At 52.4% G+C, this 70101-nt stretch overlaps 2 protein-coding genes across 9 annotated transcripts; one reads left to right on the forward strand and one right to left on the reverse strand.

Annotated features, from left to right (window-relative positions):
* Positions 1 to 24301: 24301 nt before the first annotated feature.
* FAM110A (family with sequence similarity 110 member A) lies at positions 24302 to 37782 on the reverse strand. 2 transcript variants are annotated; one of them, XM_039237681.1, is made up of 2 exons: positions 37545 to 37782; positions 24302 to 25835 (listed from the first exon to the last, which is right to left on the reverse strand). In XM_039237681.1, the coding sequence occupies exon 2, from the start codon at positions 25738 to 25740 to the stop codon at positions 24847 to 24849; it is 894 nt and encodes a 297-aa protein (XP_039093612.1). In that variant the 5' UTR covers positions 25741 to 25835; positions 37545 to 37782; the 3' UTR covers positions 24302 to 24846. The 2 variants fall into 2 exon arrangements, with proteins under 2 accessions (XP_039093612.1, XP_039093613.1); XM_039237682.1 differs by lacking the exon at positions 37545 to 37782 and adding an exon at positions 29921 to 29999.
* Positions 37783 to 54148: 16366 nt separating this feature from the next.
* On the forward strand, positions 54149 to 66669 carry SLC52A3 (solute carrier family 52 member 3). Of its 7 annotated transcripts, XM_039237758.1 has the most exons (8): positions 54149 to 54169; positions 54724 to 54778; positions 56721 to 56824; positions 58512 to 58744; positions 60435 to 61046; positions 62306 to 62811; positions 64455 to 64578; positions 65046 to 66669. In XM_039237758.1, exons 4-8 carry the CDS (start codon positions 58679 to 58681, stop codon positions 65256 to 65258), a joined length of 1521 nt encoding a protein of 506 aa, XP_039093689.1. In that variant the 5' UTR covers positions 54149 to 54169; positions 54724 to 54778; positions 56721 to 56824; positions 58512 to 58678; the 3' UTR covers positions 65259 to 66669. The 7 variants fall into 7 exon arrangements, with proteins under 7 accessions (XP_039093689.1, XP_039093690.1, XP_039093691.1 ...); XM_039237759.1 differs by lacking the exon at positions 58512 to 58744; XM_039237760.1 differs by lacking the exon at positions 58512 to 58744 and having other exon boundaries at positions 56721 to 56818.
* The last annotated feature ends 3432 nt before the right edge of the window (positions 66670 to 70101 follow it).

Consider the following 70101-nt stretch of genomic DNA (forward strand, 5'->3'; position numbering starts at 1 on the left):
CGGACATTGCATGCTTACCTCGTACCCACTTTGAGTCTCACTGAATGTCCATGTAATGTGAGTTCACCAAAATTCTAGGGCACTGGGAACCCTGTATGTGAGCCATGGGCACTCTTATTCCGTGTATCTCTTCTGCTCACACACAGACCCCATCTCACTGGACTTTGCTTCCAACACACAAGTTCAAAGATAAAATCAAGAATTTCAAAATGTGACAGCAGAGCATTAAAATAATTAAAGATTTTTAATTTAAAATTAAAAATGGAGGTGCCTGGGTGGCTCAGTCACTTAAGCATCCGACACTTGATTTTGGCTCAGGTCACGATCTCGCAGTCCGTGGGTTCGAGCCCGGCATCGGGTGCCATGCTAATAGCAAGAAGCCTTCTTGGGACTCTCTCTCTGTCTCTCCCCCATTCCCTCTCTTTCTCTCTCTCTCTCTCAAAATAAATAAATAAACTTAAAAAAGAAGAAGATAAAATTAAAAACAATTTTAACTGTTTTAATGCTCTGCTGAGCCCTTCTGAGCAGGGGACCCCACGTACGGGGTAAGCATGTTATGGGAGCCACGTAGCAGGTATCACAAACACATACAGAGATAGAGTGGCAAGGAACTAGTGTACATATGCCCTCTGCATAGGCCCTTGCCCATCGTCCCATCAGACTTTACTTACAAAACACAAGTTCAAAGATAACACTCCTTAAGAATGTCAAAACTACAAGGGCTCCTGGGTGGCCTGTAAGCGTCTGACTCTTGGTTTCGGCTCAGATCATGATCTCATGGTCCGTGGGACTGGGCTTGTGCTGACAGTGCAGAGCCTGCTTGGGATTCTCTCTCTCCCTCTGTCTCTGCCCCTCCCCTACTTGCATGCGCTCATGCTCTCCCTCTCAAAATAAATAAATAAACTTTAAAAAAAAAAATTCAAGACCGCAGCAGAGCACAAAAACAAGTGAATGGCCCTTCTGAGCCCAGAGTCCCATGCCACTAAATAGGTCACATGCCCATGAAGTGTCTCCTGGTTCCAAGCCAAACAGGCAGAATTTGCATGGCCTTTTATGACCGAGATGGTAAATCACATTATGAAAGCATCACTTCTGCCTATTTTGCTGTTCAAAGCGCTCACAGAGCCCCAGCCCAGATTTGGGGAGCAGTGGGTCAGAGACCCTACCTTTCAATGGGACTTCAGAGTGTCAAAGTATATACACATTACTTTTTAAACACACATACACACACACACACCACTTTGGGTGGTAATGGGCCCCTATAAAGGTCCCACTTTCCAGATTTCTTTGATATTAAAGTAGGGTATATGACCAGGCTCTGGGAAATAATACTTAAGAAGAGATGTCAAGTCAGGAAAATAGGAAAGCTGACCCACCAGAAGGAAGGCCCCTTTGCCCTCCCCGCCTTTTCTTTTACCTGGGATGGAGGTGTGATGACCAGAGCACCAGCAGCTGGGACCATGAGGTGAGCTCATAGATTGAAGCTACAAACAGCTGGAGGCAGACTAATGGAAGAAGCCCAGATTTCTTTTGCGTGTGGAACGGTCCAGACCACCTCACACAAGTGAGAGACAGATTTTGATCTTCTTTAAGCCACAGCTGTTTGGGACTTAAAATCTTAACCCATACACATTTTCCCCAGGGAACATGGGAAAACATGAGACCTCAAGAGAGGTTCCGAGTATGCAATGCCGCCCGGTGCTCATGCCACGTGATTCTTCTACAAGAAAGGTCTTTAGATCAAGAGTTTGTAATGACCATTCGGGCCCTGCATCATGGCGAATGGAATCTGCTCATGCTCAAAATCCTTCCACGGCTGCCCATGGCCGCTGGACTCCAGAGTAGAGAAGAAAGCCATGGGGGCGGGAGTAGGGAGTGTCGGCCGCCTAGCTGCCCTTCCAGCCTCATCTCCCGCGTTACTGAGGCCCATCTCCCGCCATTTTGTTTTCCAAGGAGAGCCTGCCTGTGTGTGAAGACCAGAGAAAAGCAGGGCCTGATGATGGTGTCTGGAGTCTTGAACCAGGTCCCACCCAAAGCCAGCATCACTGCAGACTTTCCAGCTCCTTGAACCAATAGAAAGTCTGATTTTGCTCAAACAATTCTCAGCTGGGTTGCTGTCACCTGCAGCTTAAAGAAGCCCAAATCGCACACGGGCACAGTGGTGAGGGGTCCAGAAGTCCGCAGGGGACGCCAGGTGTCTGCCGCGGTCCTTCCCGGGCCTCATGACTAAGCCATGCTGCGGAGGCCGGTCCTGGACAGCTATTCTCATCTCTTTGGAAAATCACAGACCAGGGCGCCTGGGTGGCTCAGTCGGTTAAGCATCTGACTTTGGCTCCGGACATGATCTCTCAGGTTTGTGAGTTTGAGCCCCGAACTGGGCTCTCCATGGTCAGCGCAGAGCCCCCTTGGGATCCTCTGTTTCCTTCTCTCTCTGCCCCTCCTTCGCTCACATTCTCTCTCTCTCAACATGTTAAAAAGATCAGAGACAAATGAGAGCTTCCAGAGCTCCTGCTCTGAGACAACAACGTCCTCTAAATTACATGCGTGGAAACATTTATGGGTGACGTATATGCTCATTACCTTGACCATGGTGGTTTTGCAGGTGCACACATGTTAAAACTTATCATATGGTTCCCTTTTAATACGTGCTGTTTATCCCATGTCAATTTTACTTTGATAAAGCTGTAAAACAAAAGACAAAAGATTTACTAAATTAGACATTAGGTAAGAAACAAGCTATTGCTTTCTCTTCATGCCCAAATCTCCTCAAACATAGGGTCCACCGGACATAGAGGCTACCACTTAGAATTGAGAAGACTATAATTTAGTTCTGAGAGCAGCAGCACCTAATTGTCCCTGTTTTTTAAGTGAGGAAATGAGATGCGATGACTTGCTGTGATTTTTCCACTGGGCGCTGGCTCCCTATAAAACACCCTAAGAAGCTGTAACAACGGATCTGCTGAGGCTCGAGTATGAGGATCAGCCAATGACGGCCACAAATAATCCATGTGATACGTGTGTATTATGTTTACTGATGTAAACATCTATCTAGAGTTGGTGTCAAAGTGACTCTTCTGGGAGACCCTGTTCCAGGGGCCATGAGGTAGGAAGAGCCTTCAGCTCTTGGACTTGGATGGACCACATTCCAGTGGCCCTTCTGGGGCCTCACTCCCTTCAGGCTACAGACCCTAGGTCCCCTGTGAAGGTGACAGGCTTTACTAGGTTCCTGTGACACTGTGATTTATAATAAGAAACATATAGGGGCGCCTGGGTGGTTCAGTCCGTTGGGCGTCCGACTTCGGCTCAGGTCATGATCTTGTGGTTTGTGGGTTCAAGCCCTGTGTAGGGCTCTGTGCTGACAGCTCAGAGCCTGGAGCCTGCTTTGGATTCTGTGTCTCCCTCTGTCTCTGCCCCTCTCTGCTCACTCTCTGTCTGTCTCTCTCTCTGTCTCTCTCTCTCTGTCTCAAACATAAATAAGCATTAAGAATAATTTTATAATACGAAACATAACTTTGGGGCACCTGGGTGGCTCAGTTGGTTAAGCATCCAACTCTTGATTTCGGCTCAGGTCATGATCTCAAGGTTCGTGAGTTTGAGCCCCGCATCAGGCTCTACGCTGACAGTGTGGAGCTTGCTCGGGATTCTGACTCCCTTTCTCTCTGCCCCTCCCCCGCTCTCCCTCACTCTCTCAAAATAAATAAAATTTAACAAATTTTTTAAATGTTTTTAAATTTATTTCTGAGAGAGAGAGAGAGAGAGAGCAGGGGAAGGGCAGAGAGAGAGGGAGTTACATAATCTGAAACAAGCTCCAGGCTCTGAGCTGTCAGCACAGAGCCCGACGCGGGGCTCAAACTCACGAATCGTAAGATCACAACCTGAGCAGAAGTCGGACGCTTAACCGACTGAGCCACCCAGGGGCCCCAAAATAAATAAACAGAGAGAAAGAGAGAAAGAGAGAAAGAGAGAGAGAGAGAGAGAGAAAGAGAAGAAAGAAAGAAAGAAAGAAAGAAAGAAAGAAGAAAGAAAGAAAGAAAGAAAGAAAGAAAGAAAGAAAGAAAGAAAGAAACCTATAAACTTGGCCTTCATCTCCATTTCTGGCACACAGCTCCTAAACGATTCGAACTTCGGAGAGCCAAGAGCATCTCTTTTGCTATATTTGGTCTTTTGCCATTGGTTCCTGAAAATGCTTCCCAGCCCTGAAGGTGAAAGGAATTTCTTTTTACCCACAGAGTGTTAATAAGGTGACTTTCCAGTGTGTGTTAAGGAGGTGACTCCTCCCGCCCCCAGGCTGGGGGCTGGTTGCCAGGGGAACGAACCTGATCAGTTTCAGCCCTACCCCACCGCCACCACTGGGGGGCAGTGCTCATGAGCCGGAGGTTGAATTGCCGGCCATTGGCCGATGATTTCATCACTCGTGCTTCTGTAATGCAGCCTCCACAGATACCCCAGAGGACAGGGTTCGAGAGCTCTGGGCTGGTGAGCGCCTGGAAGAGCAGGTAAGAGTAGCACATTCCAGGAGCGAGGAAGCTGGGCGCCCTTCCCCCACCCCCTCTCCCCCACGCGTCTCTCCCACGTTCCTGAGTTGTCTTCCTTTATGACACACAGGTGATCTAGTAAGTGAACGGGTTCCCTGAGCTCTGCGAGCTGCCCCGCAAATTAGTCAAACCCAAGGAGAGGGTCTCGGGAATCTCTACTTTATAGCTGGCAGTCAGAAGCACAGGGAACAACCTGAACTTGAAACTGGCATCCGAAGAAGGGAGGGCAGCTGTGGGACACCAGCTGGTGGCGCAGAACTGCTGGTTGTCTGGAAACCACCCCAGGTCTGGGGTCAGGAGGGAAGCGGTGTTGCAGTGGGAGGTTGAGAGCCCAGGCCTCCCCCCTCGCCCCCTTCCGTGAGTATGGCTTTCCTTTCCCCTCACACTCTCACCCAGGCAGCCTGGCCCCTGGACTGGGGTCTATGGTATTCTCAGTCCCAAATCCCCAGGGGAAGGGCTCACTGTGGGGCCTGCTTCAGGCCTGAGCCCTGGGGCTATGCTTGCCAGTCCTACCCACCCTCACCTGCTCCCTACCTCACCCCTGCCAGGCCCCTCAGCCCTCCCCCAGCCCAGCCCTTCAGCCCCAAGGGCTCAAAGGAGATGAGGATGCAGTTACTCAAAGTGATCCCAGAAGTCAGACAGGAGACCTAGAGTGGACAAGTATTTGTGGTTCCCTTTTCTATGCATGTGCATTACACACACACACACACACACACACACACAGGAACAGATCCATATATCCACGTGTCTGATGCCTGCCTCCGGATAGTCACATGCACCTGCGTAATACCTCGAACAAGCCCACAGCAGCCCATAGGCTGTGAAACCAGCTGACACATTTAATAACGCACAGCCACTCGATACCTGTGTGACCCTGGGAAATCTACACACCTTCTCTGTGCCTTCTGTCCCCTCTGTAAACAAGCTGATGATCAGACCTCCTGTGGGGTCACAGGAGGAATAAATGGATGCACAGGGCTCTTCACTCATGTCCTGCTGCGGACCCATTTAGCATCTAATGAGATCATGGAGCCCTTCGCAGAATGCTGTTTTCAGCCACTTGAAATAAAATACATTGAATTAGGAAGGGAACAGATTGGGGTGGCTGGGTGGCTTAGTCGGTTGAGCATCTGACTTTCACTTGGGTCATGATCTCGCGGTCCGTGGGTTCGAGCCCCGCGTCGGGCTCTGTGCTGACCGCTAGCTCAGAGCCTGGAGCCTGTTTCAGAGTCTGTGTCTCCTCTCTGACCCTCCCCTGCTCACGCTGTCTCTCTCTCTCTCTCTCCTAGAAATAAATAAAAATATTTAAAAAAAAAAAAAGGAAGGGAACAGATTATATTAATTAAAATCATGGTCCTCAAAATATTTTTTTTTCTTTCTTTTTCAGAGAGACAGAGACAGAGCGTGCGTGGGCGGGGGTGGGGGGCAGAGAGACACACACACACAGAACCCAAAGCAGGCTGCAGGCTCCGCCTATCAGCACAGAGCCCAACCTGGGGGCTCGAACTCGCAAACTGCAAGATCATGACCTGGGCCAAAGTCAGACGCTCAACCAACTGAGCCGCCACCCAGGTGCCCCAAAATATTTTTAAAGAACACAGTTGTGACACAGTACTACACATGCTTTTTCTGTGACCACTTAAATACCCACTCTAGCGATCCCAAGGTCTCCTAAGTACTCTCACTGCACAGTAACGCTGAGTGCTGACAATATTTCGAGATACCCATTACTACTGTGGAAGGACAAGAATCTAGCCATGATTCCTAGCAGTGGCCAAGTTTCAGGCACTGCCAACACCACTGTCGCTTGTGTCCCACCTTCAAAATTGAAGGAAGCGCTGAATTTAATTACAAGTGAATGATGATGCAGCTCATTCACAGAACCCAGTATGACCCCAGGTTAAGAATCCTTGGATTAGGGGCACCTGGGTGGCTTAGTTGGTTAAGCGTCCGATTTTCGCTTAGGTCATGATCTTGCGGTTCGTGGGTTCGAGCCCCGCGTCGGGCTCTGTGCTGACTGCCAGCTCAGAGCCTGGAGCCTATTTCAGAGTCTGTGTCTCCCTCTCTCTCTGACCCTCCCCTGCTCACGTTGTCTCTCTCTCTCCTAGAAATAGATAAAACATTAAAAAAAATTTTTTAAAAAAGAATCCTTGGATTAAGCCTGGTGGCTCAGTTGGTCAGGCATCCAACTTCGGCTCAGGTGGTATCTCAGAGTTTGTGAGTTCGAGCCCCTTGCTGGGCTCTGTGCTGACAGCTCAGAGCCTGGAGCCTGCTTCGGATTCTGTGTCTCCCTCTCTTTCTGCCCCTCCCCCACTCGCACGCTGTCTCTCTCACTCTCTCTCAAAAATGAATAAAACATTTTTTAAAAATTAAAAAAGAATCCTTGAATTAAGACATAAAATGCTTACAACAGCATCTGACGTATAGCAATTGCCTGATACCTATTACTATTACTGTATCTTGTTAGTAATATAATCCATTTATGTATAATTAATACTGTTACTATCTGAGGTTAAGATACTGTTAATAGGATATGGGAAAGGAAAGGCTTCTGGGAGAAGAGGAGAAAATTCCCCAAAAATGCCTGCCCGATTTGAGGGGGAATGAGCTTCTTGCTCCGACCTGAGTAATATCTGGAGATCTTTACAGAGAACGAATCCTACCAGCGGTGCTATCCATTGAAAGACAGAGAGCAGCCCTGACATCAGGGAGCTGGCTTGGCTGTGATCCGATGAGCCTGATATTCACAGATAACGGCTGATGGCTTGTGAAACAGAAGCAGGAAAAAAACAGACCAAAAAAACACAACAACACAAAACAAATAAAAAGCAAGACTGCTCTATAATCCCGTCTGAACAAAGACAAAACGCGAACATTTCCAAGCCACCAAAACGACCGCACGTCCCCCTGCCCTGGCGGATACCATGACCGTGGCCTCTGGGGCACGCACAGCGATGGCCTCGCCCTGGTCTGCCTTCTGCACAGGAAGGTGTATCAGGAGCCCAGCTACGGAACACTCCCGTTCCCTGCGAGCATGCAACCTAGAGAAAACCTCCTTGCTTACACTGTTCCCAAGATCACCTTGCACAAGCCCAGTCCTATAATAAGCCTCTTCCAACACCCTCTTACTAAGATGCCTCCAAGCTCCCCAGCCGGCCAAGCGTTCTCTCTCGCTGCGATGAGTAATCAGCCCAACTTGTCTGACGGCAGGCGTGCCCCTGGTGGTCTCAGGCTGGAGGGCATGGACAGACCACGACTTGTTTGTGTACATGCATAAAATGGGCTCTCAGCCTCTTCAGCTTAGTTCTCCAACTAAAAATTGAAACAATGCTACAAATTAAATACTACATGCTACAAAACTGATAATAACGATTATTATTATTGGGGCGCCCGGGTGGCTCAGTCGGTTAAGCATCCGACTTTGGCTCAGGTCGTGATCTCATGGTTCGTGGGTTCAAGCCCCATGTCAGGCTCTGCTGACGAGTGTGGAGCCTCCTTGGGATTCTCTCTCTTTCCCTGTTTCTCTGCCCTTCCCCTACTTGCATTTTCTCTCTCTCAAAAAATTAAGAAACTTTAATAATAATAATTATTATTATTACATATGTTACATATGTAATGTGTATATTATATGTAATGTATGTATTATATATATATATATAACATAAGCATATATTATGTAATATGGTTGGACATATTATATTATTACAGTTATATGTACTGACCCTGCCTCCCTCATTCCATTTCCACCACCTCCCGTGAAATAAATTCCGTGTCCGTTTAGGATTAGGTTTGAGTTCATGTAACAGAAAACTCAAATGACACAGACTCACAAAAGGAAGTGGCTGGTATAAGTCCTCCGCGATGTGCTGGCTTAAACGAACCGGGACCTGCTCGGGACTCCGTGGGCTCGCAGTCTGGACTGGGCTCTGGGGGAAGGGCTTGCATCTGAGTTCATCCTCCGTCTGCAATCAGCTAGGGTGGGAGGCCGCGCCCCAGTGGCTGCTGGCCGGCTGTAGGCAAGGAGAGTGCAGATAACTGGGCCACACACCCTCTCATCTCCGTGGGCCGGGCTGCTCCCACGGTGGTCTCAGAGTCCCTGGGGGCAGCAAGCCCCATGCACAAGGCCCTCTGGAGCTTCGGCCTTTTCCCACAGACCAAAGCAAGTCACAAGACTCGGCCCAGATTCCAGGGATGGAGAAGGGCACTCAGGTCTCCATGGGGGAAGCTGTGGGATCACATGGCAAAGGGGTGAACGTGCAGGAATGGGAGAGACTTGGGATCATTACTCCAAAATCTCTGCCTCAGTTTGTTTTTTTCTCAAGTCAGAAAGTCTGGGGACTCAGCTGAAAAAAACCTCAATGGACGAAGTTGGAAAAATTTGAGCAAGAACATAAAGTTGTATTGAGTTATAACCCAATGGATAAAATAAATATCCCTGGGTCCATATGGAATATGGATACATTCAAGTACGATATTTATCAAATCAAATAAGTGATTGAGTAAATAAGTAGATGGATGATAGATAGATGATAGATAGATAGATAGATAGATAATAGACAGACAGACAGGAGAAATAAATCTCTGGTGCAGAAGAATTCCAAGTAATTTATGTGAGATACTCCACCCTTAGGGAAGGGAAAACAGCTCCCCACGCCTTAAGCGTGGGCTGCATATCATGGCCTTATTCCAAAGAGTGCAGCATGGAAAGAAATAAAAAGAATAACTTTACAGTAGAGACTGACAACGATCAAAGTTCATATCCATACTGATAAGCTGTGTTGTCAGTATATACCTTTGGGAGAATATGAGAACAGCCACTTTATCTCTGTGGTCTTCCTCCCCAAATACAACACCCCGATCTAATCATAAGAAAATCGTCAGACAAATCAGGTACAACATACCTGACCAGTACTCCTCAAAACCTTTTTTTTTTTAGTTAATAATAATGTAATAGTATTGAGTTGTTCATTGTACAAGTGTAGCATGCCAATATAAGATATCGATAATAGGGGAAACTGGGTGTGGGATATATAGACACTTTTTGTACTATCTTGGCAATAATTCTGTAAATCAAAAACCGCTGTAATAAAATCAAAAGTTTATTTAAGTCTAAAGATCAATCCAGGCCAGGGCTGGTGCCGTCTTTATGGTATTATCAACATCTCACGTTCCCTCTAATTTCGTGTTGCTTCATTCTTACCATGTGACTTCCTCCTCAAGATCAATTCTTGACCCAAAATGGCTGCAGGGGCTCCAGCCATAATGCCTGAGTCCCCTGTAGGAAGAAGAAGAAAGGGCAAATTGGCTTTCATCCCAGCTGCATCAGTGCCTTCCACAGATATTTCTCAGAGATCTCACCTGCCAACGTCTACTCATCGGCCACCAGTAGCTACAAGAGAGGTTGAGAATGCCGTCTTCTAGGGGCGCCTGGGTGGCTTAGTCGGTTAGGCGTCCGTCTTTCGCTTAGGTCATGATCTCACGGTTCGTGGGTTCGAGCCCTGCGTCGGGCTCTGTGCTGACTGCCAGCTCAGAGCCTGGAGCCTATTTCAGAGTCTGTATCTCCCTCTCTCTCTGACCCTCCCCTGCTCACGCTGTCTCTCTCTCTCTCTCTCTCTCTCCTAGAAATAAATAAAAATATATATAAAAAAAAAGGAGAGAGAGAGAGAGAATGCAGTCTTCTAGCTGTGTACATTGCAAACAGAAGAAAATCAGGGTTTGGTCAACAGAGAAAAAAGAGAGAAGGGAATTCCATAGGCAACTGGCAGCCTTTCAGGTGCTATTAGAATTCCATTTTAGAAATGAGAAAAACTGAACCTCAGAGGGGGTGCGTGACTTGCCCCTAGTCTGAGGACCAGGCAAGGAGGAAGATGGACTTGACCTCAGAACCAAAACTCTTCAGCCTATGGCCCTAACTCCTAAGGCACCAATGTTGCGACGGCATCAACGTAACATTAATTCAGCGACAGGGAGGGTGTTGCTTTGCTAAACCTGAATTGCCACCAGCAGAGTGAAAGTGGGACAGACACTCAAGCATGCTGCCATTTCTGTCGGTTTGTCACATGCTTCTGCCCAGCTCCGTGTGCTACCAACATTACTCTCCTACCACTTGGCTCTGGGTCACCTCCAGTGAAACTTCCTTCCCACCCTCTACCTCTGCACCACCTGGCCTTCATTTATCAGGAATTCCTCTTTACATATGAAAGCCCCCTCTGCCCATTTCTCATCACTCAGGGCTGGTGACAGTGGTCAAGATCACAGGCTCTGGAGTCAGCCTGGGTTCAAATCCCGGCTGCACCCCTTGCTCACTGTTGACCTTGTTGCAAGTTACTTAACGTCTCTGTGCCTCAACTTCCTGCCCTGTGAAATGAGGATGATAATAGTACCTATCTTATCGGGTTGTTGTGAGGGTTAAATGTATACTAACTACTGAAAAGTGCAAAGCACAGTGCCTGGGCCCCTAGATAGTTCTCAGTAAATGTTATTCCTTGGTGCCTATGTGATCCCAAGCCCGGATACAATCTCAGGTAGGTGGTCATGTAGATGACTCATGATTTGCTTGAGTTACTTTTTTAGGGTTATCACCAAAATGAAATCAAACAATTTTAAAAAATCCCTATGGAGAACTCATTAACCAGCATCCCCATATATCAGCTTGGAAAACACTAATTTTGAGTGAAAGGCACAGGCATTTCAGATCTGGCTCAGACTGGTTCTGCCATGAACTTGTCATGTGACCTTGGACAGGCACCTGTCACTCTCCGGACTCAGTTTGCTCAGCCTCCAAATGGGACACTAATACTATTGCAGAGCCCAATATGACAATTCGTTGGGAAAGGAGTCTGTGATCTGTGACTTGCTGGTGGACCCGAGGTTCGCCCAGGGGACACAGGTTCTGCCACTGATTACAGACAAGCTTCCTACTCTAGGAACTGCTTCCCCTCAGGGCTGGGATGTGGGGGACTCCGTTTCCCTGCCTGCTCATTGAGGTCCCCCCTGGTTCCATAGACCACACAGGGAAGCTAAGAGATTTTCCTAAGTTCACAGGTGAATAACCAGACTCTGATTCCAGTGCTCTTTCTGCACAGAGGCACCCCAGAGCTGCCTGCGCGGACCAGAGGGGTCACTGTGCCCTCCCAGAGTCTGCCCTCAACATTCAATGATGCTCTGTGCCCCGCCCCCCGGCCCCAGTCACCACCTTGGCCAAGAGGAGTTGGGTGATAAACACCAGAAATCAACTAACCGAGAAGGCTGGCAGTGGATTTATGGGAAGGGACACCCAAGACGGGGGAAGAAGAAACCCCCAGAACTCCTCGGGGACCTGTCAGGGGGCTCAGGGGCAGAGCCTGTGGCTGTCCTCTCTAGGGTACTGACCAGCAATGACCCACCTCCAACCACCCTCTGCCTGTATGCCCTCCATTCAATTCAAGTTCCCAGGAGAGACTCTGGCCTGACCAGCCCGCAGTCAGGTGTCTGTCACCGCCAGCCAGTCACCTATGCGCAGATGACAGCAGCCGTAACTCAGACGTGGCCAGCGGGGACACTCATGCCCACCTCCAGGCACTGGCACAAAGCTAGGAAAAAAAAAAAAAAAAAAAAAAAAAAACAAGAGGTGGTTCTCTTCCCAGAATTGGAAACAGAAACAAATACATGGTTTTGTTTCCCAAAACCTGCCTGTGGGTTCCGCATTCACAAGCATGGTGACACCTGGGGCCTGGTTTTAGGTGGGTGCGGGGCCAGAGAGTTGGGAAGAATGAGTTTTGTTTCCCCAGAAATACACGGCAGTCCCAGCCCTGCCCACAAATGTGTGTCTCCAGGGAAACTAAACTTCCCTCGCTGGGGAGGCTCTGCCTTGTGGCCCCTTCCGGCGGGCACGTGGAAGGATGTCAATCATGATGGTAATAAAACAAGCTGACAGTCTTGGGAGGCACTGGACTAGGTATGTGACCTGCATCTCATGCAATGGCAGGAACTACTAATGGCCCCATTACACAGGTGGGACAACTGGGGCACAGAGGGCTTCAGTGATTTATTCAAGGTCACACAGCGAGTTAGAAGCAGAGCAAGAATTTGAACCCTAAAATGGACCACTGTTAGAGTCACAAGGGTCCCCCAAACCCATCAAGGGCGCAAGATCATTTAGCAGATGGGGACACCCAAGGCCAATAAGAAGGTAGAACTGGGGTGGGGGTGGGGAGGGAGACAGGTGCACTGGCACACTTACGGCGCTCCCACCGCGTTTCAGGGACCTTAGCTTATTGACCGTCTGGAGGAGAGCATGGCTGCTCCCAGCTCACAGAGGGGACACTGCAGCTCAGCAAAGGGGCGCCCTTGCCAGAGCCTCGCAGCGGGTGAGCAGCAGGGCTGGGATCCTAAGCACCGTCCCTCCCACCCAAGCCTGTGCTTTGTCCTTCTCTGGCATCCTAGATTCGGGCCTGGCTGCTGAGTGTAAGGGCCCTGGCTCCTGACCTCCTGGCTCGGCCCAGCAGGGAGCCTGCCCTGGCTTGCTGCTCAGGGCATTCAGTGGGTGGCCAGAAGCCGGCTCACTGGGGGGCCGGTGCCCTGGCGGGGGAGGTGCTGGCAGAGGGGCTGGGACTGCAGCCTCGGAGGAGACGAGAGACAGGGCTTGGCAGGGCCCCTAAGGCGGAGGCAGCTTCCGCCTGATGGTGTCTCCCTGCAGGATCCAGCAGTCAAGTCCTCTCTGCTCTCTCGGCCTCAACTTCCCCATCTGTACATGGGGAGGCTGGACTCAATGGCTGCTAAGGACCCTCTTCGTTCTGACGCTGTGGGATTCTAAGAGGCTTGTATCAGTCATCCGCTGCTGGGGAAACATTATCACAAAACCACCATCTTACAGTATCTGTAGCTCAGGAGTCGGGGCATGCTCTCTCTGCTCAGGGTCTCTCTCTGCTCAGGGTCTCTCTGAAATCCAGGCGTAAGCTGGGCTAGGTGCCTTTGGGGAGGCTCAGAGTCATTCAGGAGATCCTTGTCTGCACGTCCTTGCGGCTGCCTGCCTGCCGGTCTGAAACGCACATTTTCCTGCCGGCTGGTGGCTGGTTGGGGGGGTCGGGGTCACTCTCAGCCGCTAGAGGCCACCTCGGATTCTATGGCCCTTCATGCCCTATTGTTCTGGCCTCCCATGTCCAATACTTGCTCCACCTTCAGAACAGATCCAGAATCCGACACTCCTCACCCTGGGCCACCTCTAACCCCAGACCTGCTCCTCCATCTCGGGCCAGGACTGTCGCAGTAGCCTCCTCACTGGCCTCCCCACCTCCTCCCCGGCGGCGCCGTAGCCCGTTCTCCCCTTGGCAGCCCGGGACAGAGGACCGTGTTAAAATACAAGTCTGATCCTGCCCGACCTCTGCTCCGAACCCTCTCAGGGGTTCTCAGAGTAAAAGCCAATGTTAGACGCTGACCCCAGCTCCTAGCCCTCCGCCCCTCACTCACTCCAGGCCCACCACCTTGGCCTCCATGCTGTGCCTCAAACACACGGGGTGCACCCTCTGCCCAGTTCCTCTGCCTCCAACTGTCTCATCACAGACATTCACGAGGCTCTCCCTCACGCCCCCTCCCCGCCCCCGTCTCTGCTGAGATGTTGCCCTGACCACACTATTTAAAAGCACCATCCCTGCTTCTAATAAAGTTAAAATATACACTTACCACTAGGCCCAGCAACCTTGCTCCTGGCCCTTTACCCAGGAAATGAAAAGATAGGTGCACACATAGAGCTGTACGGGGATGTCCGTAGCAGCTTTGCTTGGAATAGCCACAAAACGGAAGCAACGCAAATGTCCATCAATAGGCTGGATGAATAAACAAAACATGGGACGTCTGTACCACGGACTACTCAGCAATAAAAAGGGACGACACGCAACAACATGGCTGAATCGCAAACGTATATTGTTACACTGAGCGAAAGGAGCCAGATTCGGTCTATGTGAACTGCGGAAAAGACAAATCCAATCCTTCCTAGTGAAGGAAAACTGACCAGCAGTTTCCTAGATGGGCAGAGAGGGAGGGATGCAAGTCAGTATTGACTGCAGAGGGGCAGGAGGGAACTTTAGGGGATGGTAGAAATCTTCTAGAACTTCTCTGTAATGGCAGACATATAGATATATCCAATTGTCAAAATTCATCAAAGCATAGAACTAAAATGGGTCAATGCTGTTGTATGTCAGTTATACCTCAATACAAAAGGGCAAAAATCTAGAGTTCCACCCCCCCACCTTCCCTCCCGGCTTCATTTTTTCCACTCTGGCATGCATTGCCAATTTCTCCCTTAGAATGTCAAGTCCACAAGAGTGAGAACTTTTGGGTTTTTTCTCTGTTCTATCTTCAGTACCCTGAACTGAACTGGGTAGAGGGTGCACCCAGTGTGTTTGAGACACAGCATGGAGGCCAAGGTGGTGGGACTGGAGTGAGTGAGGGGCGGAGGGCTAGGAGCTGGGGTCAGCGTCTGTGGCATATCGCAAGTGCTTAATAAATACTGGATGGTTGGATGGATGGATGGATGGATGGATGGATGGATGGTTGGAGGGATGGTTGGAGGGATAGATGGATGGTTGGATGGATGGATGGATGGATGGATGGATGGATGGATGGATGGACAGATGGATGGATGGATGGATTTAGTCCCTGAAGGCTCAGAGCCAGTAGATGAGGCTGGCTGTTGGAAGTGCCTACACACCCACCTGGAAGTTGCCAGACAATCACCAGACCAGCAAGGCCTGTGAGACTGTGGGAAGTGTCATCATCCCATCCGGGGCTGCGTCATCACTCGGGCATTCAGACAACACCATCCCGGGGCTGTGTCATACCCACCACCAACCCTGGCAGGCAGCCCAGACCAGAACCTGATACCCATTGGCTGGGGTTTCCCGTGGGTGCTGTGCGTGTGGAAACCAAAATATTACCGTAGAGGGTGGAGCCACAAAACTAAGCTGGGCAAAGCCCCGAATGCGGCCAGTGGTTGTGCCAGGGGAGTGGGTAGTGGCTGGACCTGCTGGTCTGATGGCTGGCTGGCTGTTTCAGGTTTCTCATTTCTGCTTTATTTCACTGAATTTTCAATTCCTTCCTTCCTTCCTTCCTTTCTTTCGCATAGGTAATACATTCACATGGTTCAAAATCCAGAAGGTACAAAAAGTAAGATGTGAGTCTCCCCCTGACCCCTGGCTCCAGCCAACATGCAGGGCTCATTGTGTAACTCCCCAGGGAGGTTTGAGGTCAGTACAAGAGTATGTGGACATATGTTCTGATTTCCAAAATTAGTAGTACAGTGTGTGGGCCGTTCCACACCTTGCTTGTTCGCCAAACCAGGCATCATGCCATTCCACGTCAAGTCCACGCAAGGCATCTTTTCTATGGCTGCATGGGATGCCACTGTGTGGCTGGGCCCGAGCTGGGTTACCCACTTCTCACTGACGGCTGTTTTCAATAGTGTGCTCTCGTAAACAATGGTGAAATAAATAACATTATCTATCCTTTGTATGATGTGGCCATTTTAAAATAATTTTTGTAATGTTTATTTATGAGAGAGAGAGACAGAGTATGAGTGGGGGAGGAGCAGAGAGAGAGAGAGAGACACAGAATCTGAAGCAGACTCCAGGCTCTGAGCTGTCAGCACAGAGCCCTACGTGGCGTTCGAGCCCACCAACCGTGAGATGATGACCTGAGCCCAAGTCAGACACTTACCCGCTTAACCAACTGAACCACCCAGGTACCCCTGTATGGGGGCATTTTTACATTTAAATAGTGACTTCCCCACATTTACACAATGAGAGATTGTGATTGTGGGCTGGGACAGGCCCTCTCCATTCGCTACTGCCCCACCTCATTTTGCCGAGAGGAACACCAAAGCCCAGACCGGGAGTGACACACCAGCCTGAACACCACTGGGTTTCAAGGAGGGGTGAGTGATGAGGTCTCAGCAACCCCCAACTCACCTCCCTCCCTGCCTCAGGCTGTGTGATCTTGGGCGCATCGGCTTCACCTTTGTGAGGCCTCCTTGGAGGAGATGGTAATGACACCCCCTTCACAATGTCAGTCACTCCCAGGAATGAGCTGCACAGGGAGAACTTTGCTCTGTGCTGGGCACACAGTAGGTCCTTGGGGTCTCATAGATGTTCACTGGTTGGTCTGTATATGCGATTCTTCCAATGGCTTAAATGCTTAATACTGGCCACTAATTAAAATTGTAAAACCTACTGGTAGTGAAGGTCGATGGCAGTCACACCACCCTCAACACACACGTACACACACACACACGCACGTGGGTCGGGCAGACCTGGGTTCCCATAGTAACTGCCCTATGTGCTAGTTTGTAACCTCCAATGAGGCAGCTGTCCTCTCTGTGCCTCAGTGTCCCCACCGGCAAGGCAGGTACTGTACAGGGTGCAATTAGACACAGACCAAGAGAAAGTTCTGCAAGCCGCCAAGGCTGCAGGCACGTACAGGATTAAGGGATTTATCCGGCCAGCAGACACTGAGGGTGGAGGAAGACGTGCGGAGGGAGATCAGGGACATCCAACAGGCCCAGTTTGCCCTGAAGAACCTCCCAGGGCTCGGAGGCACCTGGGTGGCTCAGTCGGTTAAGCGTCCGACTCTTGATTTTGGCTCAGGTCTTGATCTCATGGTTCGTGAGTTCAAACCCCACGCAGGCTGAGCAGGCTGACCGCACAGAGCCTGTCTGGGATTCTCTCTCTCTCCCTCTGCCCCTTCCCTGTTCATTCTCCACCCCCCTCAAAATAAAGAAACGTAAGTTAATAAATAAATATCACATTAAAAAAAAGAGAGAGAGCCCCCCAGGGCTGCCTGGCCCAGCTGTCGGGAAGTCACGACCCTAGCAGGCTGGCTGGCTCCAGACAGAGCCCGCCGGCTCCAGCTGGAGGCCATGGTGAGGGAAAGGGTTGACCTAGAGGCTGGGCCGGGCTATTTTCATCCCCAGGAGGGCCAGGCAGAGGGCCCCAGCTCCCTTCCTCCCCACAGGGCCCAGTGGCCTCTACAACCTAGAAGCCTTTCCAGACACAGAGCCCACAGAGAGACCACAGATGCCTCGCAGCAGAACAGAAAGGTGAACTATGATCAAGGTCGCCAAGCCGGGGCTTGAACCTGGACCCCCTAACTTCCAGGAGCCAGTGCCTTCCTGCACGCCATTCGCTCACTCATTCTTTCATCCAACAAATAGTTGTGGGTTACCTACTGCTCCCCAGGGGACAGGGACACGGCCTAGAGCAAAGTCAGATCCTTGCCTCCCAGAGCTGTGTTCTAGTAAGAGACAGAGGCAAGAAATGTGGCCTCTGTTTACGGAGTCAGGGGCTGATATGTATTTTTCTAGCAAGAAAAATAAACCAGGAGAGGGAACTAGTGCCTGCTGGATGCTGAGGGTTTAGCTAGGGAGGGTGGAGAGTGGGTGGGTCAGGGAAGGCCTCTCAGAGGAGGTGACATATGAGCGGAGACCTAAATGAAGTAAGAGAATGAGTCCTGAGGATATCTGGGGTAGGATAGATCTTGGCAATGGAAGCAGTGAGTGCAAAGGCCCTGAGGTAGGAATGTGTCTGGTGTGTTCCTGGAACATCAAGAAGGCAGTGTGACGATAGCAGGGTAGGAGTAACAGGAATTCAGGCCACGAGCACCTTGTAGACCATAGTTAGACCTCTGGGTTTCATTTCAGTCTGCCTAGCAAGATCCTCACATTTTCAAAGGCTCCCATTACCCTGCACGACCTGACCCTGTGCTCGAGGTCCAGCCCCACCCACCTTCTTTCCATTCCTAGAATCTACTCTCACCACAGGCCCTTTGCACAAACTGTTCCTTCAATCTGAAATCCCTTTCTACTCCTATCCCTTCTTCTGTTTAACTCCTACCTTCCTTCCTATCTCAGCTCAAGTAGCTCAGGCTTCTAGGCCTCCCTGGCCAGCTCAGCAATCCGTCCTTTGTTCTAGGACCTAATTCTAGTGGCCATAATGTGACTGGGATGACCAATTAATATCTGTCCACAACCGAGATTGAGCTTTCCAAGGGCAGATGTTCTGGTTCATTTTGTTCACTACAATGACCCCAGGGTGTACCTCGTACAACAAATGTGTGTTGCATTAATGAATGGATGAATAGCGTAGGTATTTCAAATTTTGGGACTTTCCCTGGCACACATCGGCTGTGCTAAATTGCAAACCTGCTGCAATCATTCCTCCATACTTGTCCTCAGGCCCTTTTGCAATGTGACTAAGAAATGGAGTCTATTTCTCGATCCTTTGAATCTGACTTGGCCATGTCACTTTGGCCAATGGGACCTTAGTAATCACAACACAAGCAAAGTCTTTTTTTTTTTAATGTTTTATTTATGAGAGACTGAGCATGAGCATGGGAGGGGTGGAAACAGAGGGAGACACAGAATCTGAAGCAGGTCCCAGACTCTGAGCTGTCAGCACAGAGCCCGACGCATGGCTCGAACCCATGAGCTGTGAGATCATCACCTGAGCCGAAGCCGGACGCTCAACTGACTGAGCCACCCAGGCGCCCCAAGCAGAGTCTTTAAAAAGCTCTTGTGTGAGGCACCTGGGTGGCTCATCGGTTGAGTGCCCAGCTTCTCAGGTCATGATCTCACAGTTCGTGAATTCAAGCCCGGCATTGGTTTCTCCGCTGTCAGCACGGAGCCTGCTTTGAATCCTCTGTCTTCCTCTTTCTCTGCCCCTCCCCCACATACACTTTCTCTCCCAAAAATAAATAAAAACATTTTTTTACAATGTGCATTGGAGCTCACTTCTCTTGCTCAAGGTGGAACTTCAAGATTACCACGTGAATGGGCCCAAGCAAGCCTCATGAAGGTGAACCTCATGGAGGTGACTGAGGCACCCCTCAAACAGCTTACCAACTGCCAGACCTATGGGTAAGCCCCTCCAAGCCTAGCTGACTGCAATCACACGAATGGGCTTAGGTAAGAACAGAAGAACTACCCCGCTGAACCCAGACCAGATCACCAGTTCATAAAATCATAGACTACGAGTCTTGAGCCACTAGGTTTCGGGTGGTTTGTTATGCAGCAAAGACTGACTGATACACATATCCAGTGAACATACACCGGGCAGACAAAACATCTACACATGCACACGTAAATGTACATAAATGGCCTCCTGTAGAAAATGTCAGCACCCACATAGACACACCCCTTACAGGTCACACGCAGACATTCCAAGCCATCACCCAACCCCACACACACCTCTATTCAGGCCACTATTCAGGGTCACACATCAATGTAAATACATTATGGGAATGGGTGGGTCACCAATTCCCAAGCTCTATGTCCCCGGAGCTGCCCAGCACAGTACAGTGCAGGGCGTGGAGAAGGACTCAGCAGACCATAGTTGACCGAATGGATGAATAAAGCGAAGGGCACAAAATGAGCAATCGGTTGGCACAGTGAGCAAATGGTGCTGGAAGTTTCCCAGGGGTAAATGAAGAGGCCTGGCAGTGGGGATCACAGCTTCAGTTTCTATCCCTCTTAGAGATCTGCTGGCAGAGCATATAGGAGGTGCTCACAAATGTTTATATTACAGATTATACTTGTGCTTGAGATTCTCTTTTAAAAATTGGTCCCCCCCTTTTTTTAGTCGGGGGAGGGGTTGCGAAAGGGCATTTGAAGGAAGTTGGAACCAATACGTTACCTTCTGAGTAACTATGAGGACATTGAGGATGTCAGAGAGGTAAGGATGTGTTATAAGGAAATTAGGGGAATGAAAAACAAAGCAGGTAGTAACTCCAGGAAAAACCGAGAGCTTCTCAAGAAAGGAAATATAACCATCATATGTGATTCAGGTTTGCAGGAAACAGTATTTGTATAGTTACAATATAAATAACACTAAGTATTCACTTAATGTAAGAAAATGGTGAGGGGCACCTGGGTGGCTCAGTCGGTTAACCATCCAACTCTAGACTTTGGCTCAGGTCATAATCATGGTTCATGAGTTCGAGCCCCATGTTAGTACAGAGCCTGCTTGGGTTTCTCTCTCCCTCTTTCTCTCTGCCCTTCCCCCATTCACACACTCTTTCTCTCTCTCTCTCAAAATAAATAAACATTTAAAAAATGGTGATAAATGTAGATTGAAAGGAGAGTGAGAATAATCAACTCTTCCTTGATAATAATAATTATAAGAAATATTTTCAACCACTTCCAGAGTAATTATTCTGGTACATTAATCTAGGTACTTTACATGTTGAACCCTCATAACAATCCCATAACTTAAATATTCTTATTACTCTCATTTTACAAGTGAGGCAACTGACCACAAAGAGGTTAAGTCACTTGCCTGAGATCACATGGGCAGTAAGGGGAACAGCTGGGATTCAAACCCAGGCAGTCAGGTTACAGAAGTGACACTGTGGAGATGTCAGGCAATATTTGCCTAACGTTAATCCAGAAAACCACAGGAAAAGCATCTAACTCAGAAATATGGAAGAAAGTACCAGAAGAAATAGTCAAAAGAGTCAATGCAGTCATTCAGGGGGCCAGGCAGGGGAAGGACACGGCAACAAAATGTGTTTTTATTAGTACTACTTAATTTATACAGATACATAGATATATCCACAAGATAGGGGCAGCAGTTGACAGAGAAGGGACACGAGAGAATTTTCCACAGTGATGCAAAGTTGCTCTACGTCCTGACTGGGGTTTGGGAAAGAGTATGCCCTTGTCTAAACTCAGCAAACAGCAGCTTTAAGATCTGTGCATTTCACAGTATGTAAATTTCACACACACACACACACACACACACACACACACACACCTGTAAACACATATTGAACTCTAGCTAATGATATAATGCATGCTAAAAGGCCTTCAAGGGAAGTGTTTGTAACTTACTTTAAAACGTTTCAAAAAAGTTAACTTGTCTTAATAGATGGATGGATGCCTGATGAAGCAAATCTAACAAAATAGTAAGAATTGTGCATCCAGGGGCGCCTGGATGGCTCAGTCAGTAAAGCGTCTGACTTCGGCTCAGGTCATCATCTCACCACTCGTGGGTTGAAGCCCTGCGTCCAGCTCTGTGCTGACAGCTCAGAGGCTGGAGCCTGCTTCAGATTCTGTGTCTCCCTCTCTCTGCCCCTCCTCCACTGGTGTGTGCTCTCTCTGTCTCTCTCAAAAATGAGTAAATGTTTTTAAAAAATTTAGGAAAAAAAAAGAAAAGAATTGTGCATCCAATAGGTGGGTATATACGTGTTCGCTGTATCATTCCTTCAAGTCTCAAGTCTGAAACTTTTCTTAATAAAGTGTTGGGGGATAATACACATGTATTATCTGAAAAATAAGATTCTTAAAAATCTAAATGGGTTGTTCTATCTTGGGCCTGAAAGGACCCACACAGCTATAAACCTGTATGCATATCCTTCTCGGGGGCAGCTACCACCATGCTCTTGCCTAAGCGCCCCCCTGCCCTAGGACCTAGAGTCAGGGACCTAAAGACGAATCCCTCAGTCCCTCCCTGCTTCCCCGGGACACAGGATGTCAGACAGGATGGGTGTCTCCTCTGCCTGGTCCCCTTGAACACTTCAGTAGCAGAACAAGAACCATTTCATCAGGGAAAGGAACAGGGCCCTCCAAGTATCCCATCCTCTGCCAAAAGGGTAGACTGAGGCCTGGCAGGTGGGGCCAAGTGCCTTTCCCAAGGGCCCATCACACCTTCATGACAGGAGTGAGCAGCCAGATTGCGGGGCTCCCAAGCCCACGTGTATATAATTAGCTGCTGGGAACCAGATCCGGGAGCAGATCTCATCTCCGCCTAATTAGGGGCTGGGCAGCTGGGGCCAGTCTGGCCTGGGGGCGCTGCTATGAAAGCCAGGCAGCCCCCGGGGACAGGGCAGCAGCTGCGGGCCCTGGCTGCTGCTCCCTGCCCCTCACACTCGGACCGAAGGCGGAACAATGGAGGGGCTGTTTTTGCAGATCCCCGAGGCTGGCAGAAGCCCCCGGTCATTCCCTCCACAGACCCCCACAGGGGAAGTTGATAGGTTCCAGAATCCTGGCGGAAGGGGAGTCCTCCTAGAACCTGGAACCACCTTCTCCACGTCCAAGAATGCCTGCCTGCTCTCTCTCGCTCTCTCAAACAGACCTGCCCGGTGCCCTTCCTGACTACCCCCCTGCCCCGCTCCCGGGAACAGGTCTGGTCTTAGAGCAGAAGTCCCTGAACATATCTGTCCCCACATTATAGGACAACGTGTCTGCTGATCAGCTGCCCCTTCCCTTCCGCCAGACACGGCAGGACCCACATCTGTCTTACCCGCTGCTGGGCACTCAGCAGATGCTGGGGGGGGGGGGGGAGAGGGAGGGAAGACCGCCAGGACCCAGGGCAGGGAAGAGGGGTAAGGCGTGGGTTGGGAGAATCAGGGAGCCAGGCTATGGGGTGTGCAGCTGGCGTGCAGGCCTGCTCTATGACAGTCCCCAAGACGCTATCCTTCCAGGTCCAAGACAGACCCTGGAAAGGCGACCTGGAAGATTCAGGGACAGGATGAGCATGAAGGGTCTGCGCCTAGGACTTAACCTCCTCCAGGAACGAGGGGTCTCCTGGCCCGTCACCCACCAGTACTACGTTCTGAAATGCAGCCACAACATACCCACTTTCTTGGAGTTTTGGGGTGCTGGCGGCTCACGGGAAGGGGCAACGCTTAGCAAAAACTTCTGGCCAGGCTGACTGGAGGAGCTGCTCTTTGCCATCTCAAAGGACACCTCCTCTGCAGAGTCTGCCCAGATTACCCTTCCTGACCCCTCACTATTTTAACTTGAGGACCAGAAGGCTCAACTCCCGCACTGTCAGAGCTGCTGGGTGCCTGCAGGCAGGTCATAGGCCTCCCTGGGCCTCAGTCTCCCCATCTGTATCATCAGGAGGTAGACTCCATTCTCATGAGTTGGCCACTCTCTTCTGTCACCCAGTTTCCCCTTGTTTCCCTGAACCACCCAGGTCCAGCCCAATTCCCTGGGGGCCGATTATAGCCTGTCAGACAGACAGACAGACAGACAGACAGCTGGGCTGACCTGGATGTTGGTCAACAGCCCAACGGAAATCTCCTCTTTATGCTTAAAATAAAACTTACAACAAACCTGTCACCAGGGCCCCCATTTGAGCTTCCTGTTTCTGAGTGCTGCAGCCAGCACAGCCTGAAGGAGAGGAAACACCACCCAGCGCTTCCCCACTCCCACCCCGGGGGTGGGCAGGGGCCACCCAGGCTTCACCCTTTGTGTGCCCAGCCCTGGCTGTACCATCAGCCAGGCTGGAGGCTTCCCGCAGGGAACTAGCCTAGAGGGAGACAGGAAGGAACTGAGACCTCAGAGTGGGATCCTCCCCCTCCCCCAGCCCCCTGAGGACTTGCTGTCCCAGTCTCCCACTGAAGCCCAGCGAGGGAGACCGGCGTGTCCAGGGTCACCCAGAATGGGAGGCGAGGCCACTTGTTTTGTGCTGTCCACCCCAAGTCCATCTTCCTCTAAGAACTCCCACTTCCAACCCCCAATCCATGGCTTGGGGATTGCATCTTTGAGCTTTCTGCCCCCTTGGGAACAGGGCAGGGATAGGGAAGGGTCCATGTACCCATCGGCCTTTCCCCTGACGGTCCCCTTCCTGGCGCAGAGGAAAGACCTGTCCCGGCTCTATCTAGACTCACTCTGTGGCCAGACCCAGGTTCGTCCTCTGTGAAGGAGGCCCTACCCCAAAACTTCTGAAGGCCCTACCCCAAAACTTCTCCCACCCCTTCTCCTTGTGAACATGGAAGAATCGAATGACCCAGCCTTTGAAAAAGATGCATCTGTGTTTATTAACCAAAAGGGGGGAAGTCAGCTGTACAGGCCCCTATCAGTCCCTCCCATAGTCTACCCACCTGAGCCAGGCTGCCAAGGCCCTGCCCCCACCCAGAGTAAGTTCCAGGGAACCGGGGGGCCCACTGGGAGAGGAAGAGGAAGTCAGCCAAGGTCAGAGACCAAGGAAGAAGGAAACAGAACCATTAGGCCTAGTAAGATCCTTCGGCCCCTCCCTCTCGGTGGAGAAGGCTAAGTGCCCCAAACCCAAACCCCCAAGAAGAACCAAGCAGGACTCATGTCAAAACCTCTACACGTGAAGGGCAGAGGGTGGCCCAAGGTCAAGAGGCAACCCTCTCAGGGGTCAGTCCTTGCCGGGTGGATGCCGGTCCCGCCTCTGAGGCTCTGCCTCCATGCCAAGTTCACACAAGGCCCCAGCCTCTGGTCTGTCCCATGCCAGCAAATGGATGCAGAAGAGGTCAAGGGGCTAAGCTGCCTCTCTAAGATCTGTCCGTGGCAAATGCCGCGGCCAGGGGAAGCCTAGCCCTCAGCCGCTGGGGTGTCGCGCGCCTGCCGCAACCCGTACAGCCACTTGATCACGCGGGCGTTACGCTCTACCACCGACACGCCATAGGGGACGCGCTCCCGCTCCCGCGCGCGCTCCTCGACAGTGGCAGAGCTGCGGCGGGAGCAGTCCCCCTCAGAGCTGCCGGGCCCCGCACTGGGTCCGGCCAGGGACACGATGTCTGAGCTGGCCCGCGCCAGGTGCGCCACTCCCAGCCCCCGTGCCTCCTCCGGGTCCAGGCCGCAGAAGTTAAAAAATCGCTCAAGATCAGCTGCTGCCCGTGAGAAACGCTCGCTCAAATCCGACTTAGAGCGTTGCAAACCTGGGGGCCGAGCTGGGCTGGAGGCAGTGGTGGTGCCTGGCGATGGGCAGGGCTGGGCAGGCGAGGCAGGCAAGGGACGGACGTCCACGCGGCGCACCGCAGAAGTGCTGGGGGGTGGGCGTGGGGGGGTGGCTGGGGGCGCCTGGTGGGCTCCCTCTGTCCGTCCAGGGGTACGGCCGGCCTCGGCAGGGGACGCAGGACTATCACACAAGTCGATGAGGCTGCTGAGGATGTCCAAGTCCAGCTGGGGCCGGCGGCCAGGGCCAGGCAGGACTCGGCGGCTAGGTGTGAGCACGGTGCGGCGAGTCCCAGGGCTGAAGAGTGGCTGTTTGGACAGCAGCGGCTGCACAGGTTCCTGGCGAGTGTTGGCCACATGCAGGCTCTTGACGTACTTGGCCTTGTCGGCCTCCAGGCGCTCCACAGCGCTGGGTTTCCGGGCTCCACCATCTGCTGGCCGCCGCAGCAGGTAGCCGGGGACTTTGGTCCGCAGGCGGAAAGGTAGGGCAGGGGCGTCCCGGGCTCCCGGAGTCAGTGCGTCCACAGGCATGGCTGTTACATACCCCGAGGGCTTTGGTCTTAGGAGACCGGAGAAATGAGGAGACAGATCCGGGCAGAAAGTTGGCAGCTGGACGCTCGTAACGGCTGCAGGGGAGGAAAGACAGAGGCTGAGCGCGCTCAGACAAAGGCTCAGCAGAGACCGAAAAGGGCCCAAGACGCCTTCCCTATTAAAAGGTAATAGCCACGCCCGTGGCTTACAGGGAGCCAATCAGAAGACAGTAGGTCACCACTGAGAGCCTGTGACTCCGCCCACAGCCCCGCCTCCTTCTCCGGAGACCAGCCCCTGCTGAGACTGAGAGGAAAAAGTGTCAGAATGACAGGGGCAGCCCGAGCAGAAAAGACGGGGCAAGTCACTTTGCTATAAAGGAAGCAAAGTAGGCTCCAGGCCACATGCTGGGCACTAGCCAACTTAAGCTCTCAATGGGTCTCCTGAGCAACTCCATTTTGTATGTAGGGAAACCGAAGCTCGGGGAGCTCTACCAAATTGATTAAGCTAACCCAGCAAATTGGTGGCTCTGCCCCTTCCTTCCAACCAGGGAGGTGCCGGCACAGCAGTTTTAGGGTTGGGTGCCCAAGAGAAAAGGGCTCTAACCCCACACCCCGCCCGGACTGCCCCCAGGGAACCTGGGATCACCTCCTACATTTACCCACCCAGGCAGGAAGCTGCCCTGTGCTATCCACCTGTCAGGACATGCCAGGCCCCAGGCATAGCAATAAGCTAGCGAGGGAGGGGTGTAGAAAGCTCCCCCCCACCCCCAGAGAGGTCCAGACACTCGTCAGCTTCCAGTATGGGACTTCACAGTGATCGATAGATGCCTGTCAGCTAGAAATATCAGCCCTGAGCTCTGCTGCCCTGAGAGGCTGGAAATGCCGTTGATCACAGAACCCTTGAGAGCAACCAGCAGCCATAGGATGGGCACCCATAGGCAAGGGGGCCCACAGCTGGGTGCCCAGGTGTCTACATGATCCCTTAAGCATCAGGGCCTGGTGCTCCAGGCATCAGGCCAGCCCTGATCTTTTTTCCAAGAAAACACTGGAGCCACAAAGTGTCCCCCAACCAACTCTCCCAGATATGGGCCAGAAGAAAACCGACAGACCAAGTCCTGAAACTTCCCATCTGTGAAATGAAAGAGAAGGCCTTTGATCTCCGTGGTCCCCAAGAGGACTTGTCATTCAGACCATTCACACCTGTGTTGTCTAATCAACTAGCCACGTACAGCAAGTGAACCTTAGCTTTAAATCGAAATTAAATAAAAACTTGCGATTTGGTTCCTCAATCGCCTGAGCCACATTTCACATACTCAACAGCCACTCCAGTGGTCACTACAGTAGACAGTGCAGATCAGAGCATTTTCATTCCTAACAGAGAGCAATACTGGACAGCCCCGTGGGGTCACCCAGAATGACAGGGGGAGAGTCTGGATGGGGGTGGGAAGACCGAGATCCCTGAATACTAGAGGTTTGACACCATCCTCTCCTGGAATCCTCCGGAATTCAACTGGAATTCTCCCAATGTGAGAAGGGTCACTGTCAGCTTATTTTACAGAGAGAGAAAAGTGAGACTAGAGAAGTGACCGGTCTAGGCACCAGGGCCGATAAATAAGACACATTCATATGAAGCCTAATTCACTCATCTATTATGTTTATGTAGTTTTACCCTTTGTTCTTCCCATTCCCCTAAAATATAGCCGCATAAAGGAAGGGGGTCTGTTTTGTTCACGGAATCTGTTTCAGGATATTGCTTTCCACACTTAATCGATACTCAATAAATTTGTCTTGAATTGGAATGTCCATGGGGACCAAATGTGAATGGGCAGATCTCGGATAAACTAGACAGGACACAGCCAGCCCCTACTGCAGGCAGAGTGTCCGAGGTGGTAGGTATGGAATGTGCTAGGAAGCTGGAAATTCAGATGTGCATGAAAACTCTAGGTTCTTAAATCTTAGCACATTCGATAATAATGTTTTTTAATATTTATTTATTCCTGGGGGGGGGGGGAGAGTGTGTGTGTGCAAGATCAGAGGAGGGCCAGATATAGGGAGACACAGAATCTGAAGCCCCTGATAATAATTTTTAAAACTTGTGTGGATAGGGGTGCCTGGGTGGCTCAGTCGGTTGAGAGACCGACTCTTGATTTCGGCTCAGGTCATGATCTCGTTGGTCATGGAGTCAAGTCCTGCTTCAGGTTCCTTGATGAGTGTGAAGCCAGCTTAAAATTCTCTCTCTCTGTCACTCTCTGTCTCCCTCTCAGGGACACCTGGGTGGCTCCTTCAGTTAAGCATCCATCTACGGCTCAGGTCATGATCTCATGGTTTGTAAGTTGGAGTCCTGAGTCAGGCTCCATGCTGAGTGTGGAGCCTACCTAAGATTCTCTCTCTTTCTCTCTCTCTCTGCCCCTCCCTCCCATTCTCTTTCTTTCTCTCTGTCTCTAAAATTTAAAAAAGGGGGCACCTGGGTGGCTCAGTCAGTTAAGCATCCTACTTCTGAGCTGTGCTGACAGCTCAGAGCCTGGAGTCTGCTTTGGATTCTGTGTCTCCCTCTCTCTCTGCCCCTCCCCTGATTGCTCACTCCCTCACTCTCTCTCAAAATGAATAAACACTTAAATTTTGTTTTATGTTTACTTACTATTACTATTGCCTGCTTGGCATTCTCTCACTCCTCTCTCTCTGGCCCTCCTCCCACTCATTCTCTCTCTCTCTCTCTCTCTCAAAAACATTTAAAATTCTCTCTCTCTCTCTCTCTCTCTCTCTCTCTCTGTGCTCCCCCCTCCCACGCTCTCTCAAAAAGAAAAAAAAAAGTGTGGATGGAGCAAACAAACAAGTCTGCAAAGGTAACTGCTCTCCCCCACCCCAAACTAGCCCCCAGCCTCCAGGAGGCCTTTGCCCGCAAACCTTGGGGGGTGTTGGCCCTGAGCCAGAGCTGCTCCCAAGATAGAAGGGATGCCCGAGGAGGGAAAGGAAGGCTGCCCCATTGGGGGCCGACCCCCAGGAGACCTCAGGCAGGAAAGGCGGCCTTGCAGAGCCCCGTCGAGATGCCTAGCCTCTGCCCCACCCCCGGGCCGCCGCCTACCAAACCTGTCCGACCCGTTGGCGGCGGCAATTCCCTCCCGGGAGCCATCCTGGGAAACCAGGGGAAGAAGGTCAGGTGGGCAGGCCCAGGGCAGAAGCCCCGCACCCTCGGACCGACCTGCTGGCCTCAGGGGCTCCGCCCGCAGCCCCGCCGCATGCTAGGGGCCAGGAGCCCCGCCGAGCTCGGGGGCCGCTGGCCAGCTCGCCCACCCGCCCGCTGGGCGCCCTGCTCCTGCGGCCGCTCCTCTTACACACCCCTGTTCCTTATCTGAAACGCGGTTAAAAATAGACCTGAGCCTCCAGGTCTCGGCGAGGATGGACAGATAAAACGGGTCGAGGACTCTCCCAGCACCTGGCCGAAAGGCGGCGTTCCAAAAACGGGGCTCTAGGTTTCTATGAGGATTCCGACCCGGCTCCGCAGACCGCCCCCCACCCCGCCCCCGGCGGGGGTCTCTAAGCAGCTCCAGAAGCGCCGGTCGCAGCCGGAGCCTCAGACAAAGGCGGCACGTGATAGACGCGAATCCTAAACTGATCTGAACAAATCCCATTTCGCAGGTGGGCAAACGGAGGTGTGGCGGCTCCTGAGTGTTAAGGCCACGGGTCCCAGTTCCCGGGTGGCGCTCGTCCTCTCCCCGCCAACGCCCCACCTACGTATTTCAAACGCGGCCCACAAACGGCCCCTCGAGCGCCAGCCGTGAGCCCTTCTCTAAGGGCATCCACCGGGCTTGCGGCCGCGCCTTGCCCCCTTCCCACTTGCTACCCTAGAGTCAGCCTTAGGGGGTCGGGGAGCTCAGGTCCTCCGCCTGGCTTCGGCCCTGCCCCGCTTCGGGACAATCTTGGAGACTTCCAGCGACGGAGGAGGCCGCGAGCCAGGCTGCCCGCTGTGTGACTCTGGCCGCTCACCGCCCCTCTCTGAGCCCGGGGTCGACCAGGCTCTTAAGTGAGGGGGGCTGACGGCACGACACCTGCGGTGTCGTGCGGGCGGGACGGTGAGCCTCCGCCCTGTCCCCACCTTCCCAAGAGGGAAGGGGTGGCCGGGCAGTCCCCCCACCCTGGCCCGCACCCCCCCCCCCCCCGCCCCGGCCCGGACCCGTACATACCTTGCTGTGCCCGCGCCGCTACAGAGCGCTCCCCCGGCCCGGCCCACCCGGGGCTCAGGTAACACGCGTTTGCGCAACTTCCGGCGGCCTGCCTGGGGCAGGTGAACCCGCCGGCCCGGGTGTTACCCGAAAGGGAAGAATGAACGCCAGGCGGGGGGCGGAACCTGCACTCGGGCGCGCTGGCTGGCGGCTCGACGCCGGCACCCGGGTTCCAGCCGCCCCGATCTATCCCCTATCTATCTCATCCCCGGATCGCCCAACCCGCGGCTACACTGGCCACATCCGCCCATCTGGCACCCGCAGTCCCCGTGGCCGCGCGGGCCAGGGCACCCATCTTGGAGGTGGAAAAACTGAGTCCCCTTTCCCCACGGCCTCAACGGACCGCCAGTTAATGGTGCCTGTGCCACGCAACTAGAAGGTGCTGTTCCCAGTATTAATTAACCCAGTTTCATCTTCCCAACCAGCCCTATGAGGTGAGCTCTGTTATTATCCCCATTTGGCTGATGGAATACTGAGGCAGGGACAGGCTGAGCTAGTGGCCCAAAGTCACCCTGAGGAGTCCGGCGTGGGCACTTTCCCTCTAGACCAAGGCTTAAGGTCACCCCTTTCTACCTGTGTGTCCTTGAGCAGGTGACTGAACCCCTCTGGCCCTCCATCTGCAAAGTGAGGAGAGTCTCACCTTCCAGGCCAGGTCAGTGGGAGTTCATAGGGTCTGAGAGTGCCTGTCGGGGGTCTGTGGGTGCTGTAAGCATTGGCAACAACAAGAGTAATTAAGAATAACTAGAAGGGGGTGCCTGGGTGGCTCAGTTGGTTAAGCATCCGACTTGGGCTCAGGTCATGATCTCACGGTTAGTGGGTTCCAGCCCTACGTAGGGCTCTGTGCTGACAGCCAGCTTACAGCCTGGAGCCTGTTTTGGATTCTGTGACTCCCTCTCTCTCTGACCCTCCCCTGCTCACGCTGCCTCTCTCTCTCCCCCTCAGAAGTAAATTAAAAAACAATAGAAAAAAAAAAAAAGAATAACTAGAAGGTTTGAGTCCCAGGCACTATACTTCTGTAAATCTGGACAGCCTCCACCCCCACCCCAGGGAGGGACTCTTGAATGCCCATTTTACAGATGAGAAGACTGCAGGGAGGAATCCTTGGGAGGGAGGTGACTGTCCCCACTGCCAAGGCAAGCTCTAGTATGTCAGTTCAGGTGGGCGCATTTGGTTAGGCCAGTTACCTTGGGATACTGAGGCCCAGAGAAGGCCCTGAGTCCTGGGGAAGCCAAAGAGGGCCCAGATCCATGTCCGTGCCAAGCGGGGGCTGCACCCAGTTTGGGGTGGAGGGCTGTGAGGGGACAGGAAGTGACTCAGAGAACAATTCTCCTCCTCCCCCTGGGAGTGAGTCAGCTCTGAGGCCTCCTTCAGGCCCCGGAGTCTGATTTTAGGGGAATGAGAGAGGCCAGCCTAACGACCGTCATGGCCCACAATTTCTTGCTGGGGTCCCTGCCAGGCCATCTACTGAGGCAAGGAGTGGGGAGGCTGAAGGGGGAGGGCTCAGTTAGGCAATAACAGTAGTAAAAGCAAAGAAACAATAACAATTTTCATGATATAACATGTGAGAACTTTTCTGAGTGGTTTCTTTGTACCTGACACTATTCTGAGCTCTTGATCCGTATCTGCTGACTCATTTAATCCTGCCCCGAGGCACCCCTGTTATGCTCAGTTTACAGTTGAGAAAACTGAGGCACAGAGAGGGGGGAACACTTGCCGGAGGCCACACAGCTGGTAACTGGCCCGAGCTAGCATTAGAATCCAGGATGTGAATGGAAGAACAGGGCTGGGGAGAGGGGGAGGAGACAGAATCTTCAGTGTTGGGATTCAGTCACTCACCAGAAGACTCCACAGCCTCCATCTCTGGGCCTCAGGGGGAGAAGCCACCTTAGGGAGCATTCCTGGCTATGGTTCTGGGTCTCACATTCCTCAGTTCAAAAATGGCAATATGGCAGGGCGCCTGGGTGGCTCAGCTGGTTAAGCCTCCGACTTCGGCTCAGGTCATGATCCTGCGGTTCGTGGGTTCGAGCCCCATGTCGGATTCTGTGCTGACAGCTCAGAGCCTGGGGCTGCTTCAGATTCTGTGTCTCCCTTTCTCTCTCTCTCTCTCTCTCTCTGCCCCTCCCTCACTCTCTCTCTCTCTCAAAAATAAATGAACATTTAAAAATGGCAATATGGCAGTGTTTTCCCAACAGAAATCAGATCTCATCAGTGCTCGGCTTAAGCCCTCTTACGGCTCCCCATCACCTTAGAGTAAACCCCCAAACTCTCTAACTGGGCACTCAGGCTTTCCAGGATCAGGTTCCTGTTCTCCACGCCCACCTCATCTCCAGCCTTTTCTGCTCCATCCACATAGCACTCCCCGCTATTCTTGAACACACTAAGGTCTTTCCTGCCTCAGGGACTTTGCACCATCTGTTCTGTGCTTGAAACCTCTTAGCTCACCTCCCGCACGTTCCACCTTCTCAGAGAGGCCTCACTGACCACCCTGAGGCTCCTGCCAACTCTCTCATCCATTCGTTCCCTTCCACACATTCATCCCATCCTGTCATTTTAGATATTCACTTATTGATCACTCGTTTCCTATTTCTATATTTTCATCCTCTGGGGACCAAGCATACAGGTGTGTGCAGGGCACACCATTGATTAAGTGGCAGGACTGGAAGCCAGGCTGCCTCAAAGACAAAGGCCCTTCACCACCAAGCCTCCTCCGAACCCCCTGGGCCGCCTTCCCCCTCCTCTCCCCCTCCCCTCCAGCCTCCCCATTCAAGCTGGGCTCTGGCGACTTCTAGATGAGCCCTGTTCTTCCTCCAAAGACATCACGTCCAAACCTTTGCACGTGCAGGGTCTGCTCCTACAGTGCCCCTCCCGCCCCATCCCTACAGCCACCTCTGTAGCCAAGACTCTGCAACCAGCCTGCCTGGGTTCAAATCCCAGCTCCCCCAGTGAGTAGCACTGAGATCCCAGATAAGATAATCAACATTCCCATGCCTCAATTTCCCCAACCGTAAACCAGGACTTGTAACAACAGTGCCTCTCTCCCAACCTATGCATGACAAATGCCACCAAAACACTATGTTCCGGTGCCCAGCTCCTGGGTGAGGACCTCATCACCCAGAACACTGACCCACTTTTCTCAAAGTTTACAAATCTTAAAAAGTTTAAGCATGCAGAATCACTTGAATGGACATTTCTTCAAAGAAAGTGTACAAAGGGCCGGTAAGCACATGAAAAGATACTCAATATCATGAATCATCTGGGAAATGTAAATCAAAACTGCAATGAGATAACATGTCACATCCATTAAGATGACCAATACCAAAACAAACAAGCAAGCAAAAAAACCCCAAAAACCGAAAACCAAAACCAAAACCAAAAACAAAAAAACAGAAAATACCAAGTGTTGGTGAGGATGTAAAGAAATTGAAACTCTTGAACACTGTTGGTGGGAATATAAAATGGTGCAAAAAATGAAATGAAATGAAATGAAATGAAATGAAATGAAATAAAACTGGCGTTGACTACTATGAAAACAGTATAGGGGTTAGGAAAACTTTTTATTTATTTTTTTATTTTTTTAATGTTTTTTATTTATTTCTGAGAGAGAGAGACAGTGTGAGCAGGGGAGGGTCAAAGAGAGAGGGAGACACAGAATCTGAAACAGGCTCCAGGCTCTGAGTGGTCAGCACAGAGCCCGACGCGGGGCTCGAACCCACGAACCGTGAGATCATGACCTTGAACCTGAGCCAAAGTCAGACGCTCAAATGAGAGTCCCCCAGATGCCCCAGGAAAACTTTTTAGAGAGAGTTACCGCACGATGCATCAATGCTATCCCTCGGTGGATACACAAAAGACGTGAACCCACGGACTCGAACAGATATCATGCGCCAATGTTCGTAGCAGTATTATTCACAGTGGCCACAAGGTAGGAGCCACCCAAGTGTCCATAGAATACTGGAACATAGAACATAGAATGGAATGTTATTCCGCCTTTATAAGGAAATCCTGCCACCCGCCACAACATGGGTGAACCTTGAAGACATTACAGTAAATGAAATAAGGCAGACACAAAAGGGCAAATATCGTATGATTTCACTTACATGAGAGCAGTCAAATCAAGAGAGACAGAGAGCAGCAAGGTGCCTTCCAGAGCCTGGGGGAGGAGGAAATGGGGAGCTATAGTGTTGTGGGTATGGAATTCCCATTTGGGAAGATGACAAAGTTCTGGAAATAGATGGCGGTTCCCCGTTGCACCACGGTGTGAACAGACTTAATGCCACTGAACTGTACACTTACCAATGGTTAAAATGTGAGCTTTTATGTTATACACACGTTGCCAAGAAAAGAAAAAGAGAGAGTACAGAGTCTGGGGCCAGCCCCCCTGGATTGAAATTCCAGCTCTGGGTGACCGGGCCCAAGTCACTAAACCTGTCTCCCATTCAGTCTCCCTTTGTGCAGTGGGAGAAAAAAACAAAAAAAAAACAAAAAACAAACCCAGCACAGAACTGCAAGCACCAAATGAGCCCGTGCTTATACAGGGCCTGACAACAGTAAGGGCTGCAGAGGTCACGATGTTTATTCTCTGCCTAGGGGGCAAGAGGTGTGGCTTTGATGTTTATAATTTTCATGACCTTCTGCACCCCCGCCCCACCCCTTCCTTCCACCTGCTTCTTTTTCCCTTCAGCCCAAGCCAGGTCCTGACTCGGGTGGAGACAGGGAGGCCCTCACCTGCCCCAGAAAAGGATCAGGAAGGCTCCAGGCAGTGGAGAAGGGGCGGGCCAATGGGGCAGCCCAGCTCGATTTCAGCCCAGCTGTCCGGGTCAGAGACACCCAGCGGGGCACCCCCCCGGGCCCTGGCAGGCCCCCTTCTATTTCTGGAGCCTCCGCAGGCTCTCATGCCCTGGCCTGCCTGCAGTCAGTCTTGCCCAGAATCAGCTTTGCCCAGGGCACCCTTGCACACATCTCGGCAAGGGAGAGGTGAGTGGGCGAAGGAGGGGTTGTGGCCACAGACTCCCGGAGCACTGATCTCCTATTTGGCCCAACTCCATCAACTCAATTAACTGCACCTGTTTGTACCTCAAGTTGCAAAACGGGGACAAAGGGGCTTGCAGTGGTGACAGGAAGAGACCATAGGCAAAGCCTTAGGGAAGAGGCTGGCTCTCCGGGCTGGGGAAGCTGGAGGTTGGGGCGGATTCACAGGCAAGCCCACTTCCTGTCCTGGATTCCCTTCTGCCCAGGCCTGAGCTCACCATCATGGTTTCTTAGCTTGGCCAGAAGATATGAAGAAACTTGCCCAAAGTCACACAGCAAGTCAATGACCGATCACAGAGAGGGCAGTGGTCTTATGATTAAATATATAATCTCTAGGGGCACCTGGGTGGCTCAGTCGGTTAAGCACCCAACCTCGGCTCAGGTCATGATCTCATGATTCGTGGGTTCTAGCCCCACGACAGCCCAGAGCCTGGAGCCTGCTTTGCATTCTGTGTCTCCCTCTCTCTCTGCCCCTCCCCCATGTGCACTCTGTCTCTCTCAAAAATAAATAAACATTGGGGCACCTGGCTGGCTCAGTTGGTTAAGCATCTGAAAGGCTCAGGTCATGATCCCATAGTTTGTGAGTTTGAGCCCCGCATTGGGTTCTGTGCAGACAGCTCAGAGCCTGGAGCCTGTTTTCAATTCTCTGTATCCTTCTCTCTGCCCCTCTCCCACTCACGCTTTCTCTCTGCCTCTCAAAAATAAATAAATGTTTTAAAAATTTTTTTAAGTTTTTTAGTATTTTATTTATTTCTAGGAGAGAGAGAGAGAGAGAGACAGCGTGAGCAGGGGAGGGTCAGAGAGAGAGGGAGTCACAGACTCTGAAACAGGCTCCAGGCTCTGAGCTGGCAGTCAGCACAGAGCCCGACGCGGGGCTCGAACCCATGAACCGCGAGATCATGACCTAAGCGAAAGTCGGACGCTTAACCGACTAAGCCACCCAGGCGCCCCTAAAATTTTTTAAATAAACATTAAAAATTTTTTAAAATATATATACAATCTATAATGACATATATATATAATTTTTGAACCAGGTGATACAGGCACATGACTCAATATTCAAAAACTCTAAGGAGAAGAAGTGAAAAAGAAACCCCTTCCCACTCCTATCCCCAGCTACCCAATCCCCCTCCCTGCAGCCACCACTTCAACCAGACAGCTGTGTGTCCCTTCCAGGGAGATTTCAGGCAATTACAAGCAATAATCATGGACTTATATCCTTTCTATTTTTTTTTTTACACATATGGCAAAATGCTGTGCATACTGTTTTCACCTTGCTCTTTTTTTACTCAATAATACATGTTGCTCTAAGAACATTATTAATATATTCATGATAATATGTATTATTAATATACTTAATAACATACGTTGTTCAATAATATCTGTGGTGCCACATCAGTACCTAAAAGAGCCTCTCAGCCCCGCTGATGAGCACTTAGCGTGTGTCCAGACGCGCCCTCTTACCAACAACCCTGCAGTGTCACCGCACCTGCGTTGTGTTGCCTTAGAAGTGAGACAGCTGAGCTAGGGATGTGCTTGTCATCGTGACAGAGACCTTGTGAGTTGATCTCCATCAGCAGGACACACAGCAAATGGTCAATAACTGTTAGCTTTAGTTATCCTGATTAGGGGTTTGGGCACCCCTCAGTTTTGCCTCACCCGGCCCCTCCTTGCATCACATGCCAGCCCAGGAAGATAATCAGCTCCCTAATCACTGAAAGACCTAGGACATCAGATGGGTAAATGCCACCGAGAATGACAAAATAGGAAAGGTGGAGGGCAGGGCATATGAACTCAATAAATATTTGTTAAGAGACTAAATGAAAGACTTATTTTCTTTCTGAGTTCCCGGGGCATCCCCAGGAGGGAGGGCCTGGTCTAGGTCAGATGCTCCACTGGGACCCGTCGCTGCCCTGTCCCCAACTCCCAAAGTCTCTGGTGACTGATGGCTTCAGGTTGAGCGGCTGCCTCTACCCATTCCCCCCACCTGGGGCAGATTCCCAAGAATCTAAAAGCGGCTCCGGGGTCAGAGCACCTGCTGCCCACCTCGTATCTAGCCCAGAAATATGAGTCCCGCCCGATCCTCCCAGAACAGCGCTGCGATTCAGAACCCCGCGGGCAGAAGGACCCCAAACGCGCCCTGAATCCAACCTCTGGCGTTCCAGAGAAGGGAAGACAGATGCCCAGAAGGGGCACCCAGGGGACGGTGCGGGAGAGTGGGGCAGCAGGGAGGTCATCCGGCCAGGGCCGCAGGGCTTAGCAGCCTTACAGCTAAGAGGCTGAGAAGCTGACCACTAGCTGCGTGTCTGGGCCTCTCAAGGCCAATCCAGATCTACCCAGACTGGTGACTTCGAGGCGGAGCAGAAAGACCTGAATTGGATTCTCCAATCAGACCTCGTTGGGCTAGGACACACTTGCCTCTCCGGACCTCAGTTCTCATCTGTGAAATGGGGTACCAACTTCTCCCCACACACACGACGCGGGGAGGACGCATACACCAGGCGCTTACGGAGCCCCTCAGACACCGGCGCGCGCCCCAGACCACCCATCCCCTCACCTGGAGCCTGCGCTAGCTGAGTCCCGTCTCCTCCAATACGGGCTCGGAGAGGCTGACAGCTCGGACCCCGGCTGGAATGGCCGCGCCCAACGCTGCTCGGAAGGCCCCAGCCCCGCACGGGGCCCCGCAGGGGCGTCTTCGGAGCTGCTGTGCGCACCCGAGACGGACCGGGGCACCTGACTGTCCCAAGGCCCCCGCCAGAGCGGAGGTCCGGAGGACGCAGAGGAAGGGGAAGCGAGCTTGCCGCTCTTCCCCCCGTCGCCGGAATGGTTTGCCCCGGACATCCTGATTGGTTCCTCGCTTCCGTTCGAACGCCGCGCGGTCCGGTTGCCAGGCGACCGCTTCGCCACAGCCGCTGGAGTGAGCGTCCGGCCCCCGCAGCCCGGCTCCGCCCCTGCAGCCCGGCTCCGCGCCCTCAGCCCAGCTCCGCCCCCGCGTAGCCCCTCCCGCCAGCTCTTCCCGTCGCCGCGGCAGGCTCGGGAGACTAGCTCTTGCCCTTGCTCCGCCAGGACTTTCTCCTGGTCCCCAACAGCCTATGGCACCATTGAGGGGCCCCACCCAGTCCCTAGTTCAGACTTTGCAGCTTGCCAGGTGAGCCCAGGCTAGCCCCTTTTCCTGTCTCCCTAACGGCACAGTGGTAGATTTGTAAAATGTGCATAGTCAGCAGTCCTGAACTTTACTAAGGAAATGATCAAAGACATGAGCAAAAACTAATGTCGCCCAGCGTCATTTACGACAGCAAAATAATGGAAGTAACTCCCATGCTCAGCAAAAGAAAGTTGGCTCTATAAATCCATCCTCCGGAAGAGCTAAGTCTATAGAGCTTTCCTGCCAGATAGTTTTACATAACTCTTGTCAGTGCTCATGGCATAACACTTTGAGATAGGTACCTTTAATTACCCCACTTTGTGATGAAGAATGGTCCGCAGCTATTAGAAATGATGTAGTTAAAGATACTTCAGGTATGAGAAAAATGCTAAGAACGCTTTTTAAAAGTATGTTTCAAAGCACTATGTACAACATAACTATGTATTAGATATGTAATTGTAATACCACAATTGTGATCACAAAATTGTGTTTATGTGTAATCATTTATAATAGCAGCAGTTAACTTCTTTTTTTTGTGCTTTTGTGGATTTTCCAATTCCAGCACTTACATATGTCAAGGGAAAAAACACATTTTTTTTAAAGGATTAGAATAAATTAACACTAAGCACCCTTCCAGATGAGGAAATTTCATAGCTGCAAGTCACTATTTGGGACTAATGCATTGTTCAGTTTGGAGCGAACCTCTGTTTTCTGGTCCAGATGGTGATTTTCACTCTTCGATTGGATTTTCAATGATTGAGCCCTTACCGTACACATACCCTGCGCAGGTGGGGGAGGGAAACTAGTAATATATCAATCGCTAACAATGATTGCACATTCCGGCACGAGCACCAATCAAATCAGAGTAGATAGAGTCATAAGCAGGGAGTCTGACTATATCTGGGAGAACTAGCTAAATATCAAAGCCGGCATCAGCTGTGCCCTTTGCTAGACTGCGCTCAAGGCCTTATACACATTTTCTCACTTGACTCCATTGCTATGCGAGGAGAGAGATTCTATTATTCTTCTCATCTTATAGATGAGAAAGCCATTGTTTGGGTCCAGCAGGAGTCCTCTGAACCGTTCTGTTATGTTCCATGTAAATGTACACCTGTTGGCAGCAGCAGTGAGGTAAGGCGAGGAGGAGCCTGAGATCATAAAAGACACAAAGCAGGGGCAGATCTAGATTACATACTTCTGGAGGCTTATATAATTTAGGGAGATCTATTTAAGGACTACAAAAGGGGTGCCTGGGTGGCTCAGTCAGTTAAGCGTCCAACTTTGGCTCAGGTCATTATCTCACGGTTTGTGAGTTCCAGCTCCATGTCAGGCTCTGTGCTGACAGCTGACAGGAGCCTGCTTCGGATTCTGTCTCCTTCTCTCTGCTCCTCTCCCAGGCGCGCACTCTCTCTCTCTCTCTCAAAAATAAATCAACATTAAAATTTTTTTAAAAAGGAAAAGAACTACAAAATTACAAATATAAAATTAGGAAGTAAAGTGATTATTTGGTTAGAAAGATAAAAGAAACCTCAACAAGCGACAAATTCCACCAATGACAAAATCCAGGAAAATGACATTATTTCTATCAATTACATATTTGGCATACCTCCCTAATACTTTCCACGAACAAGCTTCTTTTGTCTCCATGTATACATTTCATACCTCTCCTCTACTACATATTGGTGGTATTGGGCACTGTAAAACCAGAGAGAGAGAAAGAGAGATGCACCTTTATGTCACAGTGCCAGTTGGGGAGATGTCACGGCACACCTCAGTGCTACCTACCTCAGGTAGGGGTATTCCTGGAAGCCGTTACCAGTTAGTAACAACTTTTCACAAAAGTGACTGGAAACAACATGAAGAAAACCACTAAGCCCATACTAATGTCAGGGTTCCCTTAGCCAAATCCCCAAAATGCCCACACTCACTCTGACATCACCCGACACAAAGGGAAGTAGGGATGGAAGGAGATGGTGATTTTAACAGAGCGAGGTTTAAATATCTTACTTAGGCAAGTTTTACAGAAGCATATGACTCTGAAGACATTGCTAAGGTGTCTGCCAGACCTTAGCTTCCCTGTCATTAAAATGGGAATAACAACAATAGCGTCCTGGGTGAATTCTTCTCTGAAATGTACAACTCTAACCAGGGGGTGGGAGATAGTTGAGATGCTCGGATAAAGGTCCTGCTGACCCTGGCATGTTCAAAACTTGCCTCTGCCCTACATACCCTGAAGCTTAAAACAAATTGTGCCTGGGTGGCTGGGTCAGTCAAGTGGCTGACTCTTGATTTCGGGTCAGGTCATGACCTCACAGTTTGTGGGCTCCAGCCCCACATTGGGCTCTGTACTGTCAGTGTGGAGCCTGCTCGGGATTCTCCTCTCTCTCTCTCTCTCTCTCTCTCTCTTTCTCACTCTGTCCCTCCCCTGCTGCTCTCTAGCTCTCTCTCTCTCTGTTGAAATAAATAAATACACTTTAAAAAAATAAATTGTCTTAAAAAAAAACAAATAGGATAACACAAAAACTCTGAGCCTTATTCTCCGATTAAGAAAGTAAGGCAAGGGGGTGCCTGGGTGGCTCAGTCAGTTGAGTGTCTGACTTCGGCTCAGGCCGTGATCTCATGGTTTGCGGATTCAAGGCCAGCATAGGGCTCTGTGCTGACAGCTTGGAGCCTGGAGGCTGCTTAGGATCCTGTGTCTCCCTCTCTCTGACCCTCCCCCACTTGCTCGCTCTCTTGCTCTCTCTGTCTCTCTCAAAAATAAAAATAAACATTAACAATTTTTTAAGAAGTAGAAAACTTAAGAAATCATTTTTTAAAAAGAAAGAAAGGAAGGAAGGCAGAGGACAGAAGGAAGTTTCCCTAGATTCCAAATTGGGCCACATGAAGAGAGATTATTTGGGCACATTCGGATTCTAGAACTCTGAGCATCTTCACCTGCCATCAGCATATTGGCCATGCTCCCCGTCTTCAATGATTTCTTAAGCCCCTGGTACCAGCTCACGGTGATTGAAATCACCCCAGTCCGTTCCCTCTCCCAGGATGTGGGAGTTGCGGGGAGAGAGCCTGCAGGAATCAGGAGGTGGACAGGCTGTCATTAGCGTGCCCAGATGAAAGGGACCTAGATGACCCTTATGGTCTCGTCCTGACCCAGCGAGCGGGCAACAATAACACCTCGCCCCACCACAGGCCTGTAGCTTTTTCAGCACCCTCCTCCAGCACCCTGACCTTGGCGGTGTTTTCTCCCCTCGGCCCGAAACTGAGATGGACTGAGCCCCGGACACCAGCTCCCTATCTTCCGCGCACCCTCCGCTGCATTTTGTTTCGGCAGGTGGAACCTGGCCCTGGAACGGTGTGAGAGGCGGGCCCTGGGCGGGGACGGGGCTGGAGACCAGCGACAGGTCCTGCCTGAGCTTTCTGGTCCCAGGGGAGGCAGCTTCTGAAGCCTTCAGGGGAGACCTCGTGAGAGGTTCAGAGGGCACTGCCAAGCCAAGCCCTTCCTGAGTTCTCATCCAACAGAAACCGTAAGAGAGATGGGGGGTGGGGGTGGGGGGATGATGATTGTTGTCTTAAGCCACTAAGTGTTGTGAAGGCTTGTTATTCAGCAGTAGATAATGCCTAGGGGCTTTTACAAGTTCAACGTCCAGGGGGCGCCCCAGACCAACCGCATCAGAACCTCTGGGGGAGGGGCTCAGGCGTCAATTTTCCAAGTGCAGCCAAGGCCGAAACCCCCTGGGGGAGGTCTCACTCAACTTCTAGCCTGGGCGGCTCCCGCTGACCTCAGGCTGGTCAGGAGGCTCTCCTCTGGGCTCCCACAGCCCCCTGTGCCAAACGGGCCTGGGGCACGTCTGGCGACTTCGCTGTCTGCAGACGTCTTATCTGGTGAGTGGAGGTGATTGTACTACCCAGCTGGCCTCCTGGACGATCTCACGGTGTGCCATCTGAGAACGAGCTTGGGGGACAGAAAAACAGAGCTCTCCGGGTGGGGCTGCTATCACCCAGCTGCTGCTTGGGCTGAGCATTCCGTGGCCTCTCGTTTTCTGAGCCTCAACTTTCTATCTGGACTATTAGGAGACAGCGCTGCCAGTTTGGAGAGGACTGTGCAAAGTACCCTTGTCCCCGCAGACCTCCCCCTCTCCTCTTGGTGTGTTTCAGGATGTAGTCACTCATTCAACAAAGATTTTCGGAGCCCCTGGCCTGTGCGGGTGACTAGGAAGACAGACAGGAACACAGGACGTACACTCTAGTGAGGGAGACAGAACAATAGATGAGTAAGCCAGCCGACAAGGGAGGCATGTTATAAATAAAAACAAAGCTGAGTCAAGCAATGGGCATATTGGAAAAGGGGCTGCCTTATACAGCACGGTCAGGAAGGCCTCTCTGAGGTGAAGCCTGAAGCGTAAAATAGAGGCAGCCATGGGCAAATCTAGAGGAAGACTGAGAGGGAGAAACATGTGCAAAGGTCCTGGGGCAAGAATGAGTTTGGTGTATTTGAGCCAAAAGGCCAATGACTGGCATGGAGGGACGAGAAAAGACTGACAGGGAGTTGCTGAAGGCCACAGAGAAGAGTTTAGAATCTAAAGATAAGTTTAAGATCGAGATCCGGAATTCTGGAGTCAGCCAGTCAGAGTTCCATTCCCAGCTCTACCACCCACCTGCTGCCAGGCGTGGGCAAGTTCCTTAAACTCTGAACTTCCAGCCCCCCATCTTTAATGGGAGTGACTGCACCTACATTGCAAGGAGTTACCTTGAGTCCTCAGAGTGATGCCCACAACACCCTCAGCAAAGGACCCGGCCAAAGCACAGCTCAGTAAATGTGCTCTATGCTGGTTGCTGATGACAATAGTACAGATCATACAGCACAACCATGGGGGCTTCCGGTAAATCTCCAACCCTGGCAGAGAGCATACATGCGTGCCTGTAGCCGGCTGCACAGGGCGCCAGCACAGAATAGTCGGGGTTTCCGGCAGTGTTCTGGGGCTGAGGGACAGGCTAGCAGCTGCGGGAAGCAGGGGAAGGAGCAGACAGGCTGGACGTTCCCGCTGGATGTGGCCCAGACTGAACCACATCCGCTCTCCGCTCCCAAATCCTCACGCCCCAGGAGCAGGGACAAATTGTGAATCTGGATAGCCCAGAATTTTTTTAATCCTGAGGTCTTCAGGGTGCCTGGGTGGCTCAGTCGGATAGGCACCCAACTCTTGACGTTGGCTCACGAACCCATGAGATTGAGGCCAAGCCAGCGTTGGGCTCTGTTTTGACGGTGCAGAGCCTACTTGGGTTTCTGTCTCCCTCCCTCTCTCTCTCTCTCTCTCTGCCCACCCCACCCCCAACCTCAAAATAAATAAGTAAACTTAAAAAAATCCTGAGGTCTTCAAGTCCTTAGGATCTCCTCAGTCTAAAGCCCTAGATGCCCACCACACTCTGTTCTTTGACATGTAAGTGAAAGGGTCTTCAGGTCATCATCCAAGGTGGAAAGAGGTAGTGGCTTTCACAGAGGGAGGTTAGAGCAAACCAGTGTCTCCCAAAGTAGGAGCAAGAGGCATGACAGTTCTAAATTATATGCATCAAGGGGCGCCTGGGTGGCTCAGTTGGTTAGGGGTCCAACTCCAGGTCAGGTCACGATCTTGCGGTTCGTGGGTTCAAGCCCTGCATTGGGCTCCTTGCTGACAGCTCAGAGCCTGGAGCCTGCTTTGGATTCTGTGTCCCTCTCTCTCTGCCCCTCCCCCCTCATGCTGTCTCTCTCTGTCTCAAAAACAAATAAAACATTAAAGAAAATAAATTATATGCATCAAATAAATCCTCTAGGGCAGGGCTGTCTGCTAGGACTCTCTGTGCGGGTGACATATTCTGTATTTGTCCAGCACAGTGGCCACTAGCTCCTTGAAATATGACTCAGACACTGAATTTTACATTTTATTGACTTTTAATTATTTCAACAGAAAAGCCACACGAGGCTAGTGGCTACCATATCAGCACAGCTCTGGAGTCTGTGATGTCTTCTCTTCGATTCCCTTTCACTCTTTCCAGCCTTCATCTGCTGTTGGTCAGTTAGCTTCTGCCTATACAGGCTCATTTCCACCACGACGGGGGGCCTCAGACTCCGAGCCAAACTGGAATTTGTATCTGTCCCTTTATTAAAATGTATCTTATGAAAGGAAATGTAAAGACGAGAAAATTCGACGACTTCCAGTGTACACTTCGCTGGTGTCTGACCAGTGTATGCACCTGTGGTCACGACTGTGGAGAAGTAGTTTTCGTCACCTGGACAGCCTCCCTCGTGTGTTTTACGGTCACCTCCCGCCCCCTCACTCTGGCAGCCGCCGATCTGCTTTCTTTCTCTACAGTCTCGCCTTTTCTGGACGATCACACGAAGGGGTCCGCCTTCTTTCACTTGAAGCAAGATGAGAATCTAATAACATTGTTTTCTTCCATTGTATTATTTTTTTCGCCCCAGAGGTTTTCTAATTATGGCGAATGATGAAAGTACGAAATTTCTTTTCACCTTGAATCCGAGCCGAGGAGCTCGCGTTTGTTTCCTTTCAACTCTTGAAGTCACTGATAGAGCAGATGGATTATGGCCACGGCAGCCATTCCAAGAGACAAGACACAAGTTACTCCTCTTTGGGAGTAACTCTGCATATGACACATGGGGAAACCAAGGCGCAGAAGGGGGCTGACTGGCCCCGGGTCACATCAAGCAGGTGGCAGAAACAGGAAGACGCTAGTGCTGCCCAGGACAGATGGCAGAGGCTGGGAGGAGAGGCGTGGGTCCCCCTCGGGGTTAGGGGCGGGCCTCTCCCTCCCCCTGCGCTAATGGAGCTGCCCCAGGTCAGGGGCTGGGCCTGACAGATGGGATTCTACAGGGGGAAAAGGTTCAGAGAACGAGGGGCCTTTGTCCCAGCCCCAGATGGCAGGGCCCGGCCAGAGGCAGGGCCCCTCCTGAACTGGAAGCTCATGGCCCGGAGACAGAATCTTTGTGGAAACGTTCACACCCAAGGCCCTCCGCCCAATGGACCCGGGCAGGCCTTTCCCGCTTTCCAAGAGCCCCCTCCACTCCACATGCAAATCAAATGCAAATGAGCCCGCGGCCACCGCCCAAACCCCGCCTTCCTTTCCCTCTCGCTGAGGCCCAACCCACAGGTCCAGACACCCACCAGCACCCAGATCCCCAGGCCCGTCCTCAGCACATACTCAGACCCCTCACATGAGGGCTGGGCATGAAATGGGCTCAGCTGACCCTTCTCTGCCTGGAGGCTGCATCAGACTCAGGCGACTCTTGTCACGTCTCTCTTCTCCATCCTCCCCCAGCTCCCGTAGATATTTTAAAACCATAAATCAGTGTTACCAAGCCATAGTAATCAAACTAGTATGATACTGGTATAAAAACAATCAAGGGCCCAGAAATAAACCCACTCAAATGTGCCCAAATGATATTTGAGCAAAAGAGCCAGGGACACTCAATGAGGAAAGATAGTCTCTTCAAAAAATGGTGCTGGGAAAACGGAATATTCACATGCAAAGCATGAGATAAGGCCACTACGCCACTCACGAAAATCAACTGGAAATTGATGAAAGACTTAAACCTAGGACCTGAAACCATAAAATTCTTAGAAGAAAATATAGGGGAGAACTTCTTGACATTGGTCTTGGCAATGATTATTTAGATGTGACAATGGAGGGGGGGCACCTGGGTGACTCAGTCGGTTAAGCACCCAACTTTGGCTGGGGTCATGATCTAACAGTTCATGGGTTCGAGCCCCGCGTCGGGCTCTGTGCTGACAGCTCAGAGTCTGGAGCCTGTTTCAGTTTCTGTGTCTCCCTCTCTCTCTGACCCTCCCCTGCTCACGCTGTCTCTCTCTCTCCTAGAAATAAATAAAAAACATTAAAAAAAAATGTGGACTATATGTGCAGCAGAATATTACTCAGCCATGAAAAAGAATGAAATCTTGCCATTTGCAACGACGTGAATGGAGCCAGAGAGTATAATGCTAAGCAAAATAAATCAGTCAGAAAAAGATAAATATCATTGACTTTACTCATATTTGGAGTAACGGATGCAGGGGTCCTGTCCTGACATTACTACTTCCCCCATTTGACAAATGGAAACACAGAGACCCAAATCAGAGCAGGACAGGCCCATGCCATCCTGGCTCCCTGTCCAGTGCTCTTCCCAGTGCACCAGTGTGGGAGTCCCGGTTTCTTCCCTGGAGCCTTCTGGAGCCTCAGGAAGGGGCCCCTCTCCTGTCTGGCCCACGCCTCCTTACCCCTGCAGACCAGCCCTCTGAGAGAAATATGAATATTTTGGAGTGAAACCACACTCCTTGGTAATGCAAGGAAGTGGCCTTTTTTTAGAGATGCAGACTAAAGTATTGGAGGTGACAATTCACGATACCTATGATTCTCAGTAAATCACCTCGAAAAGGAATAGAAGACATGCATTATGGAAAACGCCTGCGTGCATCCGAGGGTCGGGTACACGGTGCATAATGTTATTCTCTGTTTTTCTGGGTGTCTGATTGCTCAGTGTAGTTCAAGGTAAGCCCCTTGACTTAAAGAAACCCGTGAGGAAGGGATCGTGAGGGCAGACCCTGGGCGTGACCATAGCTGGAATCGAGAACAGTGTTGGGAAAACCAGGCCTGTCTGGGGCCCCTTCTCCTGGGACACCCTGGTTCTCTGCCCCAGGGCTGGCGTCTGGTGCTCTTGGCCACTGGGGTGCTCTGCGCCCCTTCCCCAGGACACCTGCTCTTGGGTTGAGGGCCAGGCAGGAGGCCAACAGCCTCGCTGTCCCCAAGCCTTGAGAGGCCAGACCAGTCAGCCAGTGTCTGGAGCGGGGAGTGGACAGGACACAGCCCCTTCGCAGTGGCCCATTCACCCTTTCGGATCTGGGCCTAGGCTTCTACTCTCCTGTACCGTCTACCTCATTGGACAGGCTGGGAAACTGAGGCCCAGGCCTGAGCCAGGATCCTTGTTTCTGGGACATGGACTCTTCCTAAGGACCCAAGACAAGCAATCCTACAGAAGAAAGAGGGAACAGAGAAGGCCCAGTGCACCAAAAGCGCCAGAAGCGGATGTCTGGCCCTCGGCAAGTCAGGGTCACAGGCAGAGGGTAGGGGACGGGACTCCGGAAGCGCGACGTCTCAGTGTGAGGAAGTCCGTGCGGGCTGGGAGCCTCCAGCCCCAGTGCGGAGGGCTCTCTGTCCCTAGCTGTGTCCCAGCCATCAGTACAGCTCCAGTCTCGGGGGCCAGGTGATCCCCTCTCCCTGTTCAAGCAGGAAGCTCACTGTCCCTGCCAGTCTGTCCTCTCCCTCACCCCCAAACCAGTGAAGCGCTCTCCTTTAAACGCCCCCCCCCTTCCATTCAGCCAGTCAGCAAATGTCTTCTAAGTTCCTTCCACATGCCAGGCACCAGGACCTCCACTGTGTACAAAACAGACACCAAGCTGCACCCCCCACTGCTGAGCTGACTCTGGTGGGAGATAGACACTAAGCAAGATGAGTAAGCGACCATGAATCACACCGTCAAGGCCACAGTTAGCAAAACTATCGAGGCATGAGGAGGGAGAGGGTGGTGGTGACAAGACAACTTTAATTAGGGTCACCGTTGAAGGGTCAGATTGAGCACACACCTGAATAAAGTGAGGGAGGGGAGGGAGGGGCTCTGGGGCTAACCTCGGGGGAGAGGGCAAGTGCAAAGGCCCTGAGGCAGGGAAGGAGTTTGGCACCTGAGGTGTGGCTGGAGTGGAGAGCGCTGGGCAGGAGGGAGGGAGCCGTGGTCAGGCGTAATGGGGCAGGATAACACAGGGCCGGGTACATTCTAGGCTGGAGAACTGAGCCGGGGTGGGAGGGGTCCGAGCAGGGCTGGACAGGCTCTGACGTGTTTCGAGAGCATCGCTTTGGCTAAGAATGAGATAAAGGGGAGAAAGGGCGGAAGTGCGAGTGCCAGAGAAGAGACTACTGTGACAGCCCTGCAGGACAGGAAGGGGGCCAGATGGGGGTGGTGGCAGTGGAGGGGTACAGAGTGGCCCAGATCTGGATCTGCTAAGGGACCAGTAAAAAGGGAGTTGGGAGGAAAGATAGCACCTCCACTTTAGAAACCATGCTCCTTGCGGTTCCCCCAGCGCGTGGAACAGAGTTGATCTCCATCAACGGTGACTGAAAGAGAAAAAGCGAATAAAGGAAGAAAGGATCCCGGTGTCAGCTTCCCCCTGCAGACCAGCCTGGCTTTTCTTTTTTCAGCCTGTCAGGGGCGACCTCTGCTGGCTTGACTTGGGAACTGCAAGTCCTCATCTTGAAAGCGATACAGGGGGGGGAAAAAAAAAAAAGGAAGGAAGGGAGGGAGGGAGGGAGGGAGAGAGGAAGGGAGGGAGGGATATGGGACCAGACCAGGCCCTGGAAGATCCTCAGAGACTACACTGACTCCTCACCCATTTACTGATGATGATACTGAGGCCCACATAGAGTTCAGGTCTGATCTTTATCTCAACGGCCACTCCCTCTGGTCTCCCAGCTCTTGTTTTCCAGAGCTGAAGGGGTCTTCCGGAGACTCCACCCTCCCCCACCCCCCCACCCCCAGGATGCCAGAGTCCATTCCTAGGGATTCCTAGTTCCTAGGAAGCATCACACACTGCCTTGGCTTGCAAACATCCAGGTCTAGGCACGCCCCAAATCCCCAGGTTAGCCCATAGGACCCCTACTCAGCTGGATGGGAAATCTCTACCCCATTTGGGCTGGAACTTCCACCATCCCTCACTCTTGGAATCCTGTCCCTGCTCACCTAGCAGAAATCTGTCAGCAGGAGAGCATCTGTCACACCATACCTCTCCCAGCCCAGTTACCTGGCTCGAGTAAAGGGCATGCACACCTATCTGCCCCCATTCAGACGGCACCACAATCTCCTCCACTTTCGACTCTTGGCATATCCTTGAGCTCTCGCTGTCCTTCACACATGACAGAGTCAAGGAGAGGGAAAGAGGTCCCAGGTGTGTTCTGAGCAGAACAGAGGAGGCCATCACCTCCCTTGAGCTGCATGTAAGACCTCTATTAATGCAACACAAAATGGCGTTTGAGGTTTCTTTTATTTCTTTTTCTTCATCTTCTTTTCTTTTAAGGTAATTTTAAATTTTAGGTTACACCACTAACAGGGTTTAGACTCCTGGAAAATTAAAATATTTCCGTTAAAGCTAAATGCCTCTTTGATCACTCCCCATCATCCCTCCCATTCCCTGACTCTGACCCCACATGCACAATTCCATAGGTAACCACTGCTGCCCATTTGAAATTCATCCTTCTAGATTTTTTTCCTTTGGATGTCAATGTGGTAAACACAACACACACACAGACACACACACACACACACAGCCATAATGAATATGTAGCATTTTTATGTGGAATCGTACTGTACATATTTATCCTGTGGCTTTTTTTCTCCACTCTGCTCTGGGCTCTTGATTCAATTCACAGATAGGGGATGGTGTTCACTTTGATCGGGCTGCATCAAGCGACTGACCCTTATAGAGAGCCAATTGCTTTAGAGGCACACTCAGAAGCTCCTGTCTCTAATCCCCTTGAGCCCTACGTCTCCTTTCCCCCTCACCCTCTTTCCTTCCACTCCCTGGCACGAAGGCCCCCCGCACAACCCCCAGAGAGAAGGTCTTAATTTCTCTGATGCCCCAGGAAGGTTCATCTTCCGAGGTTGCGGCACCCTGCGCCCTCCGGTGGCTACTCTGGGTAACTGCAGCGGCGCCTCCAGCCCCCTCATCCATTCCCCCAGGAACCGGTTCTAGAAGCCCTGCCCATCCACCACCTAGGCGTGAACCTTCCCGCGCCTGCCCCGGGGGCCCGGTCGCGGATTAGCTGATCTCCGCTCTGGAAAGTCTCCTAGTGGAATGTGAGCGCCCTTGTGACCTGCCAGGAGAATGCACACGTCTGAGAAGCCCCGGAGCGCGGCTCTTTGTAGGAAACTCGTGGTCGTCGTTGCCGAGCCTTTGGAAGGCGACCTGCTGATCTGAGTGTGTCGGAGTTCGCTGCTGGGAGCGGATTCTGCAGGGAGTGCCCGCTGCTGCGCTGCTGAGCCCAGCAACAGGGACGGGCTAAATCCATCCTGGTGCGGTCGGGGAATGGACCGCCCCTAGTCCTGCCCTTCCCCAGCCCGGGACTCTGTCCCCCGCGGGGTGCCTCTGCTGGCCCCTCCCACTTCGAAGCCTGCCCCGGTTCGCCACTCTGGGTTCCGCTCACCCTCTTTTTTCTACAGACTAACACACTAACACACTAACTCAGGTCCTTCCTTACTATATTTATTGCCCCTTTCGCTCCACTAGAAGGTCAGATCTCCGATGACAAAGGGCTTTGTCTCTTCCGTTCAAGTTCATGTCCCAAGCATCTCTCACAGTGCCTGACATTGTTGGTGTCACCGAATGAGGGAACAAGGACCCCGTGCGCCCCCAAGCCCAACACGGAGTCAGGGTTCGCAGTAAAGAGCATTTTCATTTATAAGGCAACCAAACGAGGTGATGGTGGGGGCTGGGGGAGGCGGAGGGGAGATGAGGGGGGACGGGGGCGAGGGGAGGAAGGAAATCTCAAATCTGCCTGCCCGGAAAAAGGGGTCTTGAGTCTCTACTGGATTTTAGGGAGAGCTCAGACCAACGTGATTGGAAGCTCCAAAGGGTGAGGCACAGCTGAGGTCATTGTTGATCCTCGCAGGCTCAGTCCGTCTCGATGCTCCTTGAGTCACAGGCTTCTCGGTGCTCGGAAAACCACTTACACAAACGTCCGGTGAGTCGTGCATCAGAGAGTTCATCTGTAAGAAGCAGTTGCAAGGCCCGGTGATGTATTGCCTACTCTAACTGCCATTTAGAAGCAGGCAGTCTGGGGCGTCTGGGTGGCTCAGTCGTTAAGTGTCCGACTTCAGCCCAGGTCATGATCTCCCAGTTTGTGAGTTCGAGCCCCACGTTGGGCTCTGTGCTGTCAGCTCTGAGCCTGGAGCCTGCTTCAGATTCTGGGTCTCCTTCTCTCTCTGCCCCTCCCCCGCTTGTGCTCTCTCAAAAATAAATAAATGTAAAAAAAAAAAATTGGAAGCAGGCAGTATGTTGTGGAAACGGGCCTCCGGCTAGAGCTCACTTCCCTCTAGCTACCCGAAACACAGAACAACAATAACTAAGCCTTGTTTTCCTATTAGAAGCAGAGATTTTTATTGTTCAGCCCCTGGCACATACTAAACGTTGTTCAGTGACTGAAGTGGCTGAATGAGGGTCTGGAGGTGCAGGCCACAGAAAGATGTCTGAGCTAATCGGTGGAAAAGGCAAGCCTCCGAAAGCAGTGGGCGGCATGCCCCAGTGTGTGAAGAATGTGGGGGGATGTTTTCCCGGAAACCTAACATTGCTACCGCAAAAAATACTAAGTTTTTTTTTAAGGTTACTTATTTATTTTGCGAGGCAGAGAGTGGGGAGGGGCAGAGAAGGAGAGAGAGACTCCCAGGCAGGCTCTGCAATGTCAGTGCAGGGCCGGATGTGGAGCTCCAGCTCACAGACCGAGAGATCATGACCTGAGCTGAAGTTGGTAGTTCAACCGACTGAGCCACCCGGGCACCCCTATAATAATAAGTTGGGGTTTTTTTTTCAAGTTTCTTTTTGAGAGAAAGAGACAGAACGCGCATGTGTGGGCATAAGTGGGGGAGGGGCGCAGAGAGAGAGGAAGACACAGAATCCGAAGCAGGCTCCAGGCTCCGAGCGGTCTTCGCAGAGCCCGACGCGGGGCTCGAACTCACAAACCGCGAGATCATGACCTGAGCGGAATGAAGTCGGATGCTTAACTGACCGAGCCACCCAAGTGCCCCCAAAACAGCCTTAATTACACAGCAGAGGCCGTAGAACTCTCTGGAGATGACAAGGAAAGGGAGGCTATTTTGGTTGGGGTTCATTCATCTGCGCACGGGAAAGAGGGCTTCAGCTGCTTCCGTTGTGACCTCACGCTTTGCACGAGGGTTCTTCCCAGCTGGCCTCCGGCAGGTGGGCAGATCCCTGCTGGGAAGAGAAACTGCAAAAGGGCGCCCTGGGCCAGCAGGAAGCGATTTGACCTTCGGTGCCCACCTTCGGGGACCCACCCGCCTTCCTCCCGCACCTTCTTTACGTAGACCTGGAAGTATTTTCGGCCCTTTGGAGACAAGTGTTGGAGACATTAGTCTGCTGGCTTTCTGGCGTCGGCCTCGCTGAAATCAATTCCCTTCTTGTTTCACCTCTACTCATCTCTCTGCCTCTGAGTTTCATCAGCACTTGGTGTGGCAGAATCGGAGCCCTGGAGCCGGGCGCTCTTGCACCCCACTTGCCCTGGCTCTACGTATACAACCAACATTTATGAAGCTCCCAATGTATACTGGTTATATTCGCAACAGATATCTGGGAAGATTTCTTTGGAGGAGGTCCCATTTGAACTTGGCTTTGAAATTACGGATAGGATTGTGCCAGGAGATGGGACCCTAGGGGTATCCTCGTAGAAGAATTCGTATGGAAATTTTGGTGGCTTAGATGTACTATAAATACTTGGAGAATGGTGAGCAGTTCTGGCTGCGAATAAGAAAGAGCAAGTGATAAAAGTTTGTCAGGGTTTCTTGGTCCCAGCTGAGAAGGGACAGAAATGTGAGACTCCAGCATTTTTCTTAATTTAGTGAGCAACAGAGGAGTCCTTGATGGCCGGTGTGACCAGCAGGGACACGGGTCCCACTGAAGGGAGGGAGAATGGTTAGAGTCTAAAAGGAAGGAGCAAAGGAGCATGGGAGGATGGGCCAGGAGCAGCCTCCCTGCTGGGGTCCCGGCGGAGGCTCCCCTAAAACATTCTTGTGTCCCCACCGCTGAGAGGGGGGTCTGCTCACCTCTCATCCAAGCTTTTGCCTAGAGAGTGATTGCTCCTCAAGCAACTGAATGTCTCCAAGAACACGGCAAAGAGCAGCTCAGAATTCCCCACAGAAGTCAACATGCAAGGCACATTTACAAGTCCCAGGCCTTGTGCCTTATGTACCCTCCCCGCCACCCCCCCAACCCCCCACCGCCCCCAGCCTGCCACCAACCATGTGAGTTGGGTTCAAATCTGACCTTGCACTTACCAGCTAGAGCACCTCGAGCCAGCCACTTAACTTGTTTGCGCCTCAGTTTACCCATCTATAAAGCAGGAAATAAAAGCATTACCTGGGGTGCCTGGGTGGCTCAGGCATCTGACTTCGGCTCAGGTCATGATCTCGCAGTCTGTGGGTTCGAGCCCCACATCAGGCTCTGTGCTGACAGCTCAGAGCCTGGAGCCTGCTTCGGATTCTGTGTCTCCTTCTCTCTCTACCCCTCCCCTCCCCTCCCTGTTTGCTTGCTTGCTATCTCTCTCTCTCTCTCTCTCTCTCAAAATCCTGCCTAGGATTCCTGAAAGATTTCATCAGACATGAAGCACTCCTATTTGGCTGAATAGTATTTGTCAATTGGTATTGGACACCAACTCTGCCGAGGCTCTTGACTTCTCTGGGCTTCTGTCTCCCCATCTGTAAAATGGGATTGTAACAGCATCCCCCTCCAAGGGCTGGGAAGATAAGACACACTGTCAGGCTCGGTGCCTGGCACACAGTCAGCTTGGTGCCCACCGTTAGGCGCTCTGCCCCATGAGGAGGATGCTATGAATACCCCCCCTTTCCAAGCGACTTGCTGAAGCTCCACGATTTGAACCTAGAGCTTCGGCGGCTCCCGGGAGCCCTGCTCCTGAGTGAAAGGAATTCCGGTGGCCCTGGGGTAAGGCCAGGGGCAGCCCGGACAGGCCTTCCGCCTTCTCGGGGTCAACCCTCATGACACACGATAATGCGAGCCCTTTCCTGCGCCTGCGGTATCATCAGGATTTTCCGGATCGGGGTGTCTGGGCGGATTCCAGACACACAGTAGGCTCTTGGTGCAGCCGAAGGCCCCGCCCAGCCGCCCCGCCCCTCCCCCTCCGCTGGGCTGGGCGGGGCGGGTTAATACTAACCCGGCTGCCTCCGCCCCTCCCAGGCAGAGCCACTTGGGACCAGGACCTGTCAGGTAAGCAGGCAGAACCGGGCGGCTCAGGCCTGGGACGGCACAGCTGCCTATACCAGGGCCGGCTGGCACCGGGCCCTGAGGACGGGGGGGGTCCTCGTCTGGGGACAGCGAGTGGCCTGTGGCTTTTTTCCCTAGTTCCCGACTCCCGGGTTGGAGGCGAGAGGGATAGGAGGGAAGGAGGGCCTCTCGCTCCTCGGCCGGTTGGAGCTGGGACTCCAGCCCCCTCCTCCCCGGGCCTCCCCCACCCCCCCCCCCCGACCTCTGCCCGGCTGCATCTCCACGCCGCTGGGAGGTCTAGACGGCCATTGCTGCAGGTTGGGCTGGAGCCTCGCCAGCCCGGCAGGAGGGCTGGGGGTTGGGGTGGGCACGGAGGGGAGGCTGCTTCACCAAGGTCAGCCTCGTGGGAGGCCCGCGGCCCTTCCGGGGCCGGGAAGGAGGGGGCGGAAGGGAGCTGGAGGTCCCTGCCAGCCAGCCTGCTGGGCTCCCATGATCTCCTCCCTTCCTGCCCTCAGCCAAGACCAAGGAAACAGGGCCATCCCCACCCCCTTTCTTAGATGGAGAAACCAAGCCCCAGAGAGGGTTAGCAGCTGGCCTGCGGACACACAGCCGGTGAGCACAGGCCTGGATGAGCCCCACAGCCTGAGATGCGGGGTGGGGATGGGGGGACACGCTGCGGGCAAACGCCGCCTCTTCTCTGGGCCTCGGTTTCCCCACATCTGTGAGATGGGAACGTTGAGTTGGAGAAGGCCCAGGAGCTCTGAGATGAGGAGAGGCCGAGAGGGACCTTTGATACGCGAGGACGGGGTGAGAGTGGTGGTTGAGCCATGCCGATCTGCACACGCCGCTACTCCTACCCCCACCCCCGCCCCTGCCCTCTCTGCCCTGCCTTCTCCTCTTGCCCTGCCTCTGTCTCTCTGTCTCTCTTTCTGCCCATCCCGCTTCAGCTTCTAGCCATCCCGCTCCGGCCGGACAACCTCCCCACCCCTCTCATGCGGGCGGGCCAGGCCCCGCGCCCCAGGCCCCAGGCGGGTTCTGCTTGCGGGACTCAGCAAGGACTCTGGGACAACACTGACTCAGACCCCCATCCAGGGGCGGGTGTAGACCATGCCCGCACTGCCAGCTGGCACTGCCCGGGGCCAGCCAGGCCGACTCACCCCGCACGGCCGCAGCGGAGGCAGGCTTTCGGCGGCCCAGCCCTTGGCAAACTAGGTGGCCCCCTTGACACTGGGAGAGAGACAGGGCCCTGCTCACATGGAGATTATAGGACAGTGGGAGAGGTCAGCGCTAGAAAGATAAGACTCAGATAAATCTTCGCCGCTGAACTGAGGAGGGAACGAAGCAGAGAGCCCGGGAGGGCGCCGGACCGGAGGCTGCTTGGGCTCCCTCCTGATGGTCAAGGTCGCACAGATCTCTTCCCTCCTGGTGGGGCAGGGGGTGGCCCAGCCGCACACCGAGGGTACGCCGGCCCCCCACCCCCACTCCCTGCACCCCCCTGGGCCTAGGGCTCTCAGCTGCTGCTGCAAAACTTGGAAGGAAAGAGACCTCTCTGGGGGGCTGTCTGGCTCCTGAACGCCCCTGCGTGCGTCATGGAGCGGACTGGGTCTGAGAGTCCCGTTCAAGGCCTTTGGTGTCTGTTCTCTCACAGTCGCCGACGGGGCTCCAGGAAGCATCTAGGTCTTGGAGTCTCTCTCAGCTTCTTCCAGGCGGGCGCCCCGTTTCTCCCTGACCCGGTGCAAGCGGTGGGGAGGCCCCGGGGCCAGTGGGAAGGGATCTTGCTCAGCGCGGGCCCCTGCCGGCCGCTACTTCAGGACCCCTGCTTCCTCCCGGCCTCTGCTCAGGCTGGGTCCACAGTCAGCCCTGCCTCGGGTCAAACCCCTGCTCCCAGCTGACCAGCTGGGTGACCTCGGGCAAATGACTTTCCTCCTCTGAGCCACAGTTAACTCATTTATAAAAGGGGGTAATCCTGCTGCCTGGCTCAGGATTGTGGAGAGGATTTGATGGGTAATGTGTGTAAAGCGCTCGGCCAGTAGATGGGGGCTATTGTTATAGTTCTTATTATTGTTATCATTCCTGTCTTTTTTTGCCTGGATGACTATAGCAGCTTCCTAAGAATTAACCTAATTAACAGGTCTCTCTCCTACATCTGCCCTGGCTACACATTTTATTCTCCTCACAACAGCCAGCACGATTAGAGAGAAACTAAATTACAGCTGGTCCTCCCTCTGCCCAGGGATGGAGATTTGGGCTCAGAGAAAACACCTAAACTCTTGCCCCCAGGGCCCTATGTGACCTGCCCATCTCCCCCCATACCGGCTGCCTGGTTCTTCCAACACCAAAACCTGTTTCAGGCAGGGGAAGCCCTACCCCAGGGCCTTTGCACTTGCTGCCCCCCCACACACCTGCACTCCCACACTTCCTTCACATTCCCTCTGACAATCCCTTTAAGAATGCTGCACTCCCAGGCTGCCTGCTCCCCTCCCCCTCCTCTGCTCCCCTCCCACAGCCCTCATTGATGCTGACTTGCTCTGTTTCTGTTTTTTATTTTGATTAGTGACTACCTCTCAAGCTTTTCCGAGAGCAGAGATTGTTGCCCAGCACACAGCAAGTGCCCAGTAAATACCGGTTGAATGAATGAACCTGCCCTGCAAGGTCACTGTAAGAAAAAGAGAAAAGAGATAAGGACTTTTTAAAAATATCCAGAACATGCTCCCTCTGAGCCCCTCCTTAGTCCTCTGAAAAAACCAGGCACATGCAGTTCCCTCTGCCTAGGACCTCCCCCCCACCCCCTGCCCCTGACTCTTTGTCGTTGATGGCAGCGTTCCCCATCAGCGGTCACTTGTCTCCCAGGTCCATGTGGCTGAGAGTAGGGCAGGGCGGGAGAGCCACATAGGAGATGGGTTATGCGGGGCCGTTCCACCATCGCAAAGAGAAGAGACTTGCAGGACAAAATCCCTTCTCTCAAATCTCACAACCATCCATGGTGGTGCTCAGAACTCAAGAGATCTCAGCTCCGTGAGGTGTAGGGATTTAGCCTTTTGGGACATAAAACCTATTGCACATAAATGAAATTCAGGCTCCTTACCCACCCATCTGCCTTCCTCTCCCCATCCAGCCCACTGCTCCAGCCACAGTGGCCCAGGCTCATTCCTGCCCCAGGACATTTGTACAAGCTGCTCCATCTCCCTGTAGATTCTTTGGGTATTCTTATTCTTTTTTTTTTTTTAACAAATTTTTTATTTAGATCCAAGTTAGTTAACCAGACAGTGTAATAATGACTTCAGGAAGAGAATTTTGTGATTTTGCACTTAATGTAAAAACTGATAACGTTTGATTTGATACCTATGTTATATATATTTCTCTAACAATTTTTAAAATTCAAAATTCAAGTTAGTTAACATAATGTAATAATGATTTCAGGAGTAGATTTTAACGGTTTTGCAGGCCATATTCTTTTTTTTTTTTTTCATTTAAAAACTATTTAAAACATTTGATCCAGCTGGAATTCCTTTTTCAGGGGTGGGGGATAAGAAGTAAGAAAGAGATCTAGTTTTATTTCTTTTTCCCAAAGGACTCCCCTAGTCTGATTTTCTAACTGGTTCTATGCAGGAAAACCACAGAGGTGAATGTATAGCTGGACATCTTGCTGAAGTCATTATCTTAATAGCCTTTCAGATGATAAAAGTAACCATCTGTAGCAAATCCACCTCCTCCCTTTAATTATTTACTTCTTGCTCTTTATTAGAAATATCATTTATTGCCTCCTCTTCCTCTTTATTAGAAATGTCATTTATTGCCTCCTCCATACCCATGTTTGTTTTACACCACCTTCTGCGGTCAAGGCCCAGAGCAGTGAATCAACACCACACCATCGACCATTGACTGTGCTTCTGTTCGTTTCTCCTGGCGTGTCTGAGACTCTGGGGGAATGTTACTCAGAAAACAGACATTCGTTACTTTTTTAACTCCACCATGGAGTGCAGTCCCTATCAATGTGAAATGACTCGGGCTCTTCATTTATACTTTTGGCATCAAATCCCATATTGAGAGCTCTTTGTTCCCTCCCTCCCTCCTTCCCTCCCTCCCTCCAACTCTTTGCATTTCTCTGGAAGACCTTTGCCCCAGAGTTTCCTCTCAACTTGTCAACGCCCCTTTAAGATGTATTTCAACAACTAATCCTGTTTGGTTTTGGTGTTTGATCAAATCCCGGTTGGGGCAAGACCTGAGTTTCTGAGTCCGGACATTCACAATGAAGGAGATAAATGTTAGTTTTCGCTACCATAGCCAGTCTAACAGATCCTTCAACATCGGTGTTTGTGCACTTGGCCACTGTTTTCCTGTATAGAAAGCAAGTAGCTTAAACAAGATGGAAGCTTGTTTACAATGTAAACAACACTGGACAAACAAAATCGTTCAGTGGCAGGCAGAACAGGGCCGGTACTGCAGCTCCGTGCCACAAAGCCTTGAGGACTAACCTCCCTCAAGACCCCACACCATCCCTCTTAGTGCAAAATGGCTGCCGGAGCTCTGGGCATCACATCTGAATTCCAGACCGCAGGATGGAGAAAGAGCAGAAAGGTACCCGCCCCCCCCCCACACCCCCATCATCTTTAAGGAGACTTCTCAAAGTCCCTCACGGCCTCACTGGTCTAGCAGCGACCAAATGTCCATGCACCACTGCAAGGGAGGCTGGGAAATGTACTCGTGGAGATTTTTGGTTTTCTTTTTTCATTTTTTATGTTTGTTTATTTTTGAGAGCGAGACAGAGTGTGAGCGGGGGAGGGGCAGAGGGCGACACAGAATCCGAAGCAGCCTCCACGCCCTGAGCTAGCTGTCAGCACAGAGCCCGATGCGGGGCTCGAACCCACGAACCATGAGATCATGACCTGATCCGAAGTCAGAAGCCTAAGCGACTGAGCCGCCCAGGCGCCCCTGTGCTCTTCTTGTAGTTTGGTGGCTATTTGCCCAACCCAAACTCTGGCCTCTGCAACAACGAAAGAAAAGGGAGAGGGGACCCATGGGAAGCAGTGGCACCCTGGCCTTGAAGTATCATTCCCCTCTCCCTTTTTGTCCTTCTGTACTGTTCCGCTGATCATAGACAAGTATCCTGCCTGAGTTGGTGCAGGGTGGCTTTTTGTTCCCAGTGAGATCCTGCCGGTTCTGGAACACATTCCGAGGAGCCACACACAACAGACCCGCGAGAAGGGTCCTCTCCAGGCGACAGCCGGCTGGAGGCCTGGAGCGTCTCCCCGTGGGTCCCCTCGGCATGCCTTCAGCCAGGTCTGTTGCAGGCTGTTGGTATGGCCAGCCTCAACAGGTTCAGAGACCAGAGCTTAAACCACCTGTCCAAGGCCTCCAGAAAGGAGGTGGTAGAGTGAGACAGAAAGCAGGTCAGACCACCTTCTGCTCCAGGATGGGCTTCCCTCCGTGGAGGAAGGAGGAAGAAAAGAGTTCGTCTGGGGCTTGAGAGGCAGTTCTGTGGGTGGGAGCCCGGAAAGGAGGCACTGAGGTGTGGGGAATTTCCCTGGGTGAGGCATAGCCACAAAGACGGTTCTGCAGCAAGAAAGACTGACATGTGAAGAGGGAGGGACCGAGGGATCAGGCCTGTGTTCCCACGGGGGGGGGGGGGGGGGCTCCAAACCCCACCTCCCCGGATCCCACACATCAGTGAAAGGAGGTGATTGGCCCATCAACTGTCCTTGCCATCTACTTATAGATGAGGCAAATGAGGCACAGAGAGGCAAAGCCACTTGGGAGTAAGCCCAGGTCTTTTTGTGTGTTTAAGGCTGATTTGTGCCTTTTCCTCTGAGCTCGTCACATCTTTTGCCCACTCTTCTCTGGGTCTTTTTGTTCTTGATTTCTACAAACTCTTTACATAGGGAGGAAGATGACTCCTTTGTCTATGATTTACACTGCAACTGTTTTCCCCGTTTGGCATCTTTTGATCTTACTGTTGGTATTTCTTACCTTTCTTTTCTTTTCTTTGCCCTTGTCTTTTTTTTTTTTTTGAAGAGGGAGCTTTGTCGTTTGCTTGCTTTTATATGTTTTACTATTTATGCAATTAAATGTGTCAAGCTTTTCCTTGGCAGTCCCTGGCCATCCAAGCCAGGGTTGGGGAAGCTTTTCCCCCTGACAGGCTTAGCCATAAAAGAATTTGTCTGTGTTTTCCTAGAGTAAAAAGCCCAGGAAAACGTGGGCTCCACAGCTCTGTCTTGTCACAGACGGTGACCCCACCATCGCTCACCAGATATTCTTCTCCCCGCTGCAGGCCGATCTGGGCAGTGGCAGCTTCAGCGCAGGGCGGACTGTCACCATGGCCCTCCTGACGCACCTTCTGGTCTGCACCTTCGGGCTGGGTTCCTGGGTAGCCATCAATGGGCTCTGGGTAGAGCTCCCCCTGCTGGTGACGGAGCTGCCCGAGGGTTGGTACCTCCCCTCCTACCTCACGGTGGTCATCCAGCTGGCCAACATCGGCCCCCTCCTGGTCACCCTGCTCCATCACTTTCAGCCTGGCTGCCTTTTGGAGGTGCCCATCATCTTCACCGTGCTGGGCGTGGGCACCGTCGCCTGCACCCTCTTCGCCTTCCTCTGGAATGTCACCTCCTGGGTGCTGGACGGCCACCACAGCGTCGCCTTCATGGTCCTCACCTTCTTCCTGGCCCTGGTAGACTGCACCTCCTCTGTCACCTTCCTGCCCTTCATGAGCCGGCTGCCCGCCCACTACCTCACCACCTTCTTTGTGGGCGAAGGACTCAGCGGCCTCCTGCCTGCCCTTGTGGCTCTGGTCCAGGGCTCGGGTCTCACTACCTGTGTCAATGTCACTGAGCCCTCAGACACCACCCCAAGCGCCCAGACCACCAGGAGCATCGTCTTCCCACAGGTACCCATCATTTGCGGTGGCAGCGCTCTGTGATCGACCACAGGCAAGATCGTGCAGACCGTGTCCTTGACCTGGCTGCACTCTCACGTCCCCTACCCGGGGGAGCTAACTTTCAGAGCCTTTGTGTTTCCAACTTGCAAAGTAGGTACTGTGGATGTGTAATTATTCAAAATTCCCAGGTGATGCTAACATACATCCATGGCTAAGAACTGTAGACTTTATATTTTTTTTTAACTTTTTTTAATGTTTTATTTATTTTTTAGAGAGAGATAGAGACAGCATGATCAGGGGAGGGTCAGAGAGAGGGGGAGATACAGACTCTGAAATAGGCTCCAGGCTCTGAGCTAGCTGTCAGCACAGAGCCCGATGCGGGGCTCGAACCCACGAACCGTGAGATCATGACCTGAGCCGAAGTCTCACGCTTAGCCAACTGAGCCACCCAGGCGCCCCAGAACTGTAGACTTTAGACATGGCTTCAATGCTCCATGTTGTTTAAGATGTCAACCTTTTTGTTGTTGCTATTGTTGCCTGGGTGTCAGACACGTCACACACAGCTGGTACTGTCCAAACCACAGCAGTACGTGGCTGGGTGCAAACCCCGTGGCCCCAGGCAGCTGTAACCTGCAAGCATTTTCCCTTAAGTGTTTGAATTAGTCGAAGACATTTAAATACTTGAGATTTCATGTGCGTAAGTCTAGATGGACGGTATCTTTTGAAAAGAGATTTGGCCGTGGGGCACCTGTCTGGCTCAGTCGGTAGGGCATGAGACTCTGGATCCCGGGGTTGTGAGTTCGAGCTCCACGTTGGGCGTGGAGATTACTTAAAATCTTTGAAGGAAAAAGAGGGGAATTGGGCCACGCCAGGCCACCTTCCCACAGGGCTACTTTGGGCAAGGCTGCCCCTCCTCGGAACTTACGTGTGGGCGCCAGCCCTTAGAAGGCAGTAGCGCAGGGAAAGGCATAGCTTCTAAGTCGGAAAGAAGCAGGTGGACTCAAGCATACGGCCTTTGCCACACAGTCCCTGTGGCCCTCAGGTGAGACAGGCTACTGTGACGCAGGCAAAGTGCTGGTGCTCACTGAGCCGTCAGGCCACGTGAACATTCATTATGACCTGAGGAGTTGTGTGTTATGATGTCCATCCCTTACTTACAGTGCAAGCTACTTATTCTACATTGTTATTGATATTGTTGTCACCTATGTCCTGACATTCCCCCCCCCCCCCCCCAGGGACCCGGCTGACCCTATTTTATCTTTCCCCAGGCTTCTAACAGCACTTTCGTGCCTGACCTTCCCGGGCCGGCGCATTCCGCGGTTCATCTGGAAAGTCGCAACCTCCCGGCCAAATTCTCTCCCTTGGTCTTCTTCCTCCTCCTCTCCTTCATGATGGCCTGCTGCCTGGTCGCTTTCTTTCTCCTCCAGCGTCAGCCCAGACCCAGGGAATCTTCCATAGAGGACCTCCTCACCTCCCAGGTCACTCTCCACTCCATCCGGCCACGGGAAGGGGAGGACCTGGGCCCCCCCAGCCCAAGGGGCAGCGGCAAGGCGCAGGAGCATCCAGAGGAGAAGACGGGCCCCCGCCACGCAGCCTCCCTGATCTGCATCTACACCCTGGTGGCCTTCATAAACGCGCTCACCAACGGCGTCCTGCCCTCCGTGCAGACTTACTCCTGCCTGTCCTACGGGCCCGTCGCCTACCACCTGTCCGCCACCTTCAGCTCCATGGCCAACCCCCTCGCCTGCTTCCTCTCCATGTTCCTGCCTCAAAGGTCCACCGCAGCTGGCCCTGGGGAGCTCTTGCTGGGGCCCGTTTCGTTCCAGAAGTCAGGATTCCACCTATCGGGCTCTGTGGATGGTGGTTGAAACGCGGTTTCTAGGGGCTTGACTGCCTGGGTTCAAATCCCCACTCCACCACTTCCTAGCTCTGTGATCCTGGACAAGTCACTTCACTTCTCTGTGCCTCAAGGATACCTATCCGGAAAATGGGGGCGATAAGAGTTCTACCTCCGGGGGTGGCTGGGAGCATGAAATGAGCTAATTTTGTAGAGATTTGAGAGCAGTGCCTGCACGGGGCAGGTCCAGTGTAGGGGTTGACCGGCCACTGGCCCTTGAGGAGGAATGGAGGCCGGAGCTGAGGTTCCCACGAGCAAACAGACACCCTGGGGTCAGAGACAGGGTCTAATTCCCAGTAGTGCAGCCCTGTGCTCCTGCCTCCAGCTCCTGCTGGCTCCTTTACAGCTGTAGTTCTGGAAGAATGGCTAAGCAAATTGATAAAATGCAGATGAAGCCAGCCTAGATGGGGGCCTGAGATTTCCAAGTTCAGTAAAGCAGCCTCAGTACTTCCACCGCGGGGGTTGGGGGGGGGGCAGTCAGATGCTGGTCGGAGACACAGACTTCGGGGTCATGAAACTTTATGGCCCCACAGCCTCCCACCCACCACTGCCCGCCCTCACGGGCGTTTCCGACCCGCTCACACCCACCTCCCTCGGCCCAGGAAGACGGGAGAAGGGGAATAGGCGAGTCGGACAGAAAACGTCATTGCCAGAAAGCTGAATGTCCTCCCTGAGGGCTTGACATGGTGGCAGGAGACGAGATTTCTGACAAAGCAGGACCAGAAGCCACAGATCTGTGGGCTGTGAGACCCCCAGAGTGTGAGAAATCCCGAATCCGAAAGCCAGGGGCAGAGCCTCGCTCTCACCCAGGGCCACAAACCCATCTTGGTGTCGAGAAGAGCATGCACGGGGCGGCCCCAGGGGCGACGACCTCAGATGAAGGACAGTGGCCTCAGTTGTCACACCTAGCGCCTACAAGGAAGGCCACCAGGGCCCCTAGATCATGTCAGCCTCACGTTGTAGACCAGGGTAGGGGCGGCCAGAAGGGAAGGGGTCAGCTGAGGTCCCACGGCATGCCCTCCCCCTCCCCCCGGCAGGGCCAGTGCTGCCATCAAAGCCACCTTCAAGTCAGCCCGGCTTCCTGGCCGCAGTTGGGAATGTGGCAGGAGGAAATGATGGCAGATGAAATACCAGGCAGGGCCCAGGGCCAGGCCCGGCACACTCTGTCCCACAGGTTCCCACAGCCCTGGGAGACTCCTATCCTCGGGGAGGAAACGGGCTCAGGGACCAGTCTTGCAGCTCAGATGGGAAGCAGGGTCCGAATCACGTCCCTGCAGCACCAGCGTCCATAGGTTCTGTTCCCCCCGCCGCTCATGTTCAGGGTGGCTTAGGCCGGCCTTGCCCCGTCAGGAATCTCTGCGAGCCACTTGAGCCAGGTGGCCTGGAAGTTCCCACGGGGATCTAACCTCTAGCCCTGGAGATGCTGACCCCACTCTAGGCGGCCCACCCCGCCCCCCGGGTGGAGGAGGCAGAGGTCAGGCTTCTCATCGCTTCCATTCTTCTCCCCTGCTCTGCCCCAGGTCTCTGCCATTCCTGGGGGTCCTCACGGTGCTGGGAACCGGCTTCGGGGCCTACAACATGGCCATGGCCGTGATGAGCCCCTGCCCCCTCATGCAGGGCCACTGGGGTGGAGAAGTCCTCATTGTAAGTATCTGGCCTGTGGGGCTCCCCCTTCCTCCCCCCCCCCCCCCACCTAGCGGAGGTGACCGTTTCCATTGACTGAAGGCCCCAGGGGGAGGTGGGCAGGGGAGGGATGCTTCTCGCTTGGGAACAGAGGCTTAGGAAGGTGAGGTGGCTGGTCCGAGGTGACAGTCCAGACTCTCCCCTGAATCCACACTCTTCCTGCCATGTGTCTGTTAGCAGTGGCGTTCTCCCAGATGTCCTTGCTTTGATTATGGGGGACATAAAGGCTATTGGGTTCTCCCCGGGCATGTGTGTCGACTCATGGGACCCCCAGCCCTAAAGGGTCGCCCCCAAAGCCTCTACTCAACTTAGAGGTTATTCCATGGGGCCCCCCTAACCCTAGAGGGTCGTCCTCCAAGCACCCTTCTCCCCCGGGGCTCACCGCAAAACCCCCTTCACCCTGCATCTCTCCTGCCCTGTACCCACAGGTGGCCTCCTGGGTGCTGTTCGTCGGCTGTCTGAGCTACGTCAAGGTGATGCTGGGCGTGATCCTGCGCGACCGCAGCCGCAGCGCCCTCTTGTGGTGCGGGGCGGCGGTGCAGCTGGGCTCCCTCCTGGGCGCCGTGCTCATGTTCCCGCTGGTCAACGTGTTCAGGCTCTTCTCATCCGCGGACTTCTGCAGCCTGCAGTGCTCCACCTAGGACACGCGGCGTGGTCCGTCACATGACCCTGAGCCACTCCCATTACTAACACCGGAAACTTGGGCAAGGCACGCACCCCAGGCCGCAGGGCAGGTGGCGGGGAGCTGGGAGGCGGAGCCTGAGTCTCTACGCATCCGCACAAACTCCGCTCCGGAACGGGGTGGGGGGCGGGAAGAAAGCCACGGGGCCTCCCACGGGACCGGGACGTGCAAAGAGCAGCCCTGCCCCCAGCGCCGTGTCGCAGCGCCTGCAGTTCCCTCGCAGGACTTCCGTGGACCCTTGAGAGGCCGCGGATTTGCAGCACCCGGCCGGAGGCAGGCGCAAGGGTGTCAGAAGGGGAATGCGGAGAGGGTGAGCTAGCCCTGGCAAGCTGTGTGACCTTGGGGGAGTCGCTTATTTCTCTGTGCCTCAGTTTCCTAAAATGGGGATTATGATAAATAGCACCTACCTCACTGGCTTAGCACAGGAATAAAGGGGAGAAGCAGCCCGCGTGGGCCATTTCCTGATCTGATGTCTGATGAGAGGGACAGCAACAGGACCCCGAAGTGGCCAGGGGAGGGGGGCTGAGAGAGGACCCCTGCCCCGCATTCTTTTTTCCTACTGTTGTCACAGAAGAGCTTGTAAAGGACCGTTGGCTCATGGCAGAATCTTGGGCATCTTCACACCCCCCGTTCCCAACATGCATGGACATTGTACCCCACTCAGCCCTTCCCATCACCCCTCCTCACTCAAGAGGTCCTTCTCCTTAGAAAGCAAGTGACCTGCTAGGTGGCAGAGATGATGGGGACGCATGGAGGGCTACACCCAAGTGAGTCCCCTCCCCTCCCCCACTCACTAAGGATGAGACTGGACCCTGCGAACCCTGGGAATCAGTTCTCTCGGCTGGGGAGGGGGGCACCAGCTACCCGATGGTTATTGTGTTTTCTTTTTCCTTTTTTCAGATAGAAATCCCCTGCTTTTCCACTAAGATCAGGGCTCTAAAATCAATATAATCAGTTTTCAGTTCTAAGGTCAAGGCTAAGCTTAGAAATGAACCAGAATCAAAGGCTTAGAGAATGTCCGGTCCTGGGACTTCTTTCCTCTAGTGGTTTGCTTGCTGGCCACCGGCCCTCCTTTGAATTTATTTTGAATAGATAATATAGTCGTGTGTTTCAAAAATCAGAAAATATAAAATGATGTTCAGCAAAAAATTCCATCTCTCCTCTCCTTCATCTGGCTCAGCTGCTCTCAATGCACACGCACTTTGATTACTTTCTTGTTCAGTCTTGCAGAGATTATGCAAATACAAATAGGGTCTTTTTACAGAAAAAGTACTAAACTGCTGTGTATCTTGTACTTCACTCAACAATGAAGATGGAGGGGTGCCTGGGTGGCCCAGTCAGTTAAGCGTCCGACTTTGGCTCAGGTCATAATTTCACAGTTCGTGGGTTCGAGCCCCTCATCGGGCTCTGTGCTGACAGCTCAGGGCCTGGAGCCTGCTTCGGATTCTGTCTCCCTCTCTCTCTGCCCCTCCCCCACTCATGCTCTATTTCTCTCTGTCTCAATAATAAATAAATATAACTTTTTTTTTAATAATGGAGAGAGGACTCTGATGTTATCTCCTGACCACATAGTATTCCAATGTGTGGAGGTACCAAGTGTATTCAACCAGCCCTCAGTAGAAAGACATTTGGAGGTGTTGGAGACAAAATTTAAAACAAAATCTCCCACTGGGGCGCCTGGGTGGCTCAGTTGGTGAGGATCTGACTCTTGGTTTCAGTTCAGGTCATGATCCCAGGGCCGTGGATCCCCACCGTCAGGCTCCATGCTGAGCAAAAAGAGAGTCTCTCTCCCTCTCTCCCTCTCTCTCTCCCTCTCCCTCTCCTCCTCTCTACCTCTCTCTCTCTCTCCCCCCAACCCATGTACATTCTCTCTCTTTTTAAAATAAAATATGTTTAATTTAAAAATCTCCCACCAACCAGAAAAACCTCTCCACAAAAGTAGAAGAGAAAGAAAACATTTGTATTACTGAATAAGCATTAAACCAGATTGCGGCGCACATCGGACCATCCGCTGAAGAGACTGCAAAGGCAGAAACCCCACCCGCTTATATCACCCAGCAGATACGAGTCGAGTACATCCGTGTTCTCAAATGGTAACGCATCCTCGCGTAAGGTACTAGATGGTCCCATTTGTCACAATTCTTCTTGAATTCACCCAGTAATTGGGCTAGCTGTCTTCATCCGCAGGAACAAGAAGTTCCTATCTTGGGGCCCCTGAGTACCTCCATGGGTTAAGCGTCCAACTTCGGCTCAGGTCATGGTCTCACAGTGCGTGAGTTCAAGCCCCACGTAAGGCTCTGCGCTGACAGCGTGGAGCCTGCTTCAGATTCTGTGTCTCCCTCTCTCTCTGCCCCTCCCCTGCACCTGCTCTCTCTTTCTCTCTTTCAAAAATAAACATTAAAGAATTAAAAGTTTTTCCATCTTTACAAGAGGAGATTTTTTGCAGCCGGGAGCCTAAACTGGTGTTAGGTTCCTACCCTCCCACAGAGGCTGGGTGATGGGCATTGACCCGGGCCCGCTCTCCCATCCGTGAGAAAGGTGCTCCTGGTGGTAAAACTGGCTGGAGGCTTATTCAGCCTTTTCGAAGACGAATACACCTAAAAGGAGCCTGGAAAGAATTTACAAGTTTGCTCTAAGGAAAGGGAGAGCGGGGGCCTCCCCCTTTGGTGCCAGGCAGAATGATTTGCATTTGCCCTTAAAGGGCATTTGGGTTGTTTTCAGTTGTTCGTCTTCCCAGAAAGGAGGCTGGAATGGATAATGAGCGAGGCGAGGCTCTCTCTGCACTTAGCCACGCTGGTATGCTCCGCCAGGGACTAGGTGAGAGAGTGAGTGACCTGGCATTTGGAAAAGGCTCCTCCATGTGGCCTCGCTATGGTTTTGCTCTCCCCCACCGTCCCTGGAGGTCCTTATGACATTGGCAGCCTTTAAGTGCAGATGCGCGAGTCAGCTCGCCGCCGTCTCCTCTGTACCATGGGGAAAATAAGATCATCTCTCACCAGCGTTGAGCGGATAAGGGCATGTGCTTAGTGCCACACCCGCAAACAGCAAGCACTCAATAAATGTAATTAAAAGCTTCCACCTTCCGAGCACCTGGGGGGGGGGGGTCAGCCGGTTAAGGGCCCGGCTTCCGCTCAGGTCATGATCTCCCAGTTCATGAGTTTGAGCCCTGCGTCACTGCTCTGCTTAGGGTCCTCTGTCCCCTTATCTCTCTGCCCCTCCCCTGCTCATGCACTCTCTCAAAAATAAATTAAAAACATTAAAAAAAAAGAAAAAGCTCCCACTTTCTGAGAACATCTATAAAGGAGCCTGGATGGCCCTTCTGCCCCCACCCTCCAAGAGCTTAAACCTCGTGGCTGACCGAGTCACCTGCCATCTCTGTGGTCCAGTCAGGTGAGTCCCCTGAAGAATGAGCTCAGGACTCTGGGTTCAGCCTGGGGTTGGCAACAGGTGGGCTTCCCAGAAGATGCCCCCGAGCTGCTATCTCCAGGCGGTTGGCGGGAAGGGGGCAAAGCAAGGAGGAAGATGCCTTCCGGGCAGAGGAAACTACACTTGCAAAAGTCGTGGGCTGGGAGGCGGCAGGTGCCTTCCAGAACCTGAAGGGAGGGCAACCCGGAAATCCCAGGGGTAACTTGTGGAGGGAGGGACCTCAGAGGCTGGGGTTATGAAGAGATGGAGGGTTGTGTTGGCCTGTGGTATAGCCACTGTGGGAGACAGTATGGGGCTTCCCCAAAAAGTTAAAAATAGAAATACCAGGGCGCCTGAGTGACTCAGTTGGTTAAGCATCCCACTTCAGCTCAGGTTATGATCTCGAGGTCCGCAGGCTCCAGCCCTGCGCTGGGCTCTGTGCTGATGGCTCGGAGCTTGGATCCTGCTTCGGATTCTGTGTCTCCCTCTCTCTCTGCCCCTTCCCTGCTCACACACTGTCTCTCTCACTCAAAAATAAGTTAAAAACATTAAAAAAAGAAATAGAAATAGAAATGCCATAGGATCCAGCTATCTCATGTCTGAGTGTACTTCTTAAGGAAATAAAATAATTATATCAAAGAGAAATCTGCACTCCTATGTTCATTCACAATAGCCGAGACATGGAAACAACTTCAGTGTCCATCGGCAGATGAATCAATAAAGAAAATGTATTATGTATACACAGCGGACTGTTTTTTTAAGTTTACTTATTTATTTTGAGAGAGAGTGGGATAGGGGAGAGGGAGAGAGAAGGAATCCCAAGCAGGCTCTGTACTGTCAGCGCAGAGCCGGATGTGGAGCTCAAACCCACGATCCACGAGATCATGACCTGAGCCGAAGTCAGATGCTTAACCGACCGAACCACCCAGGCGCCCCTACACAATAGAACATTATTCAGCCTTTAGAAATAGCAAATCTTGCCTCATGTGGCAACATGGATGGGCCTTGAGGGCATTATGCTAAGTGACATAAGTCAGACAGAGAAAGACAAATTCTCTGATCTCACTTATATGTGGAATCTAAAAATACTGAACTCACAAAAACTGAGAGCAGACTGGCTGTTGCTGGGGCTGGTGGGAGCAGGAGGGAATGAGGAGCTGTTGGTCCAAGGGTCCAGACTTAACAGCTATAAGATAGATACGTTCTGGGGATGCAATGTATAGCAGGTGACTCTAGTTAGCAGCACTGTGCTACATACTTGAAAGTCACCAAGAGAACAGATCGTAAATGTTCTCAACACACACACATACACACACACGCACACACATGGCAACTACTCAAAGTGATGGATGTGTTAACCACAAAGGAGTTTCCCAGGATTCAAGGGAAGCCCCAGC

Source organism: Hyaena hyaena, unplaced genomic scaffold (assembly GCF_003009895.1).
Source record: "Hyaena hyaena isolate Hyena2069 unplaced genomic scaffold, ASM300989v1 scaffold_131, whole genome shotgun sequence".
In the NCBI taxonomy this organism is placed as follows: domain Eukaryota; kingdom Metazoa; phylum Chordata; class Mammalia; order Carnivora; family Hyaenidae; genus Hyaena; species Hyaena hyaena.

Coding starts and splice junctions, on each gene's coding strand:
- SLC52A3 (XM_039237758.1), top strand. CDS start 58,679: ATGGCTGCCGGAGCTCTGGGCATCACATCTGAATTCCAGACCGCAGGA. Junction 61,047..62,305: donor GGAGCATCGTCTTCCCACAG/GTACCCATCATT, acceptor ATCTTTCCCCAG/GCTTCTAACAGCACTTTCGT. Junction 62,812..64,454: donor TCCATGTTCCTGCCTCAAAG/GTCCACCGCAGC, acceptor GCTCTGCCCCAG/GTCTCTGCCATTCCTGGGGG.
- FAM110A (XM_039237681.1), bottom strand. CDS start 25,740: ATGCCTGTGGACGCACTGACTCCGGGAGCCCGGGACGCCCCTGCCCTA.